This window comes from Musa acuminata, chromosome BXJ1-7 (genome assembly GCF_036884655.1).
Source record: "Musa acuminata AAA Group cultivar baxijiao chromosome BXJ1-7, Cavendish_Baxijiao_AAA, whole genome shotgun sequence".
Lineage (NCBI taxonomy): Eukaryota > Viridiplantae > Streptophyta > Magnoliopsida > Zingiberales > Musaceae > Musa > Musa acuminata.
The window spans coordinates 29576427-29648515 of record NC_088333.1 but is presented as its reverse complement, the minus strand read 5'-3'; the positions used below and the strand labels follow the sequence as shown (position 1 = coordinate 29648515).

At 37.7% G+C, this 72089-nt stretch overlaps 2 protein-coding genes across 3 annotated transcripts; one reads left to right on the top strand and one right to left on the bottom strand.

Moving 5' to 3' along the window:
- The first annotated feature begins 31866 nt into the window (after positions 1–31866).
- Positions 31867–32587, top strand: LOC103992059 (heavy metal-associated isoprenylated plant protein 2). Its single transcript, XM_065193950.1, has 3 exons — positions 31867–31984; positions 32061–32136; positions 32214–32587. The coding sequence occupies exons 1-3, from the start codon at positions 31979–31981 to the stop codon at positions 32465–32467; spliced, it is 336 nt and encodes a 111-aa protein (XP_065050022.1). The 5' UTR covers positions 31867–31978; the 3' UTR covers positions 32468–32587.
- Positions 32588–42708: 10121 nt separating this feature from the next.
- LOC135586500 (protein COP1 SUPPRESSOR 2-like) lies at positions 42709–60280 on the bottom strand. 2 transcript variants are annotated; one of them, XM_065192360.1, is made up of 7 exons: positions 60022–60279; positions 59681–59923; positions 59484–59598; positions 59318–59391; positions 57503–57660; positions 54568–54742; positions 42709–43113 (listed from the first exon to the last, which is right to left on the bottom strand). In XM_065192360.1, the coding sequence occupies exons 1-6, from the start codon at positions 60102–60104 to the stop codon at positions 54576–54578; spliced, it is 840 nt and encodes a 279-aa protein (XP_065048432.1). In that variant the 5' UTR covers positions 60105–60279; the 3' UTR covers positions 42709–43113; positions 54568–54575. The 2 variants fall into 2 exon arrangements, with proteins under 2 accessions (XP_065048432.1, XP_065048433.1); XM_065192361.1 differs by lacking the exon at positions 54568–54742 and having other exon boundaries at positions 60022–60280.
- Between the last annotated feature and the right edge of the window lie 11809 nt (positions 60281–72089).

Sequence of the window (72089 nt, the reverse complement as noted above, 5' to 3'; positions counted from 1 at the left end):
AACTTATTAAAATCATTTTTCGGACGTTCTTAATCCATTCACTTAATTGCTATAATGAGAACTTTACACTATTACATACCTTAATAACATGTTGGAAATTATGTGTTTTGGATCAAAAGATTTCCATGATCATGAGCATGTTTTATCTTCATGATTGTGTTTAAAAATCTATAGCAAAACCATGTCCGAATGCATGAAAGTGTTAAATTTTATTTTCAGATTTTCTTGATCCTAACAATTTATTTTTGAAAATCTATTGATCTTGATGGTTTTATGATGAAATTCATTTTTCGATCCTAAACGTTGATGCATGTTTTTATTTAACATAAATGAAAAAGCATGCTAACATGAAATCAATCACTTAAAATGAAATACTTAAAAAAAGAAAAATATATTATCAATGAAATCATGAATCTACTTATGTTATGAATTTTGTGAATCATAAAAATGATTTTGATGATTTGAATTTGAGATGAGTTTTATCAAAATTATGATCTTGATTTCTTAGAATAATCTAAGATTTCCTTTGATGATCATTTCGAATATTTAAAAGGAGATTTGTCAAAATGATTCATGGAATTTTGGATTCATGACTTGATCTTTCATTTGTTTATGAGATGGTTGAAATCTTTGTACCTTTGAATTCTTCCCTTCTCCTTTCGATTTTTGAATTTATGTATATTATATGTTGAAGATTTTGAAACCATGCTTTGATATCATGCATACCCAAGAAATATTGATTTGACAGATTGAATGAATTGAAAATGAATGATGATTTTTCTCGAATATAACTTGTGATTTTTTTTTTGAATTGTCATTTTGATTTCTCGACATTCGATACATGAGATTTTATTATGAATTAAAATTTCTCATTAATCGATCTCCTACGATTCTACTTGATATTTTCTTAAGAGGAGATTTTCTAAATGAATCATGATTTTTCCTTGTGAGTTCTTAGATTTATTACTTGATTTTCTTTTAAAACAAGATCTCTTCTTTGTACTCCTATGATTTTTCTTGATATTTTATTTAAAAAAGATATTTACTATATGAATCATGTCTTTTAGTATTCAGATGATTTTATCCTTCATGACATGATTTCTTTGTATTTATGACTTGCATGGCTTGAAATGTTTTGGAATGATGCATGCAACACTATGATTTTTCCCTTAGATAAAAATGGATGCAACACTATGATTTTTCCCTTAGATAAAAATGCATGCAATACTTATGACAATGATGTACATGATGTATTGCATATGATGTGTATCATGAATGCTTTAAATGATAAATGTTTGGTATCATGATTAATATATTAATAAATACTTAAAAATTTTAATGTTTGAGTATCATGTATGAGCTTATTAATGATGATTGATTCATTTTTCGGTATCATGCATGAAAAATAAGGTTTTTGAAATTGTGTATGTTTTAATTTGAATATATAATGATGCACAAATAAGATTGATACTTACTTTTGTCATAATCTAAAAATTGATATAAGGGTCTTCCCTTCTTTTTGACAATGACAAAGGGAGAGCAAGAATTTCTAGAGTAGACATCATGAAAAAAGGCAAACTAGGTAGCTTACACAATTCAAGACGAAAGCAAAAATTGCACTTCTCAAAAGAGAAGAAATTGCTATCTTAAACTTGCACTTTGCAACGAAAGCAAAATTGCGAGCTCAAACATTGCAACTTGCATATTTCAAGAAGCAAGAGTTGTCTTCTTGAACATCTCAAAACTGCTAGCTTGCATGTTGTAAAATTTTTGCTAGCTTGCATAATGATAAAACTGGAAATTATATTTATTATGGAACGATTTGAACTCCTACTTCTAAACACATTAGAGTTGGAACTTCTCCTTTTTGTTGATAACAAAGGGGGAGAAATATGATGTTATGCATAAGTTCATGATGACGTGTTGCAAGTATTCATGATGAATATTGCAATGACTTGAATTAAAATTGAATTCAAGGTTCTATCAATATGGCATATTGATAGGGGGGAGTTTGTTTAAACTTCGAGAGTTAAGTTTAACTCCGTCATCAATTGGTTGTCATCATAAAAAAGGGGGAGATTGTTTAATCTCGTATTTTGATGATGAAACCAATTGATAATTATGTTTATGTTTTAATCTGCGTTTTGAGTGATGTAGGATTCTTCGATCAGTATGAGACAATTAAAGCAGGAAAAATCATGTTGTGCTGGAGGAACATGTCAGAAGATTGGACGTCGGGCCGGTGGATCGGTCGACGTATCGACAAAAGGCTTCTGGCCGTGGACTCGGGCATCGGGCCAAGAAGAGCGGGTATTATGCCAAGGATATTGGAGTTGCGGAGTCAACTGGCCGATTGGGCAATAGGCCGTAGGAAAGGACGATGCGCCGAATAATCGGACGAAGCGTCGAGGGACCAATGACATGCCGGACAACTTGGTTAATTGCTTAGGATTAATTATCTCGATCGAAGTTTTATTTTACATGTGCAAGATTAACTACGATGGAAGAAAAACATGCAGCAGGAGTTGCGCCGGAGTCAAGACCATGATCACGTTGGGGGTTCGAGAGTTCGACGGAAGTCCGGATGATCGTCGGAGGTTCTGCGGGAACAAATCCGAGAAGTCCAGGAGCTTGCCAAAGAAGCTCGTCGGAACTCGCCAAGTATATCGTCACAAGTCTAGGAGTTTGCCGGAACTCCACCGGAGCATCGCCGAAGGTTCGTTGGATGTTCGCCGAAAGTTCGCCAGAAGCTCGCCGGAATAAGCGATTGACACACCGGAGCAAGTTGCAGTAAATGTCTTAAGAAATATCATAGTTAGCAAGTAGATAAAGTTAGGAATGGGAAGTGATCCCATTAACTTAATTTGGGGGTAATTGGGCCCTTGATAGACCTAAATTGGGCCGAATGGATCAACCCATTCAGACCAGAATTCCTACTAGGCGATGGCACCGCCCAGGAGATGGTCTCCTAGGAAAGCTGGGCGGTGCAACCGCCTAGGTCAAGCGGTGGCACCACCTAGGCTCAGTCTCCGAGCAAGACTAGGCGGTGCAACCGCCCCAGTCAGGCGGTGGCACCACTTGGGCTCAGTCTCCAAGCGAGACTAGGCAGTGCAATCGCCCATGACAAGCGGTGGAACCGCTTGAGCTTGGTTTCCGAGCCCTGCCAAGTAGTGCAACCGCCCCTGACAAGAGGTGGCACCACCCAGAGGCTTAGTCTCTAAGCTCTGCCAAGCGGTGCAACCGCCCCTGACAGGAGGTGGCATCGCCCAGAGGCTCAGTCTCCGAGCTCTGCCAGGCGGTGCAACCGCCAGACCCCGGAATTTCGAGAGATGACAATTTTGAGCTCGGAATTCAAACTAGTTTGGGGCCTATAAATATCCCACCTTTTTCTGCATGAAAGGGCACCGAAAGCTTGATCTTACTCTATGATTTTAGAGCTCAAAAGTGTTGTAAAGGCTAGAAGTTCTCCTCCCTCTTTTCTTCCAAGTTTTGATCTTTCAAGAGAGGAGAGAAAATTCTGTAAGGGTTGTCTCCTAAGCCCGTCAAAAGGAGTGAAACTGTAAAAGGGTGGTTGGCCTTCGCTTATTGAAGGAATGCCTCTAGTGGACGTCGGTGACCTCATCGGAGGAGGAAGCCAAAAGTGGATGTAGGTCAAGATTGACCGAACCACTCTAAATCTCGATTTGCATTTACTTTGAGCATCTTATCTTTATTGCAAACCTCCTTAGTAGCTTACTGCCATCTGCTCATTTACGAACATGTTTCATAGTTAAATATTTTTCGAATCAACGTTAAGACAAAAATCAGTTTTATCGTATAAACATCATATTTCAGTTTGTGCTTACATTCTTATTTCCATCATAACTGTAAACTGCCTTTATATCTTAGCTTTAAATGCATCTCGCTTGATCACAAGTTAAAGTGATTTATGAATCGGCTTTCTTACCAAAATCACTTTTATCATATGAATACAGTTTTAATCATCGAAAGCTCTTCGCTGCACTAATTCACCCCCCCTCTCTTATTGCTCTTGATCCTAACATACCGGTGGCCTTAATAGAAGAGGAATCGGGAGTGGATATAGGTCACGATGACCGATTCATTGTAAAACTTAGTTTGTATTTACTTTAAGCTATTTACTTTCATTGCAAACTGCTTTATTTACTTATTCACTACGCTTCCGTAACATCTTTCCGATATGGTTTTTCATCAAATAAAAGTTTTTCAAAACTGATGTTTTTAACGGAAGCACTATAATTTACACCGCCCCCCCCCCCCCCCCCCCCTAATCATGATTATTTCATCATTGCATGTATCATGAATATTAAAAGAACCAATTAATCACATCATTGCATGCATCTTAAAATCATTACATGCATAATACCAATTCATCATGTATATTTCCAAAATCATCATTATATGTATAATTCCAAATCATCATATATAATTTCAAACCATCATTTTAGGCATAATATTTATAATTATTATCATACCTTCTCCCTTTTGTCATCAACAAAAAGGAGAAATGCAACTAGCAAATTTTTAGATATATAAGCTAGTAAAATAGCAAGTTTTGAACATGCAAGCGAGCAAGATTTTCACATATAAAAGTTAGCAAAATTTTTACATCTTTTGAGATGTGCAAGATAGCTTGTTTTTGAGATGTGCAAGATAGCTAGTAAATTTTACATCATTTTAACAAATTTCACATCATTTTAGAACATGCAAGCTAGCAAGTTTATCTCCCCCTTTGTCATTATCAAAAAGAAAAGAAGAATACAATTTTGTAATTCTTTTTCTTTTACATCAATTTTCACATCATGACAAAGATAATTTTAAATAAAATGTGATGAGGTATATAATTTATCATAAATAAATCATGACATGAAAGATATAATAACAAAGATCATTTAAATACCAAAAAGATATTATTTATTTTGATAAATCTCTTGAGATGCTAGCAATTTTCTTTCTCCTCTTTGCCATTGTAAACAAAAAAGAAGAAGAGGGGAATTATAATAATAGTGTAATTCATTTCCCTTTACATCAATCATCAAATCATCACATGAAATATATAAAGAAAAATTAACTTGTTTATGAGATATACAATTCATGAATACAAAGGAATTATACATAATAAAAATCATGTCATGAAAGATAAAATCAAAGATTATACGAATACCAAAAGACATGATTCATTTTAACAAATCTCCTCTAAAATAATCAAAAATAAATCTTAGGAGATCAAATAGTAAAAGATATTCAAAAAAAATTTAAGTCATGAATTTTAAGAAATCAAGAGAAAAATCATGATTTATTTGGATAAATATTTTCTTTAATAAAATATAAGAATCATTCAAGAATAAAAAGTAAGGGATCTTGATTCGTATAAAGAAAATCTCAAGTTATGATTCCGAGAATTCAAGATCATGATATAGATAAAACTTATTCAAATTCAAAATGTCAAATCATTAAAATCATCAAAATCACTTTCTTAATTCAAGAGATAACATAAAATAGATTCATCACTAAGAATCACCTATTGAAAAATAAAAAATCTTTAGAGATATTTTCAAGAAAAATGCATTCTTCTCTTTTTGTTTCAATTTAAGTGATTTGATTTCATACAAGCATGCCCAAGTTTTTTATGCCAAATCAAAACATGCATTATTGTTTAAAATTTGAAACCATAAAGATACACATTATTGCTTCTTAAAACATACATAGGATTAATCTTATTATGTGTACAAGTATTAGATTTAAATCTAATATTTTGTTCGTTTATCATAAGACATGTAATTATCATGATCAATTTTGTTTGATAACTAGAAAGAGAAGGATGATCCCCCCCCCCGCCTCTTTTTTTGCATTTTAGATACTAATTTAAAAATAACACATGAAATGCATCAAGTGATTTCATAGTAAAGTAAAGGGGTCTTGGTTAAGTTACTTACCTTATTGTCGAAAGCCACTAAGGCATAGTTCGCTACCTCTTCTTTATCGGTTTGCTCCTCATCTTCGAATGCACTCATTTCATCCTAGGTCACCTTTAGTGCTTCTTGTTCTTTGGTAGTTTCTTCTTTTTAAATTTATTTTTATTCTTTGATTCTTGTTTTATGAACTTTTCAAATTTGCTTGTGAGGAGTTCAAAGTCATCATCACTTGAACTTTCACTCGAGTGATCTTCTTTTGTTCTAAGTATCAAATCCTTCCTGTTCTTTGGAAGGTTATTCTAATGTTCATCAAGTTCATCATGTATCTTGCATGTCATTTCATAGGTTATCAAAGCCCCGATAAGTTTTTCAAGAAGGAAATTGTTCAAGTCCTTTCTCTCTTGTATTGTCGTCACTTTCGGATCCCAACTTTTTGGAAGGGATCTTAGTATTTTATTAACAAGTTCAAAATTATAAAAATATTTACCAAATACTTTCAAACTATTGACGACATCCATAAAATGGGTGTACGTGTCAATAATAGTTTCGCTTGGCTTTATTCGAAACAATTCAAAATCATGCATCAAAAGATTTATTTTAGACTCTTTAACTTTACTTGTACCTTCATATGTAATTTCAAAAGTGTACCAAATGTCATGTGTAGTTTCACAAATCAAAATATAATTAAATTTATTTTTATGTAAAGCACAAAATAAAGTTTTCATAGCTTTAGCATTTAGCGAAAATGATTTTTTCTCAAAATCACTCCATTCATTCATATATTTAGAAGGTGTTTGAAAACCAAGTTCAATAATATTCCATAAATCAAAGCTCATAAAAAATAAGAAAACTCTCATTCGAATTTTCCAATAAGTGTAGTCCGTCCCATTGAATATAGGAGGACAAATGATAGAAAAACCCTCTTGAAAGCCAAAAAAAGTCATCTCTCTTGGGTGTTAATCCAATGGAGATAAACGTGACTATGATATCAACTATTATGACCAAGTCGACACTAAGAATGGGGTGAATTAGTACTTTCGACACTAAAAGAGAACCTTTAAACCTCTCGTTTAGACCTCACTCTTCCCTTAGAAAACTTATAACTCTAGGAGGAAGATATTCTAAATCTTAAGAGAGTTTTCAATTTTTCTCAAGTATTTTTTCCTCCCTTTCAACTCAATTTCATACTTAGCCAAGTAGAAATATCTATGGTATTTATAGACCTCAAATGACTTAAAAAATAAAGCCAAAAAAGGTCTCATCTTGTGTTTCTCAGGTCCTGATGGTACCACCGCCTAATCGAGTGGTACCATTTCTTGACATAGTTTGGGAGACTTTGTTTGGGCAGTACCATTGCCAGACCCTACTACAAGATATTGAATGAGTCAAATAATAGGCTCAATTGACATCTAATTGAGTTAGTATTGTTTCACCCCAATACCGACTTAATTAGACCTAACCTAACTCGATCTAAATAAATTATTACAAAGCATAAATTATATGTTGTCCGACATGTCATTAGTTCTTCTAGCGCTTCATCCGATCCTTGGGCAAATCGTCTTATCCTTCGGCGTATTACCCAATCGACATGTTGACTCATACAACTTTTGATCTCCTTAGTGCAATGTTCAATCCTTTGGCCCGATGCCTGAACTCACAGCTCAAAGTCTTTCTGTCGGCATATCGACTAATCCTCTGGCCCGACGTCCAATCTCTTGACATGTTTCACTCCGGCCCAACGTCTGATTCCTCCGCTTTAATGAATTTTTCTTTCTGATCGAAGTTAGTCCTACATTACTCAAAATATAGATTAGATCATTAACTAATCAATTGATTTCATTATCAAAATTTGAGATTCAACATTGGTCTCATGGCTACTCGTGTGGGGACACTATGATACAGTGTAGGTGCTCATTGGAAAATGAGTTCACTGATTGATCCGCTCACTGAATGCTAGATAGTTGATGATGCCTTATTATCAGATAGTGATTTCATAGTCCTAGTGGTGTATCTGGTCCTTAGACTTGAGACATTGAGGATGTCCTGTATGAGTACTCCATTATTTGATACCAAACTTAGAGGCCTAGAAGTTTCAGATCTAGCACAACCGGTCATTATGAGTAGTAGCCAACCTTACGAGGGCTATTGAATATCGATAGAGGATCATCCACTCTTAGTATCATGAGACAAATATCTCATGTATCCTTTCTTAGACAAATCCCTAGCTAGGGTTATTCAGATTGAGAAAGAAAGCATTCTCTGAGAGAATCCGATTAGAGCGAGACTCGAGTAGAAATCGTATGGGCTTGATAGCACCATGCTCAGTATATGATCTCTTGGGTATTAGATGGATGATGGACTATAGATACATGGTAACTAATGACAGACATGCCTAATGAATTGGATTCCCCTGTATCATCTAGGGACTACGACGTAGTGGCCTAGTTCGTCCATAATCAATGAGTCGAGTGAATTATTAGAGAGATAATAATTTACTGAGTCAGAAGGAGTTCTAACAGGTATGACTCATAACCAGCTTGATATTAGGCCTAGAGGGTCACACATATATAGTAGGTGTTGCGACGAGTAGAGGTTCAGATATGAGATATCCGTTGGAACCCCTATCTTATTAGATATTCAATAAGCTCTTGAATTATTGGATCCTATAGATGAGATTCAATAAGAGCCAATAAGAGATTATTGGGTAGAGACCCACTAATCTAAGAGGCTTAAGTAGTCTGATAGAGATCTAGTACATAATATGGCAGGATCTATTAAGGTTAAGTTGACATGGGGCCTCTATAAATATGGGGGAACTAAATGACCATAGGGTAGGTTCTTTTTAGTTGTCACCTCATATTCTCCTCTCTCCCTCTCCTCCTCATACTACAGCCCTTATTTGGGGTGTGTGGACAACAAGAAGGGACAGCCCCTTCTTGATTGCGTGGTACACACGAGGAAGAGTTTTAGGCAACGATTTGAGGAGCATCTTCGTAGTCCCGACCATGTGGATCACCATTAGAGAGGTGGGCATTTAAACCTCTTTATCTACTCCCACAAATTTGTTGGAATTCAGGGATATACAATCTCCCTAGGTAATTATCTTATGTGCAATTTTTTAATTTCGTAGCTTTTTATGCACTAAATTTTGTACGACGATAAGAAACCTTTTTTCTACATAAATGATAGGATTTTATTTTCTATTCTTCCACTATGCATGTGATGTTGCTTTATATTCTCCAACAGTGTTATCAAAGCTAGGTTGCTCGTGCAAAATATTGATTTTAAATTACGTATGTTGTTGATAAGACCCTAAGGTCTTATCGTTAAATACTCTGATACCAAATAATAATATCCTAAAGTCTTATCGTCACTTTGATACCAAATGATAAGACCCTAAAGTCTTATCGTGGAAGAAAGGGAAGAAATGAGAATGATAATGATCGCTTCGAGGGGATCGGCCTCCTTGATCGCTTCGAGGGGATCGACCCTCCTTGATCACTTTGAGGGGATCGGCCTCCTAGGGTTTGTACACAAAGTGGAATAACATTTCATTGATTGATTGATTCATTGATTGATTTCAAAAGAAATGGTTACATCACACTATTTATAAAGTTCCACCTAGAGTCTGTTGAATCTCGGATTTTGATGATGAAGTCAATTGTCATTTGTTATCTAATCTATGTGTTGAGATAAGTGTGCAGGATTAACTACGATGAGAGTAAGACAAGCAGCAGGTGTTGCGCCGGAGTCAAGATCATGATCACGTTGGGAGTTCGAGAGTTCGACGGAAGTTCGGACGGTCGTCGGAGGTTCAGCGAGAACAGATCCGAGAAGTCCAGAAGCTTGCCAAGAGAAGCTCGTCGGAACTCGCCAAGTGGATCGTCGCAAAGTCCAGGAGTATGCCGGATGTCCGCAGAAGGATCACCGAGGGTTTATCGGATGATCGACGGAAGTTCGCCGGAAACTCGCCGGAAGAAGCGATTGACGCATCGGAGCAAAGCTGCAGAAGTTGTCTTAGAGTTAATCGTAGTTAGCATGATGATTAAGCTTGAAAATGGGAGGTGATCCCATTAGCTTAATCTTGGGGCAATTGGGCCCCTGAAAAGATTCAAATTGGGCCGAATGGAGCGAACCATTCGGACCCTGATTGCACCAGGCGGTGCAACCGCCCAGGCCAGGAGGTGCAACCGCCAGGGCTGCGTCTCCCAGCTAGACTGGGCGGTGCAACCGCCCCAGCCAGGAGGTGCAACCGCCCAGAGCTCAGTCTTCGAGCTAGACTGGGCGGTGCAACCTCCTCTGTCAAGAGGTAGCACCGCCAGAGCTCAAGTTTCGAGCTCTGCCAGGCGGTGCAACCACCGAGCTCAGTCTTCGAGCTCTGGCAGAGAGGTGCATCAGCCTGAGCTCAGTTTCGAGCTCTGCCAGGTGATGCAACCACCGAGCTCAGTCTTCGAGCTCTGGCAGAGAGGTGCATCAGCCTGAGCTCAGTTTCGAGCTCTGCCAGGTGATGCAACCACCGAGCTCAAACTTCGAGCTCTGCCAGGCGGTGCAACCACTGAGCTCAGTCTTCGAGCTCTGCCAGGTGATGCAACCATCGAGCTCAGTCTTCGAGCTCTGGCAGAGAGGAGCAATCGCCTGAGCTCAGTCGTCGAGCTCTGCCAGGCGGTGCCACCTCTCCAGTCAAGAGGTGCAACCGCCTGATCCCAGAATTCTGGGATTTGATCGATTTGATCGTTTTGAGCTCCAAATTTGAACTGGGTTGGGGCCTATAAATACCCCACCCATTCAGCACTGAAAAGATACAGATCCACACCGAATTCTTGATCTTTTCAGTGATTCTAAGAGCTCAAATTTGTGTAAAGTCCTAAAGTTCTCCTCCTTCTGTTCTTCAAGTCTTGAGTTGTAAAGAGAGGAGAGAAAGGATCTGTAAAGGTTGTCTCCTAAGCCTGTCAAAAGGAGAGAAACTGTAAAAGGGCAGTTAGCCTTCGCCCATTGAAGGAAGGCAGCTAGTTGACGTCGGTGACCTCGTCGGAGGAGGAAGCCAAAAGTGGAGTAGGTCAAGACTGACCGAACCACTCTAAATCTCTGGTTTGCTTTTACTTTGAGCACTTTATCATTACTGCAAACCTCCTACATTGCTACTGCCCTCTGCGCCTTTACGAACAAGTTTCTAAGCCCTGATCTTTCAGAATCTGCATTCAAACGTAAATCGTGTTTTCGTACGATCTTCACACTGTAGTTTACGCTTACATTCGGATTCCATTTATAACTGCAAATTACTTTCTACGTAAAATGCTTTTCTAGGTTCAAAACTGCTTTTAGACGCAAAACTACATTTAGACGTAAAATTACGTTTAGACGTAAAACTGCGTTTAGACGCAAAACTACGTTTAGACGTAAAACTACGTTTAGACGTAAAACTGCGTTTAGATGTAAAACTGCGTTTAGACGCAAAACTACGTTTAGACGTAAAACTGCGTTTAGACGTAAAACTGCGTTTAGACGCAAAACTGCGTTTAGACGTAAAACTGCGTTTAGACGTAAAACTGCGTTTAGACGTAAAACTGCGTTTGAACATAAAACTGCGCTTAGACGCAAACTGCGCTTAGACGCAAACTGCGCTTAGACGCAAACTGTGTTTAGACGCAAACTGCGCTTAGACGCAAACTGCACTGTGATTCTGCTTTTATATCGAAATCGTTTTTTATCGGATGAACGCAGCTTTCGTTTTTAAATTGCTGTAAGATTTCCGCTGCACTAATTCTCCCCCCCCCTCTTAGTGCTCTCGATCCTAACAATTGGTATCAGAGCGAGGTTAACTCTCTAAAGGATTAAAACCCAAGAGAGATGGCATACGCCGGAAACCAAGAGGGGCATTCTATTACACGTCCACCCATGTTCAGTGGAACGGACTACACCTACTGGAAGACCCGAATGAGGATCTTTCTTATTTCTATGGATTTTGAACTATGGAACCTTGTTGAAAACGGATTTTCAAAGTCTTCTCTTCCAATGGTCGATTGGAATGAGTTGGAAAAGAAGGCTTTCGCTCTTAATGCAAAGGCTATGAATGCCTTATTTTGCGCACTTGATAAAAACGAGTTTAATCGTGTTTCAACTTGCGAAACTGCATTTGATATTTGGCACACTCTTGAAGTGACCCACGAGGGCACAAGTAGAGTGAAAGAGTCAAAAATCAATCTGCTGCTGCATTCTTTTGAACTTTTCCGAATGAAACCGAGTGAAACCATTGGCGACATGTTTACCCGTTTCACGGATGTCGTCAATGGTCTAAAAGGACTCGGAAAAAGTTTTTCGGATTTTGAACTCGTAAATAAAATACTAAGATCCCTTCCTAAAAGTTGGGATCCTAAAGTCACTGCTATTCAAGAGGCAAAAGATCTGCGCAACTTCCCTCTTGAAGAACTAATCGGGTCATTAATGACCTACGAAATGACTTGCAAAGCTCATGAAGAGCAAGAAGACATCCTTCCAAAGAACAGGAAGGATATGGCACTTAAAACTTCTGAATGCCACTTGAGAGAAAACTCAAGTGATGAGGATTGTGATGATGACTTAGCACTTTTGACAAAAAGGTTTAAGAAATTCTTCAAAAGAAACAAGTTTAAAAACGATGTGAAAAATAAACTTGAACCCAAGAAGGACCAAGTGATCTGCTACGAATGTAAAAAGCCGGGACACTACAAGAATGATTGTCCCCAAGTCAAAAGAAGAACATCAAAGAAGAAGGCTCTTCAAGCAACATGGGATGACGCGAGCGCATCTGAAGAAGAAGAGTCCAACACCGAGCAAGTTGCTCATTACGCCTTAATGGCCATCGAAGAGGAGGTAACGGATTTATTAGATGCTGATTTATCTTTCGATGAATTATTAAATGTCTTCCATGATTTATTTGATGAATGCAAAGTTATAAATAGAAAATACAAATTTCTAAAAAAGGTACATGATAGTCTTACTTGTGATTTTAATAAGTTAAAAATCGAATATCATGATAGTTTAAATTCATGTATAAAATGTCATGATCTAAAAATCTGTCAAAAAGAAAACTTGCTACTTAAGGACACCTTGAAGAAATTCGAGGTTGGTAGCAAGTCATTAAACATGATCCTTACAAACAAGGGTCATGCTCCCAAAAGAAGTGGGATTGGATTTGTGAGGAGTCCTCACCAAAATCCAACTACCTTTGTAAAAGGCCCCATCTTACATGTTAGAAGCAAATGCAACTTTTGTTGCAAGTTTGGACACAGGACACATTATTGTCCATTCAGGAAATTGAGTCCAAACAAATTGATTTGGGTTCCTAAAGGAACCATGACAAATTCTATGCAACATGATAAAAAATGTAGATCTATTTGTGAGGAACCCAAAAGCAAATGGGTACCTAAAAATCATCCCTTCCTATAAAAAACGTTAAAACCTTAGGCTGGAGCAAGAATTAATGTTCTGCTCCTTGATTCTCAACAGTCACGACCCAAACGAAATTTGGATACAACAACAAGTGGTAATTATGAAATCACAAAAGCAAATTGGATACAACCTAATGTGACTTTTCAAATCACAAACACATGTACGACATTAGGAGTATGCACGTAAAAAGTTCTATCTTGATCGTACAAGCGATTGTGCCTTGAAACAAAACACACACGTAATCATGTAAGCAACGTTAATTGCTATGGATCAAAACTCTCCTCAAAACAAAACCTACCTGATCAAATTACAATTTTCTCTACCTACAAGCGGTGGCACCTCTCCAGCCAGCGGTGGCACCTCCAGCCATCACGAGTTGCCAGCGGTTGCACCGCTCCAGCCAGAGGTGCAACCGCCCGCAACTCTGCCCCTTTAAACCCTCACTAGGGCCGGCGGTGAAACCGACCCCAACTCACTTCCCCTTCATTCTCCACTCCTCCAAGCCTCCTCCATCCTCATTTCACTCCATTTAGCCTCCCAAATACCTCCCATTTAGGAGCAAAACATCAAGAATCTCTCCCTATTTTGAAGACTTCACTAAGGTATTCTCTAAGAACCTCTAAAATTCTATTTTGTTCACTCTTGTTCATCTTTATCTCTTTAAACAGCAGTAGCTATGGGTTCTAGAAGATCCTCAAGGGATAAGGGAAAGAGGAGATTAGTAGAAGAGTTTGATCTCACTCTTTTTTATTCCAAAAACCATGCTGAAAAATTTCTCTCCTTCGAACTAAGAAGCATCAATAAGGGAAAATACGTAGATCTGAATGAACTAAGAGATGTAGAGACTATCCAATGGTTTGCAAACCTAAATCTACTTCCAATTTTGCAGATCAACGAACCCATCTATCCTAGACTAGTTAGATTGTTTTACAACAACATGCAAATAGATGATGAAGAAAAGATGTCAACCTATCTCTTAGGACAACACATCTCAATCACTGATAGATTCATTTGTGATATGATAGGTATTCCCACGAAAAGCATAGGACTTTACTTTAGAGGATTATGGGATGAAAAAACCATTGAAACATCCTACGTTGAAGCCTTAGGAACAATCCTTGCCGATCCTAACATAGAATTTGTTCCTAAAAGTTGTGAACATCTACTGCCTTTTAACACTAAGATACTTCATCATATCATGACTAGTATAATTCTTCCTAAACAATACCATCATGATGAAGTGAGTCAATTAGAATTAGGAATTATGTACCTAATCATGAAAGGACGTGACATTTGTCTTGGCTATCTGATCCAACAAAACATGTTAGAATTATCTAAGAAAGATATGATGCTCCCATATGGTGGAATAATTACTAGAATAATGAAAGCTTACGACATTCAAATACCACTAGAAGAAGAAGTAATGAAAGTAGATAGATTCAGCATAATAAACAAAAATCTACTTCACCGACTAAGATGTCACTATAGAAACGGTAACTGGGTTAGAATGCCTAGAAGAACTGATCCCCCTCAGCCTGAACCTGAACCTGAACCAGAGCCGGAAACCCCAGTCTTTAGGAGTACCCAATCTCCTCCGATCTGTCCCTTTGAGGAAACACATCCGGTTGAGCAAACTCACACATCATCCATCGAAGATATCGGGATTCGGATGGACCGATTTGAACAAAGACAAGAACGGCTTGAACTTCAACAAGATCAAATCCTAACCGAGCTGTAGAAAATCCATCGACAATTTGACTCTTTACTTAGGCACTTTAATCTTCCACCTCATGAATAAGCTTGTATGAACATCTGCTGTTTTTGATATGACATGTTGTAAACTCCTTATGTTATTCATGAAGGACTTTGATTGCCTGATATGCTGTACATATGTTACCCTGATATGGTTATCTTTGTTTGTGTAAGCATATTTGCAAACATCTCTTGTTGTTTATCTCGGATTTTGCACTGAAACTAAAAAGGTTTAAAAGCCTATGCCTTGAAAAATATGAAGCAACATACCAATGTAGTTGATAAGTCAGCAGTATGACATTGATATGGTTGCTATTACTAATATGATTGCTATCATGCCCTGTATCAAGATATCAAACAAAAATTTGCATCGTACGAACTGATATCTTACCATGTGATGCAATGCTACACTTGCTAAAATAAAAATCTTGCTATGCAATATGATGGAACGCTGCACTTGAAATAGTTGTGTTACTACATCAAAAGCTTAACACTCAAGAACAAAACACATTGATATTAGACATCACTTTATACGAGATCATGTCACTAATCATGATGTAACCATAGAGTTTATTGATACCAAACATCAACTAGATGATATCTTTACAAAACCCCTATGTGAAGAACAATTTGATTACATAAGAAGAGAATTAGGAATGTTGATGTGTCCGAATACATGATGAATAGTTAAAATTATTTTTCGGATGGTATTACTATTACATGCCTTGACATCGCTTGATCAAATAACATGTTACAAATTATGTGACAAATATTTTTAACCAAATGCATGTAAGAAGTTCATTTTTCGGTTTGAATGCTATGAAAACTTTTTGAAAAATGACTTTCCTCCTTCAAGCAACAAACAATAAAGAGATATTCAAAGTATTATATGTGTCATGACTTCCTTTATGTGCTTGATAATACTATCGTGCTTTTTGTTGATGACAAAGGGGGAGAAACATATGAATTGATAAACACTATGTCATAGCTGAACTGCCATAATCATGTCTATATCATAGTTGCAAATACTTGAGTGATGCTATAAACAATGTTATAGTTATGCCATCCTTGCATCACCAAGAGATATGTGAACATGTGCTATAGTTTGCATCATTCTATCTTGTGAAGTAAATGCAAACTTGCTAGAAAATCTCAAATGTGTGCATCATGTAAAAGACCTTCGTAGCTTTATATGATTACATGATGAATAGTTACAAACACTATCATACAAACTTGATGATGTATGTCATGCCTTGACATCATTCTTGAAGAGATACATCATGATGGGTATCATGATGGGAGCATTGATAAGTTTAACTGATCTAACTTATCAATAGATCACTTGAATTCTTAGGTCTTGAATTCAAGGTTGACTTATCTCAACTATGGCATATAGATAGGGGGAGTTAAGGATAACTCCATTATCAATTGATTGTCATCATCAAAAAGGGGGAGATTGTTGAATCTCGGATTTTGATGATGAAGTCAATTGTCATTTGTTATCTAATCTATGTGTTGAGATAAGTGTGCAGGATTAACTACGATGAGAGTAAGACAAGCAGCAGGTGTTGCGCCGGAGTCAAGATCATGATCACGTTGGGAGTTCGAGAGTTCGACGGAAGTTCGGACGGTCGTCGGAGGTTCAGCGAGAACAGATCCGAGAAGTCCAGAAGCTTGCCAAGCGAAGCTCGTCGGAACTCGCCAAGTGGATCGTCGCAAAGTCCAGGAGTATGCCGGATGTCCGTAGAAGGATCACCGAGGGTTTATCGGATGATCGACGGAAGTTCGCCGGAAACTCGCCGGAAGAAGCGATTGACGCATCGGAGCAAAGCTGCAGAAGTTGTCTTAGAGTTAATCGTAGTTAGCACGATGATTAAGCTTGAAAATGGGAGGTGATCCCATTAGCTTAATCTTGGGGCAATTGGGCCCCTAAAAAGATTCAAATTGGGCCGAATGGAGCGAACCATTCGGACCCTGATTGCACCAGGCGGTGCAACCGCCCAGGCCAGGAGGTGCAACCGCCAGGGCTGCGTCTCCCAGCTAGACTGGGCGGTGCAACCGCCCCAGCCAGGAGGTGCAACCGCCCAGAGCTCAGTCTTCGAGCTAGACTGGGCGGTGCAACCTCCTTTGTCAAGAGGTAGCACCGCCAGAGCTCAAGTTTCGAGCTCTGCCAGGCGGTGCAACCACCGAGCTCAGTCTTCGAGCTCTGGCAGAGAGGTGCATCAGCCTGAGCTCAGTTTCGAGCTCTGCCAGGTGATGCAACCACCGAGCTCAGTCTTCGAGCTCTGGCAGAGAGGTGCATCAGCCTGAGCTCAGTTTCGAGCTCTGCCAGGTGATGCAACCACCGAGCTCAAACTTCGAGCTCTGCCAGGCGGTGCAACCACTGAGCTCAGTCTTCGAGCTCTGCCAGGTGATGCAACCATCGAGCTCAGTCTTCGAGCTCTGGCAGAGAGGAGCAATCGCCTGAGCTCAGTCGTCGAGCTCTGCCAGGCGGTGCCACCTCTCCAGTCAAGAGGTGCAACCGCCTGATCCCAGAATTCTGGGATTTGATCGATTTGATCGTTTTGAGCTCCAAATTTGAACTGGGTTGGGGCCTATAAATACCCCACCCATTCAGCACTGAAAAGATACAGATCCACACCGAATTCTTGATCTTTTCAGTGATTCTAAGAGCTCAAATTTGTGTAAAGTCCTAAAGTTCTCCTCCTTCTGTTCTTCAAGTCTTGAGTTGTAAAGAGAGGAGAGAAATGATCTGTAAAGGTTGTCTCCTGAGCCTGTCAAAAGGAGAGAAACTGTAAAAGGGCAGTTAGCCTTCGCCCATTGAAGGAAGGCAGCTAGTTGACGTCGGTGACCTCGTCGGAGGAGGAAGCCAAAAGTGGAGTAGGTCAAGACTGACCGAACCACTCTAAATCTCTGGTTTGCTTTTACTTTGAGCACTTTATCATTACTGCAAACCTCCTACATTGCTACTGCCCTCTGCGCCTTTACGAACAAGTTTCTAAGCTCTGATCTTTCAGAATCTGCATTCAAACGTAAATCGTGTTTTCGTACGATCTTCACACTGCAGTTTACGCTTACATTCGGATTCCATTTATAACTGCAAATTACTTTCTACGTAAAACGCTTTTCAAGGTTCAAAACTGCTTTTAGACGCAAAACTACATTTAGACGTAAAATTACGTTTAGACGTAAAACTGCGTTTAGATGCAAAACTGCGTTTAGACGTAAAACTACGTTTAGACGTAAAATTGCGTTTAGACGTAAAACTGCGTTTAGACGCAAAACTGCGTTTAGACGTAAAACTGTGTTTAGACGTAAAACTGCGTTTAGACGCAGCTTAGACGCAAACTGTGCTTAGACGCAAACTGCGCTTAGACGCAAACTGCGCTTAGACGCAAACTGCACTGTGATTCTGCTTTTATATCGAAATCGTTTTTTATCGGATGAACGCAGCTTTCGTTTTTAAATTGCTGTAAGATTTCCGCTGCACTAATTCACCCCCCCCCCCTCTTAGTGCTCTCGATCCTAACAGAGTCCACCAAGACTTAGACTCTTAATAATAAATAAATATTAAATAAATCTCTACCCAACTCTAACTGAACTAAATAGACTCAATAAATAACTAGACTAAACAGACTCAATAAATATTATTCAAAAGTACAAAAAAATGGTCCTAACAGTTGTGTTCAATCGTGTTGAAATTATTTTACGCGATTGCTGCGATTTTTTGTCATAGTTTTCAAATCTATGCTACACCTTTTCTTGTTGTTAAGATGTGTTTTAGAGAGGGTCTTTTATATTAAATTTGTTGACACATAAGAGGAAGAAAGGGCAACAACTATTTTTGCCCCTTGGATTGGTCAAAGACTGCTTACATCCTTTGCCGAGAGCTCCAATCTCCTACTCTCAGCCTGGTCAAAAGCAGCAAGGCTGCTCTCAACCTGCTGCATAGAAGCTCCTATAGCTAGGTTTCCTAGCTGCAAGGGGCACCAAAGGCGATAAGGGTTTCCTAGTTGCCCAAGTGCCCCTAGCGACCAGGACCCCTAGACGCATGGGGCAAGCAAGCAACCAGTTTTCCTGGCTACCTTGCAACTAGGGTTTCCTGGCTGCAAGGAACTCCTTGGTGGCTAGGGTTTCTTAGTCACACAAGACAGCCTTGTGACCTAGGATTCTTGGCCATATGGGAGTCCTTAGTGGTTGAGATTTCCTAGCCACTAAAGGAACTACCTGTCATTTTGGGGCACCCTATGGTAGGGTTCCCAAAATACTACAGAATAATTAATTAAATAATTTAATTAATTATTATAATTATTATCTAGTAGTCCTATATGGTGATGATGTGTATATGTGATGTATGATGTGGATGGATGATTATAGACCATGTGATGTGTATATACATGTGATATGATTATTATTATTATTATTATTAGGGCCTGCGAGCCTTCAATTTTATTTTCATTTATTATTAGGTTTAAGTGCCTATAATTAAGTTATAATCACATAAAGAGATGTTGTCGAAGCGTGAAGGTAATAGCGGAACCCATGAGGTCGAGATGGATAATTGTGACGCTTGGAGATATATCGAGATGTTGATGCAACCGACGAGGATGAGATGGACTATCATAGGGCATAGAGATATGCCACTGCACACATAGATCTTGGTGTGAGTGATTGGGCCTGATCACATTATGTTATGGTCCATAATCATTTGGTATGATTGCTCATGTGATGTGTAATTATTTATACACCTACTAGAAATGTATATATATTTGTATGCAATGTAGATATATACTAAATATGTATGTGTGTAACATATTTTATTAGGAGATCAAAATAAAATCCCCTCTCTCGATAATATTAAGTCAGTAAACATAAGGCAATTAGATTGACTCACATGGCATTCTATCATTATAGGAAGAAATCGATTCCCGATATAGGTTGAGTTGGTCAAGTCCCTCGAGGCTCACTTATATTATGATTCGAGATCTTGCTTATAACATAAAGATGTCACTGGTGACCTGAAGACATAGTATTCTTGGTTGAGTCTCTCAAGGGTATATCATCGAATCAGACTCATCTTGTAATGATGGTGATAACTTAATTTGATATCATGGTTGGTTGAGTCCCTCGAGACCATAATGGTTCAGAGGCCGAACAGGATGGGAGTCACAATTATTGCCTATATTTTGGGCTTAGTGTAATTGGTCGAATCCCTCGAGGTTATGTTGAGATGCTGATTGGATCTAGATCCCCACTAGCGATCCGTTAGAGATCTCTGATTCACATACCGGAGGGAGTTGTGTACTTCAGGAGAAAATAGTGGGGGCATATTAAGATAGAAGATCATATCTTAGTTGTTTACTTTTTGCAAAGTCTGTATGTTATTTATTTCTATTACATGTTTATTTTCAGAAAATATCACTTTTAAATCCCTTATATGGTATACTTGAAGTCAACCGCCTCATTAGTCCAAACTATATGGATTGGCTCCGTAACCTGAGAATCGTTCTTACGATTGAGAAAATCGTGCACGTCCTTAATATAGTAATACCTACGTCCGAGGAAGGGGCAAGCGAGGATAAGATTGCTCAGTATGTGAAGTACATATATGACTCCACTCTTGCTCAGTTTTATATATTGGGCTCCATAATTCCTGAGTTATAAAGACATCATGAAAAGATGGATGCTAGATCCATTCTCCTACATATCTGTAAACTATTTGAGGAACAAGGAAGTGTTGAATCTCGTATTTTGATGATGAAATCACTTGATATATGTTTATGATTTAATCTGTGTTTTGAGTAACGCAAGATGCTTCGATCAGGATGAGACAATTAAAGCAGGAAAAATCATGTTGTGCCGGAGGAACATGTTAGAAGATTGGACGTCGGGTCAGTGGATCGGTCGACATATCGACAGATGGCTTCGGACCGTGGGCTCAGGCATCAGGCCAAGAAGAGTGGGTATCATGCCAAGGATATCGGATTTGCGGAGTCAACTGGCCGATTGGGCAATAGGCCGCAGGAGAGGACGATGCGCCGAAGAATCGGACAAAGCGTCGAGGGACCAATGACATGCCAGACAACTTCGTTAATTGCTTAGGATTAATTGTCTCGATCGAAGTTTTATTTTAAGTGTGCAGGATTAACTACGATGAAAGTAAGACATGCAACAGGAGTTGCGCCGGAGTCAAGACTATGATCACGTTGGGAGTTCGAGAGCTCGACGAAAGTCCGGACGGTCGTCGGAGGTTCTGTGGGAACAAATCCGAGAAGTCCAGGAGCTTACCAAAAGAAGCTCGTCGGAACTCGCCAAGTGGATCGTCGCAAGTCCAGGAGTTTTGCCGGAAGTCCGCAGAAGCATCACCGAGGGTTCATCGGATGATCGACGGAAGTTCGCCGGAAGCTCGCCGGAAGAAGCGATTGACGCACTAGAGCAAGCTATAGTAAAAGTCTTAAGAATTATCATAGTTAACACGATGATTAAGTTAGAAATGGGAGGTGATCCCATTAACTTAATCTAGGGGCAATTGGGCCCTTGAAAGAACAAGATTGGGCCGAATGGATCAACCCATTCGGACCCAGATCTCTCGCCCAGAGGTGGCACCGCCCAGGGCTCGGTCTCCGAGTTCTGGCTGGGCGGTGCAACCACCCCTGACAGGCGGTGGAACCACCTGAGCTCGGTCTTCGAGCTCTGGCTGGGCGATGCAAACGCCTAGTCAGGCGGTGGCACCGCCTAAGCTCGGTCTCCGAGCTCTGCCAGGCAGTGCAATCGCCCCTAACAAGCGGTGGCACCGCCTAGAGGCTCAGTCTTCGAGCCCTGTTAGGCGGTGCAACCGCCAGACCCCAGAATTCCGGGAGATGACAGTTTTGAGCTCCAAATTCAAACTGATTTGGAGCCTATAAATACCCCTCCAATCCCTGGGTAAAAGACACAAGCACAGAGAGATTAAAAGAGAGAAAACACTGCTGCAATCTCTAGAATTTTCCTCCTCTAGCTTAAGTGTTAGAATTCTGTTTAAGAGAGGAGAGTGACTGCTTGTAAGGGTTGTCTCCTAAACCCAGTAAAAGGAGAAGAGGGGTGTAAGAAGGATGTTGATCTTTGCCTAGTAAAGGAAGATCATTAGTGGATGTCGGTGGCCTCGACGGAAGAGGAATCGGAGGGGTGGATGTAGGTCACGATTGACCGAACCATTGTAAACTCCCGTCTTCTCTAGTTTGCATTTTGTTTCCTGCTATTACCTTACTGCAAACCCCTTCAATAGCTTACTACCTTCAATATATTTACGTATGCTTTCAAGCTAAGTTTCTGAAATCGGTTTTACGTTGGAAACGGTTTTTATCGTACGAGAGATTTCACGAAATTGACATTTTTATCCACTGCACTAATTCACCCCCCCCCCCCCCCTCTTAGTGCGCTTGATCCTAACAATTGGTCTCAAAGCCCAGTATTTCTCATTTCGGATTTACACCCGAGAGAAATGGCTCTTCATAGCTTTCAAGAGGGTTTTTCGGTTTTTCGTCCACCATTGTTTAACGGATTGGACTACACTTATTGGAAAACTTGAATGAGAGTTTTCTTGATTTCGATGAATTTGGATTTATGGAATATTATTGAAAATGATTTTCAACTTCCCTCTAAACCGATGAACGAATGGTCAGTTTTGGAGAAGAAGTATTTTTCTTTAAACGCAAAGGCTATGAATGCCTTGTTTTGTGCACTTGGAAAAAATGAATTTAATCGTGTTTCGATGTGTGATTCGGCTTTTGATATTTGGAGAACTCTTGAGGTCACTCATGAAGGCACTAGCCGAGTGAAAGAGTCCAAAATCAACATTCTCGTGCATTCTTATGAACTTTTTCGAATGAAGCCGAGCGAAACCATTGTTGACATGTACACCCGTTTCACGGATGTCGTCAATGGTTTAAAAGCTCTTGGCAAATGTTTCTCGAATTTTGAACTTATTAGTAAAGTTTTACGATCACTTTCTAAAGCTTGGGAATCAAAAGTAACGGCAATACAAGAAACAAAAGATTTAAATATTTTTTTACTTGAAGAACTTATCGGTTCATTGATGACATATGAAATGGTGTACAATGCACATGATGAACAAAACAACCTTCCAAAGAACAGGAAGGATTTAGAACTCCGGACGAATGAATACCACTTGAGCGATGACTCAAGTGATGAGGACAATGATGAACTTGAACTTCAAACACTAAATCTTAATAAGTTTATTAAATAAAAATCTAAAATAAATAATGAACTTGAACGGAGGAAGAGGCCAAAGAAGAAGAATAAAAAATGGGATGAATCGAGCTCCTTCGAAGACGAGGAGACAATTAACAAAAGTGAGGCGATAAACTACGCCTTAACAACCTTCGACGTTGAGGTAATTAAAATGCCTTTAATTTATTTTGAAATTACTTGATGCTTTCATGATGTATTTTTCTTTTTAGTTTAGAATTAATTTTCTTGAAAATGACATGTTTAAAAATAAAAATACAAAAATTGTGATCATGCTAGTAATTTCGAAAATGATAATATTGCATAATAAACAAACAAAATGATTTTGATTGAAAATATAAAATCATGGTTAAGAAGTAATAATGTGTATCATGTTTGATTAACATTGTTGAATGAAATCATGTTTGATTTGAAGTAATGCATAATGATGTAATATTAAATGCTTTTGATACAATGATTGACAATTTTATGCATGAGATTTTAAGTTATCCATGATCATGAGCATGTTTTATCTTCGTGATTGAATTTGAAAATATATAGCAAAAATTATGTCTGAATATATAAAAGTGTTAAATCTCATTTTCGGATTTTCTTGATCCTAACAATTCATTTTTGAGAATCTATTGATCTTGTGGTTTTATGATGAAATTCATTTTTCGATCCTAAACGTTGATGCATGTTTTTATTTAACATAAATGAAAAAGCATGCTAACATGAAATCAATTGTATGAAATGGAAATAATTTTCTATCCTATTGAGATTAATGAATTTATTTTACCAATCTTGTGAATCTTACGAAAATAAACATGAATGAAATAATACAAATGAATCACTTATTGATATATATTTTTGAAATATCTTTTTAATGTGATTTTGATATTTTGAGATGCCATTGGAATTCATGACATGAGTTAATTGAATCCTTGACTTACTCTTTATATGGCTTGAAAATGGATGTTTAAAATCTTGCTTGATGAGTTGTTTTATAAGATTTTACCTTTATGTCTTGAACCTTCATGCTTATCTTGATTTGGCATATAAAGAGTAAGGCATGCTTAGATGAAAAAGAATCACTTAAAAAAATGTTTTTCCCATTTGATCGAGATTAATGATTTCATGATATTTTGTGAATCTCGAAATGCTATGATTGTCATATGCCATGTTTGCATCATATTAAGATATCAAAAACTTGCATCGTAATTTTACTTGCTGATATCTTGCTATATGATGAAATGCTACGATTTGTTGCTAAAATGATGCATGCAATACTTATGCTCTTTATATGATGTATTGCATATGATGTGAATCATGATTAAAATTACACTTTGCAAAGAAAGCAAAAATGACACTTCTCAAAAGAGAAAAAAAAAAAAAGAGCTTGTTATCTTGAACATCACAAGCTTGCCTATCTTAAGAAACAAAAATTGCAAAAGTGCTATCTTGCCTATCTCAAGAAGCAAAACTTGCAACATGCACATTGCAATAGGAAGCAAGAATCATGAGCTTACACAAGAAAGTTATCTTGCATTTGCTTTCAAAATTTTTACTAGCTTGTATATTGTGAAACTTGGATATCGTAAAAATTGCTAGCTTATAGTCTAAAGAGAAGCAAAAAGTTGCTATCTCAAAAGAAGCAAATGTGCTATCTTGCCTATCTCAAGAGGCAAAAATACTAACTTGCGCATCTAGCAAAGTTGACAAAATTTTCATATTTCAAAAAGCAAGAGTTGCCTTCTTGAACATCTCTAATTTGCTAGCTTGCATGATGTAGAACTTGCTATCTTGAACATTACCAAAAGTGCTATCTTTATGCTATAAAACTTGCATATCTAAAACTTGATAGCTTGAGTGTTCTAAGCATGATGTAACACTTGCTAAATTTTCTAGCTCCAAAATTGCATGATGATAAAACTTGATACTATGTTTTTCATGCAATAAGTTGAACTTATATAACAAACACTTAATTATGGTACTTCTCATTTTTGTTGATGACAAAGGGGGAGAAGTATGTTGATGACATGACATGAGATGCATAAGTTTATGCATATGTTCATGATGACGTGTTGCAAGTATTCATGATGAATATTGCAATGACTTGAATTCAGTTTGAATTCAAGATTCTATCAATATGGCATATTGATAGGGGGAGTTTGTTTAAACTCCGAGAGTTAAGTTTAACTCCGTCATCAATTGGTTGTCATCATCAAAAAGGGGGAGATTGTTGAATCTCGTATTTTGATGATGAAACCACTCGATATATATTTATGATTTAATCTATGTTTTGAGTAACGCAGGATGCTTCGATCAGGATGAGACAATTAAAGCAGAAAAAATCATGTTGTGCTGGAGGAACATGTCAGAAGATTGGACGTCGGGCCAGTGGATCGGTCGACGTATCGACAGAAAGCTTCGGGTCGTGGACTCGGGCATCAGGCCAAGAAGAGCGGGTATTGTGCCAAGGATATCGGAGTTGCGGAGTCAACTGGCCGATTGGGTAATAGGCCGCAGGAGAGGACGATGCGTCAAAGAATCGGACGAAGTGTCGATGGACCAATGACATGCCAGACAACTTGGTTAATTGCTTAGGATTAATTGTCTCGATCGAAGTTTTGTTTTAAGTGTGCAGGATTAACTACGATGAAAGTAAGACATGCAACAGGAGTTGCATCGGAGTCAAGACTATGATCACGTTGGGAGTTCGAGAGCTTGACAGAAGTCCGGACGGTCGTCGGAGGTTCTACGGGAACAAATCCGAGAAGTCCAAGAGTTTACCAAAAGAAGCTCATCGGAACTCGCCAAGTGGATCGTCGCAAGTCCAGGAGTTTTGCCGGAAGTCCGCAGAAGCATCACCGAGGGTTCATCGGATGATCGACAGAAGTTCGCCGGAAGCTCGCCGGAAGAAGCGATTGATGCACCAGAGCAAGCTGTAGTAAAAGTCTTAAGAATTGTCGTAGTTAGCACGATGATTAAGTTAGAAATGGGAGGTGATCCCATTAACTTAATCTAGGGGCAATTGGGCCCTTGAAAGAACAAGATTGGGCCGAATGGATCAACCCATTCGGACCCAGATCTCTCGCCCAGAGGTGGCACCGCCCAGGGCTCGGTCTCCGAGTTCTGGCTGGGCGGTGCAACCGCCCCTGACAAGCGGTGGAACCGCCTGAGCTCGGTCTTCGAGCTCTGGCTAGGCGGTGCAACCACCCCAGTTAGGCGGTGGTACCGCCTGAGCTCGATCTCCGAGCTCTGCCAAGCGTTGCAACCGCCCTTGACAAGTAGTGGCACCGCCCAGAGACTCAGTCTTCGAGCTCTGTCAGGCGGTGCAATCGCCAGACCCCGGAATTCCGGGAGATGACAGTTTTGAGCTCCAAATTCAAACTGATTTGGAGCCTATAAATACCCCTCCAATCCCTGGGTAAAAGACACAAGCACAGAGAGATTAAAAGAGAGAAAACACTGCTACAATCTCTAGAATTTCCCTCCTCTAGCTTAAGTGTTAGAATTCTGTTTAAGAGAGGAGAGTGAGTGCTTATAAGGGTTGTCTCCTAAACCCAGTAAATGGAGAAGAGGGGTGTAAGAAGGAGGTTGATCTTCGCCTAGTAAAGGAAGATCGTTAGTGGATACTAGTGGCCTCGACGGAAGAGGAATTGGAGGAGTGGATGTAGGTCACGATTGACCGAACCATTGTAAACTCCCGTCTTCTCTGGTTTGTATTTTGTTTCCTGCTATTACCTTACTGCAAACCCCTTCAATAGCTTACTTCCTTCAATATATTTATTTATGCTTTCAAGCTAAGTTTCCGAAATCGGTTTTACGTCGGAAACGGTTTTTATCGTATGAGAGATTTCACGAAGTTGACGTTTTTATCCGCTGCACTAATTCACCCCCCCCCCCCCCCCCCTCTTAGTGCTCTTGATCCTAACAGGAAGGACTTAGTGATATGAGATATCGAAGAGCCTCTTCTACACTAGGATGATTAAGGGGACACCAATTCAGAACTATGTCCTAAGGATGATTGAGTGGATAGAGAAACTCATAGTTTTAGGAATGGTCCTAGAGGATAATCTGTATAGATCTTGTGCTTCAATGCCTATTAGATTCATTTTCTCAGTTCATAATGAATCTTAATATGAATAAACTTGAGGTGACTCTCCTTGAGCTCCTCAATATATTGAGGGAGGCAAAGAGAACTATCAAGAAAGAGAAGTGAGTCCTCTATGCTAGTAAGACCAGAAAGAAAAGGAAGGTAGAAATTCTCTTAAGAAGGGAAAGGGCAAGGGCAGACTAGGTAAAGCAAAGGTTGCAAAGAAGGTCCCAGCGAAAGACAAAGGCTAGTGCTTCCACTACGGCAAAGATGGGCACTAGAAGAGGAACTGCAAAGAGTACCTTACAGAGAGGGTGAAATATAAGCTTGGAGAAGCTTTAGGCACATTCATGATCAGTTTTCATTTGTTAGATCCATATGATAACACATGGGTATTGGATGTTAGTGGTGCTTATCATATTTGTAGTTCGTTGTAGGTTTTGGCAAGACCTAGGAGACCGGTGAGAGATAAGATGGTCTTCAAGATGGGCAATAAAATAAAAATTATTGTAGTAACTATTGGCGATACCACTCTATATCTATCTAGTTGAGCTATTATTGCATTGGATGCATGCTATTTTGTTCCTTCTATTATCAAAAATATTATTTTCATTTCGTGTTTGACAATTAGTGGATATAAATTATTTTTTGAGAATAATAGTTGTTCAAAATTATTAGATGATAAGATCATCATAAGAGGAACATTGCATAATGGTTTATTTATGCTAGACACTACTCTACATATCATGAGTGTATGTATGTCCAAGAGGAAATGAGATGAGATGAACAATGCATACTTGTGGCATTGTAGGCTAGGTCACATACATGAGGGAAAGATTCAAAAGTTGCTAAAGGATGGATATCTAGATCCACTCAACTATGAGTCATATGCAACTTGTGAGCCTTGCCTTCGTGGAAAACTGACCAACTCTTCATTTAGTAGAACTAGAGAGAGAGCCACAAAGTTGTTAGAACTTATACATAGTGATGTATGTGATCGGTCTAATATCAACTCATATCATAGGTGGTTACTCCTACTTCATTATATTTACTAATGATCTCTCAAGATATGTACATATGTACTTAATGAAGTACAAGTCCGAGACCTTCGAAAAATTCAAAGAGTATAAGAATGAAGTAGAGAATCAGACTAGAAATAGTATCAAGACTCTTCAATTAGATCGAGAAGGTGAGTACTTGAGTACAGAGTTCACCCATTACACTGTTAAATAGAGTACTAACTAAGTCAATAGTGTTTACACCATATAAGATATGGAAAAGGAAGAAGCATGATCTTTTGGGATTACCCTACATACATTAAAAGATAATCCCTGAGGACCAAAAGGTCTTTGTAGCCAAGAGAGCGATGTTCCTTGAGAAAGAACACATTCTTGGCGGAGGCAATAGAAGTGTGATAGAGTTAAGCGAGGTTAGAGAACTTAGCTCAAGCACCACGCCACAACCTGAAACTATTCAGGTACCTAACACATATGTTCCAATTTTACATAGGTTTAGCAAAGTATCCCATCCTCTTGAGATATATATGGGATATATTATAGGAGAGGATGTTGAGGATATTGATTCTCAAACCTACGAAGAGGCTCTTACGAGTATATATTTTGGAAAGTGGTAAGAAGTCATGAATTCTAATATGGATTCTATGTACTTCAATAAAGTTTGGAACCTAGTTGATACACCCAAGGGTATTGTACCTATTGGTTGCAAGTGGATATTTAAGAAGAAGATCAAAGCAGATGGAAAGGTAGAAACCTATAAAGTAAGGCTACTGACTAATGGGTATCGTCAAAGACAAGGTACTGACTATGACGAAACCTTCTCACCCGTAGTCATACTAAAATCCATGAAAATCATATTCCTCAATGGCAATCTCGAAGATGAGGTGTATATGATACAGCTAGGGATTCATGTCCAAGAATAGCCCAGATAAAATATGTAGGTTGCTTAAGTCAATTTATGGACTAAAGCAAGCTTCCCGAAGTTGGAACATAAGATTGGATGGGACGATAAGATCTTATGACTTTATTAAGAACAAAGATGAGCCTTGTGTGTACAGGAAGGTAAGTGGGAGCACTATCACCTTCTTGGTGTTATATGTGGATGACATCCTGATTATTAGGAATGTTATTCATAGTAAATGCTTGGTTATCTAGACACTTCTCCATGAAGGACTTAGGAGAAGTATTCTATATATTAGGGATTTGGATCTATAGAGATGGATCTAAAAGGATGCTTGGTTTGTCCTAATCCAAGTACATAGACACCATTGTCAAAAGGTTTGGCATGAAAATTTTTAAGAGATATCTTATACCGATAAGACATGAGATATCATTTTCTAGGAGTATGTCCTCAAAGACTCCTGAAGAAAGGGCGAACATGGATAAAATATCATATGCCTCGACGAGAGGGTATATCATGTATGCCAAGTGTCAAATTAGTCAAAAAAATATTTTAGAATAGACATCATTGTATACGAGTCTAGGGACCAATTTGAATTAGTAGAATTCTTAGGAATATTCATCCTTGGTTAAGACTCTTTTTTAATTGATGAGTCTCCATCCAAAGGAGGAGAGCCGAAAGAAGAAATTATCATAGTTTTAGAATCATAAGGACATATATTGGTTTTATGGCCAAGCTGCCCACAACAACAATGATGTGGAAGAAGGTTTTTATTTGTAATAATGTAAAAAATATCAGTATTAGGTTGCCCTATCCATATGCCTTGTTTGATAGGATTGGTAATATCCATTTCAACGTAGAGGATTGGTAATATCCATTTCAACGTAGATCCAAGCATACTTTCCTTGCTCAATCTGCAAAGAATATAGATCAATTTTAATATAATGGCCAAGCAGGAAAGTAATATGGAAGAGTGATTTTTCATTCCAATACTCCATTGATAAACTAGGGAGTCTTATGGCTAAGCCATCCATAATGAAAACAATGTGAAGGAAGATTTTCATAGGTAATAATTTAAAAATTGCCATTATTATGCCAACCTGTCCATATGCCTTGTTTGATAAGGTTGGCAATGTCCAATTCAGTGTAGATCCAAGCATACCTTCCTCACTCAAGCTTCAAAGAACGCAAATCAATTTTAATAGGATGGCCAAGTAGGAAAATAATCTGAAAGAGTAATTCTTCATTCCAATAATATATTAATAAACTAGGGAGTCTTATCCTCAAAGAGGCAAAATCAATTCTTTCATGAAAGTTAGGTTTCTATTGAGAATACCTCCATGGAGGTTCCAAGGTCTCTCAGTAAAAACTTTGATAGTCTTAGAATTTGATTCAAAATCAAATAGGAAGTAAGAACTTTAATAGCATTAGAATCTGATTCAAAATGAAATAGGAAGAAACTTGCCTCCAAACCAAGAATCGATAAAGAAGAGGAAACCAACCAAATTTTAGCAAAATATTTTATAAAACTGACATCGAAGAAATTTACCGACCAAGCAAGAAACCTATGGTTTCCTCCAAGCCTGTAATTTCTCCTTAGCAAATTGAACAAAGTTAAATATTGAAGTATTGATATGATCCAAAAGGGAATAATGTAGAAGACTTCATAAAGAATTCGTCGTGAAAAAGGGTTTTATCAAGAGAATATGAATCTTCGGATAAGGAGGGTCAGAGGGACGAGGGATAGAGTCTCGTGACCGTGAGAGAATGGTAAGGGGGTGGAAGAGGAGGGAGAGAGAGAGTTCTAAGGAGAGGATACAACACTCTTGCACCATGAGATTATTAAAACAGGTTATATAATTATTACAAGCTTCTCTAGAAACTTTGAAGATTTTGTTGTGCAATTTCAATTCAACAAATCTGCCTCTCATGTACGAAAATGGCAATGGTTTTGCAGCAGTCGTGTGTTAAATGTGATGGAGAATTAGAACTGGTAATTAATTAATATTGAAACAATATGATGTTAAGGTACAAACTTGTCACTCGAACATTTAATATTGAATCCCTATATTATCCAATTATGTTAGGCTTTTGGAAGTATTATATGGAACAACATACCACACAAATCAGTTTGGGCTGCAATATCCCACTACAAGTTCTTATAAATATGATAAAGATAAGATCCCTTTCTGATGAAGAAGGAACCTGCACCGAAGTCTCACTCTGACACTCACTCACCTGGTCAATGATTGATGTACGTACACCGTGCCATGACGGCTTACCCTGATCCCACGACTGCGGCATGTCGCGAGAAAAGTCATGACCTGCGGTGTGATCCCGTTACGTGTCGCGCATCCAATGGTCTTGCGGAGGTAGGGTTACGACGGTGTGGTCCTCGATGTGCGCCATGTCGATGAGTAAGTGCTGTATTTTTTGAGGTTGTTGTGTCACAGCCAAGACCTCAGCGTGCCCGTCAATTCCGGAGATAAGTAGACGTTGATTCAGTCAACTTGGGTACCGGCTCAACCAAGCGGAAGAGTCTTCTGTCTCAGCACTATATAGGTCTCAACTTGGGTGGCAGGAGTTCGCGTGTCCCGAGTCTTAAGATACAGTGTCGTCGACCATGAAGGTAAGTGATGGCCATCCATGACTCTGTTTGTTTTGGTTTCCCAACTTTTTCGTTCATGGAATCGATCCGATTGCAGAAGATCGTGTTGAAGGTGAGCATCTTGTGCAGCAAGTGCAAGGTCTGCATCTTGACCACCATCTCCAAATTCGAAGGTAATTTTTTCTGATGGTTCTTAACCATAGTTGTTGGAAGTGATGGATGCCTGATTCAGACTGCTGGTGACTGGCAGGGATTGTTTCGATTGCAGTTGACGTGGAGAAGAGCACGGTGACGATCGTGGGGGTCGTCGATGCGGTGCTCATCGTGAAAGCCCTGAGGAAGGCCAAGAAGCCGGCGGAGATCGTGAGCGTGGGAGAGCCCGACAAGAAGAAGGAAGAGAAGAAGGACGATAAGGAGGACCCCTGCAAGTTGCCCCCCTGTTGCAACGCTTGCAGGCCTGTGATGATATGGCAGGACGAACCAAACATATGCACCATTTGCTGATGTATGCACGCATATACGCTGCTCTCTCTCTCTCTCTCTCTCTCTCTCTCTCTCTCTCTCTCTCTCTCTCTCTCTCTCTCGCTCTCTTCTAGGGTTTATAATATGCTCAAAATTCCACCATGCGTCCCCTTCCAGCATCTACTTGCTTCTTTAACAGGTCAAAGGATGGAGGGAAAAAGAACAAGATTCACCCTCAATTTACCTGACGTACTTGACACAGTCATATGCGACAATGAAAGAATACAGACCAAACGTTGCAAGTTACCTGTTCTTCTCATATCCATTTTGGTCAGCACTTAAAAATCCTTATTCCCATAAGAAACAAAGAGAGAACAAAAAGAGAATAACTGGAATCATACAATTCTCTCTCTGATAGTCTCCTCACATCCCACCATCCGATGGTTGAAGCTCTAAGCCCCTCTCGTATGCTTTAATCATGCAGGCACCAATCTGATCCAACATTTCATACGCAGTCGGTAGTAGAGATAGTGGGATCGATGCTGCAGGCATAGTGAGATGAGAGCGTCGTCAAAAAATAAGTTGTATTGTTCTGATATATTCAGAACATCAACAAGCTTCAAAGATAATATAATCAAGACGACTCTGTGCACACCAAGTAGATGACAACTAGACTTAGTTGACGACCACAATTTTTAAGATTTGTTTTGATGACACTGGTGCTGGGGCTGCTAGAAATCAGGTAGCTATTCTATTGTTCTATAAAACAATAGAACAGCCGAACGACGATTCCTTAAGAAAACAGGTTAGGTGCAGCAACAGTTGTAGGCTGAGAAGCATGTAATTATTCTTTGGAAGATTTGCTTCATGTCGAGGCTGTGGACCATGCACTGTCTTCTATCACAAGTGTCCATCGGCTTAGACCACAACGAAGCCGGTCGGTGTAGAAAATAGAGTCGTGCTCCATCTTTCTATGCTTCTGGAGCACAAGACGGCATTGTCGTCTGTAATGGACAGTTAGTGTTGGTAGCATGTGATTCACTTGTAAGCATTTAGACGTGGAACAAGAGCTCCCAATGGAGACTTTCTTTCCTGTGCCTTCTCCTCCTCCTTGGGACCTCCCGCTATAAGTCGTTAGCATGGAATAGACTAACTGGTGGACTTGAGATAGAGCGTCTAAGTGACACCCATTTTATTTATATTTCTTGGTACGCAAACTATCCTTTTGTTATGTTTCGCAATTGTCCAAAGTTCTGATTTATGAGATAGAGAAATAGTATAGTTATGTAGGACGATTAGACAAATGATAGATTTATTATACCTAAAATTTTTTTAATATAGTAATTACAATTAGTAGCAATTAAAGTTAGGGAATCTGATTCTCAATAGAAGCACGAAGAAAAATGACGTAGGGTAAGGGGACATGAGTGATGGTGTTAGGTGAGCGATATTCTAATATATTACTAGATGTTATTTCCGATTGGAATCGAATAATTGAGTTAGCTAACTACTATATGTGTTATATATAATGTTGACTGCGGGAGACAGCTCTCTTGGATTGACAATATATTTGGGAGTAATTACTGAGGAGTTGGAGACTAAAAGGAGAGGAAGAATATAAGCAAATTATTTGCAAAGCAATTCTGGAATTGTTGTGGGACAGACATCTGTGGGAAGCGTCATCGATGAGAATTAATGAATCAGAAATACAGGAAGTAAACCCCAAAACCCCCAAAAGCAGCAGGCTCGGCATGCAACTGCCGTTCAAACTTGGAAGGACGATAGCCTTTGGTTTTTGAGATGACCTGCAGGTGTCTGCTGCAACAAGGAGCCAAAGGTTAATCTGCGTGGCTCCACCTCCTCCTCCTTGTCGGGTTACCCCACGATCACGATCTCCATTGCCTTCTTTGCCTTCCTCAACGGCTTCACGATATGCACGGAGAAGAGCACGTTGACGATCATTCGGGTGCTCATCGTGAAAGCCCTGAGGAAGGTCAAGAGACCGGCGGAGATCGTAAGCGTGGGAGAGACCGACGAGGAGGAGGAAGAGGAAGAGAAGAAGAAGGATGACCAGAGGAGGAGGAGCCATACAAATTGCATCCACTGCTCTCTCTCTCTCTCTCTCATCCTATCGTTGCTTCTTTAAAACTGCAAAGTAAAAATAAACAAAGACGTAGTGCATGAAACGAGTCAGCTGATCGACCAATACTTTTTTTCCGAGAGATGAAATGATGAAGGCGGATTATATGTGAAAATGATCGATCTTACAATGATGGATGGATGAAGATGCACTCTCAATTTATGTCACAAACTTGACACCGTTACATGTGAACATAAAAGAATTTCTCGGGCAATACTAATCAAAGTTACGTGTTCTTCTCACACTGCATTTTAGTCAAGAATTAGAATACTTTTCTTCCAACAAAAAGACAAAAAAAAAAAAAAGTTTGAATCAAATAATTCTTACATCTCAACCCGTGTTTTATAGTCTCCATGTACCTACCATTGCATCTAGCAAATGACCAAGTCAATCCATGACATCCAAAATGATAGATTTCAGGTTTTAATATATATATATATATATATATATATATATATATATATATATATATATATATATATATATATATATATATATATATATATATATATATATATATATATATATATATATGATTGACTGTATGACTTAGTTGATGGCTTCAAATTACTGAAATGCCTTGAAAATGGGGCTATTATAAATGCTACAATTATTTTAGGGGACTCCCAATTAAATGAGAAAGTATATATTTGTGTCGGTTTTAAGCAAGACAAAGCCACCTTATTAATCAAGAGAATTAATAATAAAATAATAAATAATAAATGAACATAAGATTTATATGATATCTTTGACCTGTATTGATAGAGGGAAACTCAATTCATTACTATGTGAAAAATATTAAAATACAAAAGATAACTCTCTTGAGGAAGTCCTCCATCTCCTCTTATTATATATACTGTGGAAAACAAATCCTATATCACTGAAAAATGTTTTTCAAGCACATCCCACACCAAAAACATTAAGATAAATTTCAGGGGCTCCTCTTACGTGAAACAAAAATCTTTTTAAATTTATTTATTAATGGATAAATGATGAAGCCGAAAAATATACCGGATAAGTTTGGAACCTTCAATACTTGTTAAAAAAAAACTTGAATTCATTATCATTAAAGAAATTTTGTTTTCAATCAGGTAAGTTCAGAATACTTACCAACCCAATTTTTTCTAGGTAGAAATTTATGGTGAGAACTAATTAAGATGGCCTATCCTTTAAAATTTTGCCTTTTTGTCTCGGACAGGACCATCTTTTTTTGTTTCTTTAGAATGTAATCATAAAACAACAAGAGACAAGTTAAGAAAACATGTTGATTAGAATGCCGAAATTATACTTTGGAAGAGTCGTTTCATGTCTGGTCTGTGGGCCATCCCATACACTGCCTCATCGGTGTCCATTGACATGAGCACGTCAAAGTCAGTCGTCATAAAAAATAGAGTTGTAATCCATCTTTGCATCCTTATACGGCACAAGATGGCTCCTTTGGTCACCTGTAGTTGACGGTCTCCCGACGTTTGTGGTAGCATTATGTTCTACAAGCACCTAATTGCAGTCAATGTGGCCGTCGGCGAGAGCCGACACAGAAGACATTCCTTTCCTATGCCCTACTCTTGTTGTCGTCTTCTCCCCTCTCTCTCTCTCTCTCTCTCTCTCTCTCTCTCTCACCCATTCTCAAGTTCCCTCGGTACTCTGACCGTCAGCTTAGAGCCATTGTCCTAAAGCGATCGAACCCTCCTTTCTCTGACCTTTCGCTTAGAGTCGTTGTCCTAAAGCTACCAAACCTTTGAAGATGTCAGCTAAGTAATGATGTTGACTCTGTTTTGACAAGATCGTCGGATTAAATCCTCTATTCGTCACTGATCATTGAAATATTTTTATCTGGACTAATTATCCTTTTGTGATGTTTCACAATTGTCCAAAGCACTGACTTACGAAACACAGAATATTTAATTATCTTATAATGTTAAGAGTACAGGAGGACGAGATAAAAGTTTCTCTTCAAATTTTGTTGTCATTTTAGTACCTTGTATAGATTTATTTGCCAATGCTTCCTTTCTTTCCATTTTATGATAGAATTAACATGCCTAAAAATTTACTTTATAAAACAAATTTAGCAAAGCAAACTACTGTTTTGAAGGGTATGGATTATAAATTTGTATCATCAGTGTCCATTGACTAGACTACGTCCAAGCCAGTCATAGTAGAAACGGAGTTGTAAGTAAACCATCAGGCGATCCATCATTCGATTAGACGGCTGTGTTGTTCTCTTTGATAAAACAGCTTCCAAGTCTATCATAATTATTACATGTACACTTGCTAGCGTTTCGAGCTCTGGATTTCCCTTTCTTTTGCCCTATTCTCCTCGTCTTCGCCCTATTCTCCTCGTCTTCTCCTTTCCATCCTTTTGCCCATGTAAGGTATCTCTTGCCTCGTCTTTTTCTTCTTCTTCCCCCATAGTTTTTCTCTGATTTTTCACTTCGAGTCATTTTTGTCGTTGGATATAACAGTCCAGTAGTTTGAGGTGATATGAGAATAGACATACTTGTCTTATTCGTTTGTTTCCGGTTATCCCTGAATTCGCTATACTGTAATATTCTTAGATTCTCTATTATCCTTTTGTGATGTTTCATGATGGTCCAAAAGTTTGGATTGAAGAAACATAAAAAATATTATCATTATCTTTTTTTTTTTCTCAATTCAAGGAGGGCTAAGGCTATTACATCAATTTTTTTCTCTTTTGTCAGGAATCATAATCATAAAATTATGATTATCTTATAACAGGTATAAGATACCGAAAAGTTTTAAATATGATAATTATGATACATGAAAACCCAGGTTAGAGAAACTAATTCTTTATAGAAGCAAATATTGGTGCCAATCGAAACGTAGGAGACTTTACTGGAAACCAAATCTACCATTCGCTGATCTCAATCATATTTCATTCTTCCTCCTCCTCCTCGAGTAATATTTAATTTTTTTTAAATTAACAGAAAAAGGTTTAATTACAGACAACGTTACTCTACCTCTATATAGAGTCATATAAAATAACTTTGATTCTTCTCCCCAATATAACACAAATGAAGCTAGCACTAAAAACTACATATTTCCATTTATCTTTGTTGTACGCATATAGTTCTTTGAAATATACATATGTATAAAAGGTATATCATTTTATTCGTTTTCTAACACTTACCAATTTATCTTTCTAAAATATATACTGATAGATCATGGCCAGGAGTTAGTACAACAAAACAGGATATGAGATCTTATGGGGTCTGAGCAGCAAACTATCTATATGTTTCTATAATACTTGAACAGCAGCTTCAAGTAAGGGCAGAGGCTCCATTTGGCAGATGAATAGCAAGCAATCAAATTAAACCCAGAAGTTGGGAAATTCCGCTTGTAGTACTCCTGCGGGTCATACATATACCTGAGTGGGCATAGTTCACGGATGATACGGCTGCAGAGTATCTCTGTTCACCAGTAAGATTCTTCTGATACGTAAGAGGTTCTTCTGATACGAAGTCACGTTCTCAGACGAGTCACACAAGGTAATATATGAGATTGCTGACAACAGGTCTAACTATTCTTGGCTCACATACAAACAAGTGCTTCGTAGCAATCAATTTAACCGAGACCATACCGTCACGGACAAACTTCTAAACAAGATATTTGATATAATGCTTATATATGTCTGTGTCTTTTGAGTATGTTCATATTTTGACTAGCATGTAGAAGGATAGCCGAAGGCTTAATAGTCTCATTTTAGTTCGGTCTATAATAGACCATTTTACCCTTTGTTGAGCAACTGTTCAGAGCTTGTAAAGTATGTTTGTAATTTGCATTGTCTATGAAGTGTTTTCAGAAATGTTTGCCTGTGAATCCCGGATGAGGTATTTTCTCTATCCCGTTCTCTCTTTTGTGGGTTCTAAGGGACCATGGGAGGCTTCGAGGAGGCTGACCTTTGCGGACGGACACGCAAGGGTGCCGCACGACTTAGGCAAAACCAACTAAGTCCGTGACAAATGGTATCAGAGCGGGACAAACACTCATAGAAACACTTAGCATGCAAACGTGGGGGACCTAGCGGGGCTGCGTTGAGGGCAGTCAGCACACGCGCGACCGTTTGGGGGGAAAATGGGCATGGAGATGTAGGGAAAAGGAGTCGCTCGGAGGAGCGGGCATCTGACATTGGCATTAAGAGGAATGGCCAACCCTTCGCGCAAGAGGCACCACGAGAATAGGCAAGCTTGGAAGAATGTGGAGCGCACAAAGGTTGGGATGACTGAGTTTGAGCTTTGGCTCAACGTTGACAACTATACATGATGGTGCTCAATACCGGCGAGGCACTTGGAGGATGAGACCATGCAAGGTGGAATGGGTTGTTCAGCGACCGAAAGAGTTGTGCAAAGCTCACAGAGGTGAGGGAAATTGCTAACTTAAAGAATTTGGTACTCATGCATGGGCTTGTATGCGGACGATGGAATGTTCGCGGCCATCCCAAGGCGACCGAAACTCGACGCCATGGAGCATTAAAACTTTCTCTTCGGCATGTGAAGGATACGTCTGTAGGAGGCTGAAGTGTGCAATGAGTTCAGCATGTTGCCAGGCCTTGAGTGGTGCAGCGGAGGCTGTATTGACGTAGAGTCGCAATCTAGCAAGTGTGTTTGCAGGAGACAGAACAATGCATAGTTTGTTCAGCAGATCGGAGTAGTCCAAGGGGAGGGTGGTCTCCGAAACGAAGAGAGATATTGCTCCAACGGGATAGTTATCCATGAGGGATAAGTCTCGGCTCTCCAGATGGAGAATCATGTGGGACGGACCTCACATGTTGAGGAGTACCTCAACAAATAACAACTCCATGTAGCTCAATGGACTGAGCAAGCGGCGAGGAGTCGTTGCATGATCTCGCTCGAGAGAATGTATTGGTGAATGTATTGCGAGATCAAGTGGGGGAGCGACCCAAAGCAACTCAAATGAAGGCACACTTGGAGTCGATATGGAGATCGGACTCAAGGGAGGGCTGACCCGTGGAATGGTGGGCACGGGGGCCACCATCGACTCAATACAAAAACGAGGAGCGGAGCAACTTGGGTGTAACTTGGCAAAGTACCCAAGCCGCATAAAGGGAGCCAGCATAGAAGTTGGAACATGGAGCAGAGGCATAGTGCTTTTCTTGGATAGAGGTCAAGGACATGAACTCTTGCAAAGGCAAGAGCAAGATCATGTTGTTCCATGGGTCATTCATTCTGACGGAGCGGACTCATCTTGCATGGTGCCAAAGACGAAGGGAGCTTCTGGGCACATGCACTTTATCTCGAAGGAGCATTTGATGGAGGAACTAAGGCGACTCAATTTGCGAAGGCGAAGTAGGGTTCAGAAGGTCTTAGGACGGGGCAAGAGGACGCAGATGCGGGTACTCTTGAAGAATATGCCATAGTGTTGTCATTCAAGTTGCTATGAAGGAAGCGGTGCACAGCGAAGATTGTGTTGGTAGGGGTAGAGGCCCAGGATCCAGACAATAGTGCACTAATTGTAACGATGTCGGGGGGACTTCGGGGGGCTACTAGGCGATGGACTGTCCTAGAGCAGCGCTTCATCTAAGTGTGACCCAAGAGTGGGTGGATGAAGGTCGATTGCCAAAGGAGCGAACAAAATCGAAGGTGGAAGAGACCCAGCGATGTATTGGCAGAGGCCACACATGAAGGGTTCACAATTCGAGTTCATCCCACAAGGATCAGAATGTAATAGAGATGTCACCAGGAGGCGACATGGTGCAACGGATCGTGGTGGAATAGTTCGTGGCAATGCGATATACACAACCTATTCCCGTGAGGGACTAAATCATATGGAGGTATGATCGGGAGCTACTGGAAGCTCCACTTCGGTGAACAACACGATGGCAAGAAGGGCTATGGATTCAAGGAGTGAAGGTCATGGTACCGTAGAGGCGGGTCTTCCGTGCGTGCATCGAATTTTGCATAGGATGAAAACCTTGGTCATCAGCATATGGGGGCTTTGTTCCACCAAGGGAAAAGTTCGAATGCAAGTGCCAGTGAGTCCCATGGGAGGGACTTGATCATATAGAGGTATGATCGAAGTAGCTGGAGAGTTGGACTACTCCAGAGCTCATATTCGGTTAAGGGAGCCTGGCAAGTCAGAGGACAAGGTCGAGTAAGAGAATGTTGCTACCAAAGAAGCTAAGGAGAACAAAATCGGTGCAAACCCTAAAACGTAATGGCAGAGGCCATACATGGGAGTTGCAGTCTGTCTTTCCATCGACCAAATGGAGCTGCTTGAAGAACACAGAGGTGTTGAAGCAGGGGGTCGAAAGGGGCGAGGAAGCGACGACGAGTCCAATGGGACTTAGCTACCCAAAATCAAGCATCAGTTGGAATGGATGTGGACTCAAAGGAGTGCCACAGAGGCATATCTACTGATCGTGAAGAAAAGGGATGCAGATGCGATGCAACGGATAGTAGGGCTATGGGCATGGTAGCGCCATGGTACCGCAGAGGCGGGACTTCCGTGAAAGTAATTGATCCCTTGCTCTCATGGAGCGAGAGCGCTTGGTCGTGAAAGGGGCCGAGGAGGCGGAGCACGCAGAGGCAAACTCCAAGTACCATGACAAGGCTGAAGGGCAAAGACCAAGGAACTTCGTAAGACCGGTGTCAACGAGTTTCTCATCAAGATAACCGAAAGTGAAGGACTTCGGGTCATGCAAGAGTGTACGACCAAAGAACGAAGCAGACAGTATGTGGTGATGTACCTTCGCTACTCAGGAGAGTAGGCGGTAGGGTTGATGGAGAAGACGGTACAATCCCAGAGGCGACCAAATCTATTAGAGAATTACTCCAAGTTGGGGTGAAAACTTCTTGCATTCCAGAAGTTCGATGGCATTGAGAAAGTGAATCACAGTAACTAACTCAACGCAAGGAGTGCAAACACTTCCAAGTGCTTTAGAAGTGTGAGCAAAGAGCAAGCGAAGGCCAGTAACCAGCTCGATGCATGGAGTACAACCTCGATGAGGCAGGCGAAGTTAAGTAACCTTTGCCTTCTCAACTCTTAAGAGAATGGGCGAAACCGAGTACCCCAATTCTCTTATCTATCCAGTAGAGGAGCTCTGCATATGTTCAAAGACCCTTCGAAGATAATGAAAGACAATAATTGTCAAATCCTCACCAACAGTGATCAGTGTTACTGAGAGTAGATTGTCCGCTTAATTTCCCAATGACATGCCAATCGAAAGCGGAAGTGATGCGAACCTACTTGAATGTGACAACTAAGAGAAAGAAGAGTCAATGAGCAAATTTTGTGAAGGAAGGACCCAAAACTTCAGAAGTTTGCGAGGCGATGCTCGTTAAAACTCCAACAAGCATTCACCCAGTTCAAGCAGCATGAGGCATTTGAGAGACTAGCGTATTAAAGATGGTCTTTTCCTTCATCTGGAGGATCCGCAGGAATCAACAGAGATTAACACAACTCAACCAACCCCACACTAGAGTCAGAGTCATTGACGAGTTGAAGCAGCATGACGAATCAAAAGTTCGACTACTAAAAAATAGCAACGGAGAGCAACTGAGAGCCAAGAGGCACATTGTAGCTGGAGCAGAAGATTGAAGACTCAACAAAGGCGAAGGGTTGTAGTGTCGACAAAGGCTTCAACGAGGACGTCGAAGGACTTAGTGGGGGAGAATGTCACGGACAAACTTCTAAACAAGATGTTTGATGTAATACTTATGTATCTCCGTGTCTTTTGGGTATGTTCATATTTTGATTAGCATGTAGAGAGATAACCGAAGGCTTAATAATCTCATTTTAGTTCGGTCAGTAATGGATCATTTTACCCTTTGTTGTGCAACTATTCAGAACTTGTAAAATCTGTTTGTAATTTGCATTGTCTATAAAGTGTTTTCATAAATGTTTGCTTGTGGATCCTGAATGAGGCATTTTCTCTATCTCGTTCTCTCTTTTGTGGGTCATAAGGGATCATGGGAGGCTTTAGGGAGACTTCGGGGAGGCTGACCTTTGCGGACGAACACGCAAGGGTGCCGCATGACTTAGACAAACCAGCTAAGTCCGTGACAATACGGCCACCACAATGCGATGCAAGTGGGTCGAGCTACCTGTGGTTTCGACAAGAGACAAACAAGCTTATCAATAGGTGAAACCCTTCATAAGTGAACAATGAAATCTAATGTTTCCTACCCGACAAGTTATTGATTGCAGTAATTTTCATTCAGTTTCAGAAACATACAGCAATAACTCCGGGTTTTTATACATCATCACACCTTGCTGGTAGTGGTATTTTGAGTATCTTCCAAGTAGGAGTTCCACACTCGTTCAGCCAACACATGTTAAACTTACCTTAAGCAATGCACAACCAACACCCTCATCAAAAGCACCAGCACCATTGCTCGCATCTAATTTCCCTGCAAAGGAGTCTGCTAGCCATGTTTCCCTGACAAACTTGTCCATACAACACCTGAGTTCAAGAAGAAGGCCAGTTTTAATTTTGTTTCATCACAAATCTTGCTCTCCTGATGCAGAATTTCTCCATTGGTGAAGAAAGCTCCCTTTGCAGCTTCTTTACCTGACAATAAACAAGCAAACTGTTACAAAACATACTGAGGTCAGAGGTGGAAAATCAAAAGATGAAATAAGTCAATAAATTTGGAGAAAAGAGGACAAAAAGAATTACAACCAAGACAGAGGAGGGAAAAAAACAACTATTTTGCAGTCCAGTTTTCCAGTAAGTATGGAGAGCTTCCGTCGGCACACGGATTACCAACCATGGCTACTTAACTTGTAATCACAAAATCAGAAAGCGGATGGGAATTCTGCAGAGGAAAATACATCGTCCAACTTCATGGTGCACGATTCTTACAGCTTGATACTAGTGGAAACAAAGTGAAAGGAAGAATCATCCTCAAATACCTATGGTGAAAACTAAATTACCAAAATGTTAGCACATCTTAAGCCAAAAGTTTAAGGCCCTGATATGTAAAGATCTTTCAGGACACTGTTTCAATGTTTGACGTACCATCTGAAATGGTACAAAACTGACAGTAAATACCGGTTCGCTTACTAACCAGTGCACGGACCCAGTTACCTTAAACCAGTACTACAGCCTGATCAACCTAGTATTCATGCAAACATGGGCCAATGATCATAAGTAGAAATTGCAGGTATTAAAGCTTATCTCATAAAAAAATCTTACGGACAAGATTGCTAAATTTATTAAACTAAAGTAAGATTTTACAAAGACTCAACACAAATTAGGACTTATAGAAACTTGAGAACTAGACATAGACTTCTCAGACAAGGGCAACGACTCTTCAGAACACCAGAAAGCTATTGAGATCCACAGTGTCGGTTTTCTGCTCTCCAATGCCCCTTACATCTAAGAGAGGGGGATATTTATAGAAGTTATGGAAGATTTGAGACAGTTGCAGATTTTTCTGAGATTGGACAATTGTTGTCCTTTCTTTTGGTAAGCTGGCATCACTGATCTTATCCTAAAATGAGTTTTATCGTGTTGCGTAGATGGGCTGGATGTGTCTTTTATTGTAGATTACACGTGGCTCCCATTAGTCATCTCTGCATCAATCATCTGTAGTGCAAGTGCTTGTAATTTGTGATGAATCTGATCAAGATTTTCTAAGTATTCATCACTATTTTCTCCTTCGTTTGCTGGTTCTGGATTGTTTTCTTCTTGATTTTTATTATTTTCTTCATTATTTACTTCATCACCCCATTCCCAAGGAGTTTTATTCCAAGGTGTTTCTCCTTCGTAGTGCATCAACAGTTCAGTTTCAAACATGATTTCTTGATCGACTTCTCGAGTCCTTGGTATAAGAAGCTGTCTTAAGGGTATAAACTAATCAGAAAATATCTCACACCGAGGGCCCTAATTTTTGCTTTGTAATTTATTATTCACAATGATTTAAAAAGCATTAGGCACCAAAGTCCCAAAATGCCCGAGGTGCTAAGAGTTTGCCCGAGAGAAACGAGAGACTCTGAAATATTAAAATATAAATAATATATAATATAATTAATAAATATGATTATATAAATTAAAATATGATATTAAATTAAAAAGATCTAAAGTACCAAATCATATTATCCATATTATAATAACAAAAATATTAAAAGACTTAAAATAATAAAATTTTGGATTAAATTCAATCATCATCATAATCAACATCGTCATTCTCAAATATATTATTAACTTTCTCTTCCTCTCATCCATTTTTATTAAAATATGTTTCGTCCTCTTTGACAATGACAAAATATGAGCTTAAGGCTTTTGCACTCATTTTTTCTTTCGTCATTTGTCTGGTACATGTCTGTAATTCTCCAACACTTGAGACTATTGCCACTTCACATGTTAAACATCATCTTCCAATACATCATATTCGGCATCTTACAAGTTTGCACTCATTTCCCCCACCGACCACTTATTTGAATCATCAATATCGTACAATGAGATTGGATTAATGTTATTTCGTAAACATGATGAGCCTTCATTTCTTGAATATATTTTATATAAACAATATCATGTAATTGTTGATGTTCTAACTAATTTCTCAACTTTGTGTGAATCTATCATGTCGTATAATTTAAAAATATATTAATACATCTATTTGAAAAAGAATAGATTAATTGAAACAAAAATATTATATGATCCTTACATGCTCAAAGATACTTTAGTTTCGCTCATAACCCGTAACAGTACATGTCAAACTAAAAATTTTGATAATTAATTATTATAAGTTTGGGATGAAATTTTCAAATAGACTCCACCATTCAACTGTAATACTTGTTTTATTATTAACAATAACATATTAAACATGAAATTAACTATATATATTTATTAATACCTAGGGATGTAGTCCTAGATCAAATTGTCATTGAAATTTCAAAATAACCATCGGCATTCTTATATAAAGATAATTCATGTATGATCTTATCTTTCACCTCAAGGCTTGGAACCAATCTTGGAATACACTTATATAACCCATTTACAACTTCTACATCAAACTCAATAATGGTGTTCTTATAAAAGAATTCTGAGTTCAAATAATATCCTACTGCATGTAATGAACGATGAAGTTGACAATTCCATCTTTCGTCAATGATTGCGAATATTTTCTTATACTTTTTTTCATATCCATCAAAAAAACTTTTGAATCGTCTCCTTTACTCTATTCATAACCTCATAAATATATCTCATTACAAGTTTCTTTTCATTATCTACTAACCGAAGGACCCGAACAAGAGGGTCCATTACCTTTAATATATAAACTATAAGATTCCAAAAGGGCGACATTAAGATGATATCACCAGCTCTCTTGTCTTTTGCTTTTTTTGCACATTTGCTTGTCATCCATTTCTTCGAGGTAAATATGTTTCTCATGTTATGTTTTTGACGATGCACATTTTGGAATGTCAAAAAGGAAGTAGCAAATTGAGTGATGTCATATCTCACCAATTCCTTATTGCTTGTGAATTCTCTCATCGTATTCATAGCCCTAGTATGATTATAGAGAAATCCAACAATAAAGATTACCCTTTCTAAAATCTTCTTGATTTTAAGAATCTTTTCATATCCTCCAACATTAAATAAATGGAATGTGCCGCACATGGAATCTAATATAAATGTTGTCTTTTTTGCTTCAAGTAATTTACCTAAGATAAAGAATAACAAAATTGATAAGATTAAATGTTACTATAAATTAATCCGAAGAATAAATCATAAATTGAGAATATCTTGGAATCATCTATCTATTCAGCAAGACAAGACTAAACTTTATACTGATAAAGTTATGTCTCTTCAATATTGAAAGTATGACCACCTTGAGTTTGTAGTGACATCTTCTTTCTCAATATTTTCTAAATGTGAACAACATAATATAATTTCTTCCACTAATCCTCTTTCAAGAAATTACAATACATATCAATCAATATGGGTTGGTATCGCTCGAAACTTGATCGATTCCGACCATGTTCCGGTCAAGTTTGACCCATATGGTCAAAATTGACCACTAAGGCCTCTATTGGAGCTTTAAATCCCCTCCTCCCCTCTTTCACTCACTCTCATTCCCATTCTTTCTCATAATCTCGCTTATGATTAAAGTTCCTAATCGACCATTAGTGATAATCAAGCCATTTATTTGGATGAAAGGACTAGAATGCAGGATCCAATGGAATTTATCTCTAATTTGATGGTTTTTAACTTCTTTCTATGTTTTATTTATCATTTCATATAATTAAATGTGTTAATGCATATTTATAAAGATTAAACATGATTAAGGTCCATCTCTTACATTAGTCTCATATAGATCCTATTGTCTTACATTTTGATCGAAATTGGACATATTTAGAGTTTAATCAAAGTCCATTTATGCCTCACATACACTCTGTTCTTAATTAAATATAATAAAACTACCATTAAATTAGGATACAAAACCTAAAAGAGGATTCTTCTATTAATTTCTTACCATTTTTCAGCCTTTTTTCGAGAATAGGTTCTGTTTTATATGTACCAGTCCGCCCATGGACAGATACCACCAGTCAGCACGGTATGGCAGTCCCTGGTTTCAACATTTGCACCTTTAATTGGGGACTCTCATACACCAACCAAGAGAAACAAACATTAACTTCCAATCCAGAAAAATGAACAATGTTCATTTTCAAGATATTTGGGAACACGTAAAGCAGAATTCTTTCATGATCATTACCATCCATTTGTACAATTTTCTCGCTCATGGTTACAATTTTTTTCTCAGGTACTTGTTCCACAAGCAGTAGGCTTCAGGTCCACAACTGTGATGCTCATAAATAAAACATATCCATAGACTAGAGGCGCGGTAAGGCATATTTATCAAGATTAGACATGATTAACGTCCATCTCTTATGTTAGTAACAATTAGGTCTATTGTCACATTTAGAGCCAAATTGGACATATATAAGGTTACTAAAAGTGTATTTAAACCTCACATACACTCTATTCTTAAACAAATACAATAAAATTACCATTAAACTAGAATTAAAAACTTAAATGAGACTTTTTTGTCAATTTATTGCCATTTTATAGTCTTTTCCTGAAAACCGGTATCATCATACATACCATCAATCGACAAGATACGGCAGTCCTTGGTTTCAACATTTACACCTTTTGTTGTGGACTCTCATACTCCAACCAGAAGAAACAAACATGTCTTCCAATCCAACCAAATGAACAATGTTCATTTTTAAGATATTTGAGAATACCTGAAACAGTTCAAAATTTTTTCATTATCATTACCATCTATTTGTATAATTTTCTCGCTTAAGGCTACATTTTTTTGTCAGGTACTTCTTCCACAAGCAGCAAGTGCAAATCCACAATTGTGATGCTCATAAATAAAACATATCCATAGACTAGTGGTCCCTCAACCAAATACTAGAACTGCTTTATTGTAGCATACAATCATGAGCAAGTGGTATATACAGCAAGCTGTAATGTCACAACTTGACCAAGTTCACATCAAGGAATATATATTGCAACCAGTGGTTTAAATAGGCGCCCAAGAGCTCGCCTAGGCTCTCGAGCAAGGCGAGGTGAGCCCCAAGGCCCTCAGGTCTCGACCAGGCACGCACTTCAATGAAGCGCCACTTTCGCACTTGCCTGAACCCAAGCATCGAGCGCCTTAAGTGAGCGCCCGATTTAAGTCAGGTTCAGTTAATAGTAGCTAATTGGTTCGATTGAACCAACTAATCTACATTCTTTAACTATACTCGCAAAACTCACACCCTACAACCCCACGCGACCCCAAGCCATAAACCCCAATGCAACTATTGCCTCCACCGCCAACGCTTCCTATGTCGCTGCCTTCGCTGCTAATGCTTCCTCTATCGCTGATGAACAAGTCTGACGACTTAGCTTTCGTGCGCAATTCCTTCCACCGCCACTACTTTCGTGTGCAGCTCCTTCCACCGTCCAGGGAGCAAGCCGTAGTTTCCTCCACCACCGACAGACACATCTAAAGCTTCCTCCACCCACAACATTGTCGTCCGCAACTTCCACCGCCACTGCTGCTGTCCACAACTTCCTCCACCATCATTGCTGCCATCCGAAGCTTCCTCCATCATTGTTGCTGTTGTCCGCAGCTTCCTCCATCGCCACCGCTATCGTCCGAAAGTTCTTTCATCACTGCTGCCCTCTCCTTACTTTCCATTATCGATGACTCTTTTCTCCCCCTCTAACTATTGTTAACAATAGAGAATATACTGTTAATAGTAGATTGTAAACTATAATACAAAGCAATCTCTATTTAGATTTATAATATACTATTTAGATTTTAACACTGTTAATCTCTATTTATTTAGAACTATTATTTGGGTTTCAAGATCAATGGCAAATATACAAAGCAATTTAGAAGATTCTTAAAAAAATTCAAGAAATGATCCTGCTTAGAAATACAATTATCTAAAGGGTCCTAGAAATTCTAATGCAATTACTTGCATCTTTTGTGATAAGATTATTAGAAATGATATTTTTCATACAAAACAGCATTATGTAATGAACTTCAAGAATGTATCAACATGCAAGAAGTGTCCACCTAATGTAAAAGAAGAGCTACTAACTTGTATGATTGAAAAAAAAAGATATAAAGAAATGAATATTATGGGATTTTACCCGAGGATAATGTTGAACATATTTGAAATGATGATGAAGAAGATTATTTTGAAAATGTTAATCCAAGTGGGAAAAGAGTATATAACAAAAAAAAAAAAAGTATGGTTGTTAAGAAGGGTAAAAAAGGATCAATGGACTTACATATATATAAAGGATCACAGAAGCAACAAGGACAAGCGAGAGAAAAATTAAGACAAACAAATATAAATGATATTTGTGATAAGAAAATAAAAGAAAGAACAATTTAACACATTGCTCGCTTCTTCTATTAGGTTAGCCTTCCCTTAGTACTTGTTGTTTAGACAGTTTTAAGGAGACAATTGAAGTTATTGGAAGATATGATGGGGAATTAAAACGTCTAAATTATTATAAGTTACGAGTTCCATTACTGAAAAAAGAGTTGGATTATATAATAACTTATTAAAGGGCCACAAAGAATCATGAGTAAAGCATGGTTGCTCTATTATGTCAAATGTTTAGACCGACAGGAGATATAGGAGTATAATTAATTTCATGGTCAATTGTTCTTTAGGAACCATATTTATGAAATCATGCATCATCTTTTATGAAATCTAGAGAAAATATATATAAGTTGCTTGATAAGTTTGTGGAATAAATTGGTAAACAAAATGTCGTCTAAGTTATAACCGATAATAAAAGCAACTATGTGTTAGCTAATAAAATTTATCTTTTGAATTTTTGAATTTTTGAATTACTTTATATCTCCAATTTGAGTGAAAGTATTATGTAACTCCTAATTCTTATTAATTTTGTTATCTTTTGTCTTAGGTAAATTACTTGAAACAAAAAGACAACACTTATATTGGACTTCATGTGAAGCACATTACATTGATTTAAAGTTGGAGGATATTGGAAAGATTCCTAACATCAAGAAGACTTCAAAAAGGGTAATTTGTCAATGGATTTCTTTTCAATCGGGGCTTTGAATACGAAGAGAGAATTGAAAAGCAATAAGGAATTAGTGAGATATGATATCACCCGATTTGATATTCCTTCTTGACACTATAGAGCATGCATCATCAAGAATATAACCTGTGAAACAAGTTTACCTCAAAGAAACGAGTGACAAGCAAATGGGCAAAATAAACAAAAGGAAAAAAGGCTGGTGATATCATTTTAATGCCGTCCTTTTGAAATCTTATAATTTATATATTAAAGGTAATGAACCCTCTTGTTCGAGTCTTTCGGTTAGTAGATAATGAAAAGAAACTTGCAATAAGATATATTTATGAGACTATGAATTAAGCAAAGAAGGCAGCTCAAAAGTCTTTTTGATGAAAATGAAGAAAAGTATAAGAAAATATTTACAATCAATGATGAGAGATCGAATTGTCAACTTCATCGTCCATTACATGCAATAGGATATTATTGGAACCCAGAATTCTTTTATAAGAACACATTTATTAAGTTTGATGCAGAATTTATAAATGAGTTATATAAGTGCATTGTAAGATTAGTTCCAAGTCTTAAGGAGCAAGATAAGATTATACGTGAATTATCTTTATCTAAGAATGCCGATGATCTTTTTCGAATTCCAATAGTAGTTTGATCTACAACAACTATATTCCCAGGTATTAATAAATTTATATAATTAATTTCATGTATAGTATATTATTATTAATAATAAAGTAACTTTTGTAACTGAATGGTGGAATCTATTTGAAAATTTCATCTCGAATTTACAATAATTGGCTATCAAAATTCTTAGTTTAACTTATAGTGTTATAGGTTGTGAGCAAAACTAGAGTATCTTCGAGTATGTAAGGATCACAAAATATTTTTGTTTCAATTAATCTATTTTTTTAGATAAATATATCAATATATTTTTAAATTATATGATATAACAAATTCACAAAAGAGAAGAAATCGATCAGAGCATCAATGATTATGTGATCTTATTTATATAAAATATAATCAAACATTGAAGGCTCGTCATGATTTACAAAATAACATTGATCCAATCTCATTGTAAGATATTGATGATTCAAACAACTGATCGATGGGGAAATAGGTGCGAACTTACAAAATGCCAAAGATGAGTTTATATTTGAAAATGACAACTTGACATGAAGAGATGTGGTAGGAACCTCGAGTGTTGGAGAATTATAGATATATATAAGACAAATGACGAAGGAAAAAATGAGTGCAAAAGCCTCAAGTTCATCTCTTGTCATTATAAAAAAGGAAACATATTTTAATGAAGATGGACGAGAGAAAGAGAAAGATGCTGATATGTTTGATAATGACGATGTTGATTATGAAAATGATTGAATTTGATGTAAAACTTTATTGTTTTGAGTCTTTTGGTATTTTTTTTATTAGAAGATGGATTATGTGACTTGGTACTTTATATATATTTAATTTAATGTCATATTTTTATTTATATAATTATATTTATTAATTATATTATATATTTTTATATTTTAATATTTCAGAGCACCTCACTTCGATCGGGCAAGTGCTCAGTGCCTCGAACATTTTAGAACCTTAGCGCCTAGCACTTTCTAAATCATTGATTACAATGCAACTTTTTAATGCATAGTTCTTATCATTATAACAGTATGAAACAAGAACAAAGACTATTTATACCTTTTAATGCACAACTATAATTGTCAACAAATAGTTCTTTGGAATAATATGGTTGATCTGAAGAGACAAAAGAAGTTGGTTCTGCAATATATTAGGAACAAGTACCAAAACAAAGATCTGAAAATAACAATAATATTCATGTAGATGCAAACCATATAGAGGCTGCCTTATCACAATTATCAGCTAAGCAGCATATTTATGCATTTGAACTTAGTTTATGCTTTTTATCTTTTACCAGACATCAAAAAATAGTGAAACCATATCATCAACAAAGAACAAAGAAGCCACTCAAAACTCTAAGGTAGAATATTAACAAACATACACAACCCAATATCATCAGGGGTGTCATCTAGATAAAAGACCCACTTATCACTAGTTTCCAAAAGCTGATAGAAATAAGTTATTTGATTGTGTTCTTAAAAACAACATAGCATTATTATGCAAGTGAGATCATCATTCTCCTGCTGTAATCTTCGGCATATATAAGATCTAATGAAAATACTCCTACTTGCCATGTACTATTATATGAGACTAACTTTAGGTAAATTAAATGTAAAACTAGATTTCTCCTTTTATAAGTATGAGAGATTTAGAGAAATGCAGACTAGTTTTCTCACCATTAGGCAAAAAATTCCTGCTAGGTGAGTTAATCAGTAGCTTAATTTTAAAGTCCTTTTAAATGGTTAGAGCAGTGATTTAAAAAGCGCTAGACACCAAAAGGCACCAAAGTCCAAGTCCAAAAACGCCCAAGGCGTTCGGCGCTCGCTCGAGCGAAACGAGGCACTAAAATATAAAAATATATAATATAATTAATAAATATAATTATTTAAATAAAAATATAATATTAAATTAAGGAAACCTTGTAAAATCACAATATCACATTAACAAAAATCTCAAAATTCAAAACAATAACAATAATTTTAAATAAATAAAAATTAACAGTATTAAAATTAAAATAATATATTATTAATCTAATAAATTAAATACTGTTACTAGTATACAGTTAGCAGTATAATGTTAGTATACTATTAACAGTAGACTATCAAAGTGAGAAGAGTGTGAGTAAGAAGAAGATCGAGGCTACTGATTGAGAGCAACGGCAGCGATAGCAACGAGTAGCGGCAGCGATAGCGAGAGCGGGAGCAGGAGCGGCAAGCGACGACATTAGTAGCGGCAGCGACAGCAGCAAGCAGTGGCAGCGGCGAACGACGACAGTGGCAACGACAACGGTAGCAGTGAGCAGCGATAGCAGGAGCGGGAGTGAGGACAGTGGCAACGACAGCGGTAGCAACGAGAGCGGCGACAGTGGCAGTGACAGGGGCAGCAGCAACGAGAGCGATGATAGTGACAGCAGTAGCGAGAGCGGCGATAGTGGCAGCAAGCAGCAGCAGCGAGAGTAGGAGTGGCAGCGATAGCGGGAGTGACGAGCAGGGTTAGGGTTGGGAAGTCGCGAGAGGAAGGCTGATATCGATGCTTTAGTTGGTTCGATTGAACCAACTAAAGCACCGGAGACCAAACCAGACCTAAAATGCTGGTTTGGTCGCTTGGTTTAACCCGGGCGCTCGCCCGATGCGCCCGACGCTTAGGCTCAGGCGAGCACCCACGCGGTGCCTCTTTGAAGCGCGCCGCCTGAAAATTAAGCGAGGAGCTCGGGCCTCGTCTCGCCTCGCCCGAGCGCTTGAGCGCCTATTGAAATCACTAGGCTAGAGCTATAGCCTCAAGCCTCAAACATGAATATTTCCTAACAATTGCTCAAGCATAAAATAGGGTCCTTGTTTCGCATAATTTCTTGCCAACTTGTGAGGCAATATGCTCAGCACATGTCAAGGCATATAATGGTTGTATTAGTTTGCGCCAGACTGTGGTCCAATAGGCAATTGGGTGATTGATGTGAAGTAGGCTATTTATGAAATGGTCCATGATATGTTCTTGGAAATTTCCAAACTAAGACATGTTAATATGATATGTGACTATTTCCAATATATACAGATGGTCTACAAGCTAGCACTCACATAGTAATTAATGACAATAATTGTTTTCTGATAAGTAACAGATACCATATTGTCACTTCCATTATTCACTAAAATGAAATGCACATCAATAGCTTCCAAAAAGATCCTTCTGAAACAAATAAAGAATAACACTAATAACACAATAAAGATATTTCTACACAATCATTTTACAATAAAATCTATAGTAAATGTACCGTTGAACAATAAAAAAATATACATTATAAAGTATAAACCTCTTGTTTAAGACTTAAGCAAGAATACTACATAAATAAAAAAATAAATTTGAAATTACAAAGATATGTCTACACAATCATTTTACAATAAAATCTATAGTAAATGTACCATTGAACAATAAAAAAATATACATTATAAAGTATAAACCTCTTGTTTAAGACTTAAGCAAGAATACTACATAAATAAAAAAATAAATTTGAAATTACAAAGATATGTCTACACAATCATTTTACATTAAAATCTATGTAAATGTACCATTGAATACTTTATAAAGTATAAACCTCTTGTTTAATACTGAAGCAAGAATACTTCATAAATAAAAAAACATATTTTCAAATTAGGATACTTCCACAATGAAAATCATCATCCCCAAAAGTTTCAATTGAATGGAAAGCGACTAGTATTCTTATTTTTCTTATTTTTATTAGTGTCAAGATCCTTGGACCACATATAGGCAAACAAGCAAAATCGAATGGAAGGCATTTCTTTGTGATCCTGATAGACTTACATCTAGTACTATCTGCGCATAACACGATTTCTTTCTCGTTTGCGAAAGCGCTCAAGCATGAACTCATCCGTGGCAGCTTGCCTCCGTCCTGCAACATCCGAGTTATTATTTTCTGTTGACTTCCCACCCATATCGCTCACTTGGGCACCTCGGATTTTGTACAACTCTGGATGCTCTGCAAGTAAAATGACCAACACTTATTGAGTTCTTAAAACATTTACCATTCAGCCAGATTTCAGACAGAAGAGCCTCTGGAAGAAAGAAATAGATTGTGAAGCTCTTCTACTCTTAAAATAGAAATAGACAGTCCCACGTGGAACAAATCAAACACACATGCACAAAAATATTACAATGTAACTAAAACGATTGCATTAACAACAGCCAAACAAGCCCACAGAAAAAACATCCTGTGTAGGATATTGCCACCATTGAACATCAAAATTTCAACTACTCCGAAAAGGTGAGTTACCCAACACTTTTTGCCGTCCACATTACTGATTATTAATGAATATTTAGGTCTTTTGTACCTCAAAATAGATGAAGCTCTCTTAACCAAGTTATATTTAGCAACAAGATCATCATTTTAAGAACAAGGTTCTTATTTCGTAAGTTCAGAATTGGGTGGATTTTCGGAACAAGATCATTTTAAGTTTTTAACTGTGTTTAAAAGCTGGCCAAAATTATCAGGAATGGCTAAGGGTCAACTGAGAACCTTGAGATCATGAAATTAGCCATTGAAATCGATTGGGTGGTCTAGGTTAGAAATTTTGAGGATTCAGGATTGGTTTCAGTCAATCCAACCAGAGCAACCGACCTAATAAACTATGCTTGCAAGTAAAATCATTATTTCATGAGACTTCTCCTAACAAAACCTATATTACTAACATGAATACACCAATCCTAAACATAATATGGCTTCAAAATGCTCCAACAGCAACACACAATATATGAACTGGTCAAATCCCATCTTAAGTTTATTTAAATGCACCATAGATCAGTTTATGCATGACCATTAAAATATAGTGATTTGACAGAGACAAGGCATACATCATACAGGGAAAGACCCAAAGCATTGTCCTCATCCTAAAATCCACAACAAATTAATTCACACTAACTTGCAGTCAGGTTTAGATTAGAAATATGTTGAATTGTTAAATCAAACTTTAGAAAAATGGTGAATCATATAAAAGTTTGTGGTTGAGACATATCAGATTATTGAATTTTCTTACTTTATTTTTCTGGAGCTTTTAAATTTTTTCCTCATAATTTTTTATTTGCTGCACAGGGTTACAAATGTTCTAAACCTTCTCAATTTTGGATAGCAGTCTTTGATAAGAACCATATGGGTGTTATTAAAGCTAATTTAGAAGTCATGAATGAAGTATTTTAGAAGACAAGGGCTTACCTGGATATCATCTGTTTATATGGAGTGTTTAGTCTATTCAGTATCATCCAACAAGAACAACCTTCCCACTCTCTGTTTTTTTCTTTATATCCTTTGTTTCTCTCCCCATTGGTCTTCCAGCAAATAGAATAGCACCAAATCAGCAGTAAAAATTGATTAGATCAGTTCCCAATTGATTGGATTTGGAGTATTTTCCTATCAGTGTGATCTCCAGAAAGAAAGTACACATTACGATTCTAATTAGTCAGCCAGTTTCCCTTTTCAAAATACCTTAAACAGACAGTTAGTTTCTCACCTATCTCTCTTCCCTATTCTTTGGTCTTCCATCCTCTTGTATTCATCTGTATTAAATTCAACAGCAAGGAAAGAATGGAAAACAGTATCATTTCCTTACCCTGTAACCCCTTTCTTCCATTTTCTCTCATGTTCTGGAGGAGATGGAGGAAAACCAAATAATATAGGAAAATAAGGGTTCAAGAATGCTTAATTCACAACAAATTAACTGGGTTAATAATAATTTTCATATGTGAATCTATTACATGTGATGTCTTAAAAACAAGGATTTTAATTTTAAATGATACCGCCCGTACCGGGCGGTACATACCAGTCCGCCAACAGACCGGTATGCGGACCGCTCATTACCGAGTGGTATCAGCCTGGCTACGGCCTAGCTGTGGCGAGGGAAGAAGAAGTGTTGAGGGAGAAAGCGCTCAAAGAAGAGGGAGAAAAAGAGGGAGAATTGGGATCGCCCTCCCTACCTCGACGCTTTCCAATCCGACATCGCCCTCCCTCGACGATCCCAATCCAGGAGGTAACGGAGAGGTGATAGCTCGACTTCTTCTTCGCCGAAGGCCGAAGACACCTGCGGCCTTCGCCACGTTCTTCGTCGAAGGCCGGAGACGTCTGCAGCCTTTGACATCTTCGCCAAACGCGGCAGATGAGGAGAAGACCATGCCTACTCCTCATCTAACATGACGAGGAGAAGAAAAGGAAGCAACGTCACTAAGGCAACATACGCCTCCTTTTTTATTTTTATATTTATTTTTATATTTTTTTAATATTGATATATATATATATATACCAAGCGGTACACCTTGGCATACCACTCGATAAGCTCGTACCATACCATATCGAGCAAAGCTCGAAATGCCGATACTGTACAAAATTATAAACCTTGCTTAAAAATATCAACAAATAGATATCTGGAACAAATGAATTAAGTACCAAAGATCCCCCAAAACTCAAAAGCAATCACTTAGTTTTGCAATTTGCAAACTAAGAAAGCATTAATTATCTCTGCCTCCTTGATATCAAATTTTTTTTATCAAATTAATGATATCCTTCTGAAACCTTATTTATTTTTCTAGCAAACATCACTATACCATCTCTCACATATATCCACTACACATAACTAAACCCCATTTACATGTCAAAGTACATTCCAAACCAAATTGCATATTACAAAAATCCAACTTATGTAAGTTAATGAAAGAAAAGTGAGAAGAATGAAAGCTTTTGTAGATAACAAACCTCTCCGAAGTTTTTCAGCATAATCTCGACCGCGTTGGAAATAATCTGCACTGTAACTTGAAGGAATATTCAATTCTGATTTAGTTTTACCAACAAACCTCTTCTCTTGCAACAGCTTTTTGGCAGCCTCAGTCTCTTCAATATTCCGTAGCTTGTATCTGCAGCATCAACGAATAACAGGTCTAAGTAAAAGGTGGATCGATGAAAATGAAAGAAAGGATATTGTTTCCATTCTTGTTGTCTGTTAAATGGTGAACCACTTAACTTTTACCTAAACATACAGGAATACAATATGACCCAATTAGATTATGATACTAATGTCATATGTCCTTTGTTAGATTACGTTCAGGGAAAATTGATTGAAATCATGTTTTACCATAATATTATGATCGTGCTCATTGTCTTTTTTTTTTAAATCTGAAGGGAAATTAAGAGGCATTGATTATTGAATATTATTTGCAATGGTTTGGTTTAAAGATTTCTAGGGTAAGCATCAAGCAGGCTAAACAGTAAGCACTAAGCAATTTCAAAAGAACAGATCATATTTCAACCTGATCAGTGATCTAAAAGAATCAAATGTGCAGGGGTTTGGTAAGCATGCATTTACTGTTTATAGTTTGTATTACAGATTAATGTGTGGCTGTCCTTTACACCATTCACTTTTTTCTGGTTTGATGACCATTCAAAAGTTCTAAAACCACATGAATTTTGGTTTCTAGGCTTTTTGAATGTCCGATAATCCTCATTGCAGTTAATTTTCAATTTGAAAATCACATGATCTAAATTTTGATTTGTAGGGTTCAAATATTATTCTAATATTTGATCCCTTTTATTATACATATATATATATATATATATATATCATCCTTTTAAATTTTGGTTCCAAGTCTTTATGCATAAACAATAATGAGATATATCATCCAGCACCTAACTTAAAACTTGAAAAAAGAATAAATGTCCATTGATCAGGCTATGTCAGAGTACCAAAGCAACAGGTTATTCTGTTACTTAGGATCACATAGACGTCATCTTATTTGACGAGGAACCTTTAAATCCAATAGTGAGTTTGAAAATAAAATTGGGCAGTGCTGAGTTGATGTTCATGAGAAATTATAAGGACCTTAGCTCATTTTAAGATCAGTTGTCGTGTGCTTTATATGTAGCCAAAGCGCAAAGTATCATCATGTGCAATGGTTCACAGAAGTGTGACAATCACTCAAGATTCATCTGAAATCTGTTAAAAGGGCTAAGCTTGACCATGTTTTAAGATTTTAAATCTCAATTGCTGGGTACATTCCAATTGCCTAATGCAATACAAAACATTAATATCTAATCATGTATGCTGAAGAGAGGCAAGTGTGGACATTTATATCTAAAATTTTATAGTAAGAAGCTGGAGTTAGGAATACAAGAAGTACACGGACATAAAGTTATGACTCATATGATAATTCAATCATTTAGCACATATAGTGTGGCCAACCATGGGTAAACAAAAAGCAAAGTCCCATCTTTAGGCAGTCATTCAGCATAAAGAGCTTTTAGAAGTCCAGGCAATAGTGGTCTGTCATCAGGAAAAGGAATGGTGCGGACCTGAATACGTAACAAAGCTCCTAGAAATTTACACATTGCATGTATCACTTCCAACTTAAAATGTGTAGAACTTGATCATCGAAATATAATATTTAGGCCCTCTCTTCTAACTTTGGATAGGACGTATAATCATATTCTCCCATCTACCCAAATCTGCAGTTAGCCTGGAAGGGCAACAGAAAATGAGATGACAGATTAGAAACAATTAGAGAGGCGATAGCATACTCGATGGGTAGTTGCACTTCAGCAATCCCTGTGGTCCACTGAGTAGAACTTTCTTCCGAGTTCCTCTTCTTCACCTGCATGGAAGAGAACAAGTTCAAATTGTTCAATGCCCAATATAAGCTGGGACTATGGAGGTAATCCAACACTCCAACTGCAATTCCCTCACCTTAAGATGTTCAGGCACAACATACAATTCGTCCATCGGGTCCTTCTCCTCCTTCTCACTGGAGTCAATCTTCTTGCCGCGCCTTTTTGCCAATTCTTGCTCCACATACTTCAACCTTGACAGTCAGCACTAGCGAAATCAGACAGTCAAATGCTATAGATTAAAAGAAAGGGTGTCAGAAAGACTACACCACATACATGTTGGGATCCTCGATAGTGACAGCTGTCTCCTGGGCGAAGGTGTCCTGCAGGACGAGGTCCTCCTTGCCGCCATCTCCGTCGCCCTTGTCGCCCACGCCTGCGGCGCCGCTAGAGGAGGAGGACCTGCGAAAGGCCCCGCCAGGGCCAGTGGGGGAGTGCTGGGGGACGGTAGGAAGCGCGGGGATGCCAGGCTTCCTCTCCCGCTGCTTCTGGAGCAGCTTCACCTCCTCCAAGACCAATCTGAAGACGCCGGTAGAACCCCATCGTCAGCACCATCGATAAAATCCCTAGAACGCACGAGAGGCACTCCTGTTAAGCTTGCTAGTGGTAATACTAACCTGCGCTCCTCCTCGTCTTCCTCGGTATCATCAGGACGGGGATCATGTTCTAGGGTTCTCTTCCTAAAATTCTTAATCGGCATGCTTCTCGTCTTCTAATTGAACGATTTGAACGAATGTCAAAAACCCTAGCTATTTTCTCCTTTTTGTAAGCGAGAGCGCCACAGCGAGAAGGATGGATGGACGAGGCGTCGACGCTACCGTCGACCACCGCGATCGGACGCCCCCTTTGTGAGTCCTAGGGTCTGGACAAGTGCCATTAGGGATGTAATTGGAGATGAAAGGCTATGATCATTTCGGAGCTTGTGTGGGGTCGGCTAATTATCTATTATCCTATTCCTAGTTATTTTAGGCTTGGATACTTATATTTTAAAAAATTATATTAATATCTTCATAATTATAAAAATAAAATATCTAGATTTATTTATCTTAATATCATCAATTTTATTAATAAAATTTAAAAAATAAAAAATAATTTTAATTTTAATATTTTAGTTAATGATGACAAATAATGACATGATGAATGCGAGTGATTGTTATGTATAATAACAACAACGATGAAAGAGTTACTTAGTATTTGCATCAATACTATATAGATGTGGAGTGATATTACTTTATATATATATCGATATTAACATAATTATCAAGTAATATTATCGTTCGTCACCATCAATTGGAATGATAAAATTATAATTTTATTATTTATTTTTATATTTTTATTAATAAAATTGATAATGTTAAGATAAATAGATATAAATATTTCACTTTTATAACAATATGGATGTCAATATAATTTTTTAAAGTATAAGGATCAAACGCTAAAGGTAATTAACTATAAGGGATAATTTACAATTAGCATGAGCCATGCCCGATTTCATTCATGTACTCTAATACTAGTATCATTTATTTGTTATCTATTGTGATTCTTTATGTCGTGGCTTAGGAGAGAGCACAGTTTAGTTCTATCCCGATAGTGTATGGTCATTTGTATGATTACTCAGAAGGAAGGCTTCAAAGAGAAGGGACGAAGAATTGTTGTTGCATTCTCCTGAGATGTTTTCTAGCGGATCTGCGAGGGGCTTCTGGTCCTGAGTCCCTGCATAATAAGACCACATAGAGAGGGGAGTCCTCGCACAATAGCTCGATTGAGGTGCAGACCTCAGTTCTTTATGTTGAGTACATGATTGGGAAGCACGTAGGCTCGATTTAGGTGCAAATCTTGAGTCTTCACGTCGAGGGCATGACTAGGAAGCATATAGGCTCAGCTTAGGTATAGGCCTTAAGTTTATTAGGAAGCCTAGACAAAGCATCATATACGCAGCAAAAGAATGAAAAAATAAAATCTCAGATTTACCAAAAGAAAAAAATTATCATCATCGAGCGAAGATTAGTCCACAAAACAAAATGCAAAATCGAATACCATGCATGTCAAGGGAGATTTATTACCTAAGGAGATCATATTGTTAGGAACGAGTAGGCCCTAAGAGGGGGGGTGGGTGGGTGAATTAGTGCAGCGGTAAAATCACGTTGGTTTTGAAAATTCTTCCGTACATTGAAAATCGATCCCGGAAATATGCTTAACTTGAAAGCGTATTCGTAAACATATTGAAAGCAGTAAGTAAAGTAGTTTGCAGTTAAAGTAACTTGCTTAAAAGAAACGCAAACTAGATTTTTATAGTGGTTCGGTGGTCGTGACCTACATCCACTCCACCGATTCCTCTTCCGTCGAGGCCACCGACATCCACTATCGGTCTTTTTTCAATAGGTGAAGATCAACCACCTTTTACAGCTCTTTCTCCTTTTACTAGGTTTAGGAGATAACCCTTACACCCTCACTTACTCCTCTCTCAAACTATTCTAACACTTATAACTTTGAGAGGAGTTCACACACAATTAAAAAGGAGTTTTCTTTCCTTTTTTTTGCTCTCAATTGTGTCTTTTAATCAGGGATGAGAGGGGTATTTATAGGCCTCAATGGCTTCAAAATTGGAGTCAAAAAGTGTCACATCCTCGGATTTTGGGGTACTGGCAGTACCACCGCTGTTATTGGGCGGTACTACTGTCATTGGTTTGATACTAGGTGGTACCACAGCCTAGACAACCGGGGACACTATCTCCCAAGTGGTGCCACTGTCGGCCCTAGCAATGCCACCGTCGGTTAGGCTTTTAGGTGCTGAATGGGATGTTCAATCTAGCCCAATTCAACCCTATTAAGGGTCTAGTTGGTCTATAATTAAGTTAGTGGGATTACCTCCCAATCCTAACTCTAATTATGTGCTAATTATGAAATTTAAGACATTTACTAAGCTAAATAAGTCTATAAGTATATGTTTCTTCCGGCGGTCTTCCAGCGAACTTTCGATGATCTCTCGGCAATGTTCCTGTGAACTCCCGGCAAGCTCCTAGACTTCTTCACGATGATCTCCTTGGTGAGTTCTGACGAGCTTCTTTGGCAAGCTCTAAGACTTCTCGGTCAATTCCGATAGAACTTCCGACGAACATCTAGACTTCTGACGAACTCTCGAACTCCCAACGAAATTGCATTCTTCACTCCAGAACTTCATTTTGCTTTATGCCTTGCTATCGTAGTTAATCCTATACACATAAAAACTAACTTCGATCTAGACAATTATTACTAAGCATAAATCATGTTGTTCGGCATGTCATGGTCCATCGACGTTTCGTCCGGTTCTTCAACGCATCGTCCTCTCTTGCAGCCTATTGCCCAATCGGCCAGTTGACCTCCGCAACTCCGATATCCTTGGCGTAATATCTACTCTTCTTGGCTCGATGCTCGAAACCATGGCCCGAAGCCTTCTATCGATATGTCGACCGATCTTCCGGCGCGACGTCCAATCTTCTGACATGTTCCACCGGCCTAACATGATTCTTCCTGCTTTAATTATCTCATCCTAATTGAAGCTTCATGCGTCATTCAAAACATAGATTAAATCATAAACACTTATCAATTGGTTTCATCATCAAAATCTGAGATTCAACAATCTCCCCCTTTTTGATAATGATAACCAATTGACGACGAAGTTTAAACAAACTCCCCCTATCAATATGTCATATTGATATAACTCTTGGATTCAAAAATCCAAGCAACATGTAATCAATCATATATTTATGCATAACATCATACTTCTCCCTCTTTGTCATCAACAAGAAGGAGAAGTGTAACTTTCAAGTTTTCAGACATGTAAGGTAGTAAGATAGCAAGTTTACAACATATAAGCTATCAAAAATTTCGAAAGCAAATGCAAGATAGCTTTCTTGTTGAAGTGTGTAAGCTATCGATTTTTGATATTCAAGAAAACAACTTTTGCTTCTTGAAATATACAAGTTAGCAATCTTTGCTTCTCTTTTGAGATGAGCAAGCTAGTAAGTTTTGCTCCCCCTTTGTCATTGTCAAAAAGAAGGGGTGGTTACAATAGTGCAAAACTTTTCCCATTACATCAATTTTCAAATTATGCCATAATTGAGATAAACCTTGAATTCAAATTAAATTTAAGTGAAAGCAATTTTACTCATGATTCTTATACATGACATGCAATACATCAAATGCATCATCATAATAAAATCATAAGTATTGCATGCATCATTCCAAGTCATAAATATTTCACATCATGATGGTATCAATTTGTCAAATTGCATCCTACCATGTATGATCATAACTTCTCCCCCTTTTGTCATTGTAAACAAGAAATAAGAAGGGAAGAATATAATGGTGTAAAATATTTCAATCATTATAAGGCATATAAGTCATAAATAAAAAGAAATCATATCATGAAAGATAAAGACCATTTGAATACTAAAAGACATGATTCATATAGTAAATCTCTTCTTTAAATAAAATATCAAGAAAAAATCATAGGAGTACAAATAAGAGATCTTGAAAAAAAATCTCAAGTAATTCCAAGAAACCAAGATCATGATTTTGATAAAACTTATTCAAATTCAAATCGTCAAAACTATCAAAATCTCAACATTACTTTCAAGAAATTCAAAATGACATAAATAATTTTATTGATATCTTAGTGAAAAATCGATAAGGTAAGGATTGAGAAGTTTTTAAGAAAAATGCTTTCCTCTATTTGTTTCAACTTATTGATTGATTTCATACATGCATGTTCTTTTCTTTTATGTCAAATCCATGCTTCATTCATTAACACTGAAAAAGAACTTTCAAAAGATTGCTAAAAAACTATCATGCATAAGTTTAAAATATAAACTCGTTAAGCATGCTTTCAAATCATCATTATATTTTCATTAAGACATCAAGCATGGTTTCGTCGAACATAATGTTGAATGATTCTTAAAGATATCTAAACTTCTTTAGTTTCAATTTGTGTGATTGGCTTTATATTAGCATGCTCAAATTTTTCGTATGAAAACCATACATCATGGTTTAAGATCGAAAGAGTAAATCTTATCATTGAAATCATCAAGATCAAATCATCATTTCTCCAAATCATCATGTTTAATTAAATATAAAATTGTCAAGCATGATACTTATATTATTTCATATAAGCATGCCTTTGTTATTTATGCCAAATCAAGACATGGATCATTTTTAAAACCCAAAAAACTACTTTCATTATGGTAAAAATCGATAATCCATAAATTGCTAGAATCATCATGCATAATTTTGAAAGATAAACTCATTAAGCATGATATCAAATCATTACTTCAAATCAAACATGATTTCATTAATCATTGAGCATCTTCAATTTAGATTTATATCTAATATTTTATTATATTATTGCATCTTTAAAACATCAATTCATAAGGCATTTTTAATTAAAATTATTTTATTTATTTATCATAAAACATGTAATTTTCATTATCATTTTCAAAATTACTAGCATGATCCCAATTTTTTTTAATATTTTAATTACATTATTAAACATGTAATTTTTAAGAAAAATAATTAAACTAAATTAAAAATAACTCATGAAAAGCATAATGTAATTTCGAAATAAACTAAGGGGTTTTTTATTACCTCATCGTCAAAAGTTGTTAAAGCGTAGTTTGCCACCTCGCCTTTATTGATTTTCTCCTCGTCTTCGGATGAGCTCGATTCATACCAAAGTGGTTCCCTCTTCTTACATTCATAGTAAGTAGTTGCGTTCTTTTTGCTCTTTAATTTTTATTTTATGAACTTTTTAAATTTCATAGTGAAGAGTTCAAGTTCACTATCACTTGAGCTTATGCTCGAGTGATCTTCGATTGTTCTAAGTCTAAAATCCTTTCTGTTCTTTGGAAAGTTGTCCTCAAGTTCATTTTGTGCCACATTGGTCATTTTGTATGTTATTAAAGATCTAATTAGTTCTTTGAGTGGAAGCTTGTTTAAGTCTTTTGCCTCTTGTATGGTAGTTATTTTTTAATCTCAATTCTTATGAAGAGAACATAAAATTTTATTTACATGATCAAAATCCAAAAAACTTTTACTCTACTAGTGCCTTTATGTGTGGTTTCAAGAATGTGCCAAATATCAAAATTTATTTCGTATGTAGAAATTCGATTGAATTCATTTTTGTCTAAGACACAAAATAGAGCGTTCATAGCTCTAGCATTTAAAGAAAAAATCTTCTTCTCCAAATCATTCCATTTATTCATTGGTTTAGAAGATTTTTAAAAGCCATTTTCAATAATACTCTATAAATTTAAATCCAAAGAAAGCAAGAAAACTCTCATTCGAGTTTTTCAATATGTGTAGTTCGTCCCATTGAACATAGGAGGACGAATAAGAGAGTGACCCTCTTGAAAGCCGAAAAGAGTCATTTCTCTTTAAGTGTTAAACCAAATAAGAAAAATATGGCTCTAATATCAACTGTTAAGAATGCGTCAGCACTAAGAAGGGGGGGTGGGGGTGGGGTGAATTAGTGCAGTGGTAAAATTACGTCGGTTTTGAAAATTCTTCCATACGTTGAAAATCGATCCCGGAAATATGCTTAACTTGAAAGCATATTCATAAACGTACTGAAAGCAGTAAACAAGTAAAGTGGTTTACAGTTAAAGTAAATTGCTTAAAAGAAATGTAAACCAGATTTTTATAGTGGTTCGGTCATCCTAACCTACATCCACTCCACCGATTCCTCTTCCGTTGAGACCACCGGCATCCACTATCGGTTTTCCTTTAATAGGCGAAGACCAACCACCTTTTACAGCTCTTTCTCTTTTTACTGGGTTTAAGAGATAACCCTTACACCCCCACTTACTCCTCTCTCATACTATTCTAACACTTAGAACTTTGAGAGGAGTTCACACACAATTAAAATATAGTTTTCTTTCCTTTTTTTGATCTCAGTTGTGAATTTTAACCAGGGATAACAGGGGTATTTATAGGCCCCAATGGCTTCAACATTGGAGTCAAAAAGTGTCACATCATTGGATTTTGGGGTACTGACAATACCACCGTCGTTACTAGGCGGTACTACCGCCGTTGGTCTGACACTAGATAGTACCACCGCTTGACACTAGGTAGTACCATCGCCTAACAGGGGTGGTACCACCACTGGCAGCATTCACAACTGGTGGTACCACCGCCCAAACAACCCAGGACACTATCTCCCAAGCGGTGCCACCGTCGATTATACTTTCATGTGTTAAATGAGCTGTTCAATCTATTCTAATTCAGCCCTATTAAGGGCCTAGTTGACCCTAATTAAGTTAGTGGGATTACCTACCAATCCTAACTCTAATTATATGCTAACTATGAAATTTAAGATATTTACTAAGCTAAACAAATTTGTAAGTCTAGGTTTCTTCCGGCGAGCTTCCGGCGAACTTCCGATGATCTTTCAGCAATATTTTGGCAAACTCCCGCCAAGCTCCTGGACTTCACGATGATCTTCTTAGCGAGTTCCAATGAGCTTTTTTTAGCAAACTCTTGGACTTCTCGGTCAATTCCAATAGAACTTCCGACGAACGTCTGGACTTCTAACGAACTCTCGAATTCCCATCGAAATCGCATTCTTGACTCTAGGACTTCATTTTACTTTATGCCTTGCTATAGTAGTTAATCTTGCGTACATAAAAACTAACTTTGATCTAGACAATCATTACTATGCATGAATCATGTTGTCTGGCATGTCATTGGTCCATCGACGCTTCGTCCGATTTTTCGACGCATCGTCCTCTCTTGCGGCCTATTGCCCAATCAGCCAATTGACCTCCGTAACTCCGATATCCTTAGCGCAATATCCACTCTTCTTGGCTCGATGCCCAAAACCATAACTCGAAGCCTTCTGTCGATATATCGACCGATCCTCCAGCGCGACCTCTAATCTTCTGATATGTTCCACCGACCCAACATGATTTTTTCTACTTTAATTGTCTTATCCTGATTGAAACTTTCTGCATCACTTAAAATGTAGATTAAATCATAAACACTTATCAATTGGTTTCATCATCAAAATCTGAGATTCAACATATATATCATTGAAAAATCATAGATTTACAAGAGTTGATGAAAGAGATCAATTGTCCTCGTCTTTAACAGTGATCCAGACGAGATGTGGTGAAGACGATCCTCAAATCGCTCTAGGATCTTCCTCTTCATGCGCACCACGTGATAAAAAAGGGGTCGACCCTTCTTGCTGCCCATACATCATAAATTGGGGCTGTCAACCAAGGAGGAGAGGGAGGGAGAAGAATGGGAGGTGGTAGTTAAAAGGGTTTAGCCTATGCTCCTTTGGTTCCCTCCTATTTATATAGATCCTTGTTAACTTAACCCTAATGGATCATGTTTTATTGGGTACTAGATCTCTAGCCAACTATCCAAGACTCTTATATTAGTGGATTTTCACCCAATAATCTCTCATTAGCTTTTATGGATCTTATTCATAAGATATGATAATTTAAGGGCTTACTGGATATCCAATAAGATAGGGGGTCCAACGAATATCTCATATCCAAACTATTGAATATTAGATTTTGATGATGAAATCAATTGATAAATTATTGATCTCATCCATGTGTTAGGATAAGTATTGTAGGATTAACTATGATAATGAATAAGACATAAAACAGATGTTGGGTTAGAGTCAAAGATCAGATGATATGTCAAAAATTTGGACGATGTGCTAGAAGCTCACCGAAAGTTCATCGGGAGCTCGCTGAGAGTTCGTTAGGAGCTCGCTGAGAAGTCATTGAGTGTTCGCTAAGAATTCATCGGGACTTTGCCAAGAATTCGTTAGGAGTTCATCAAGAATTCATCGGGAGTTTGCCAAAAGCTCGTTGAGAGTTCATCGGGAGCTCGCCAAGAGTTCATCAGGAGTTCGCCAAAAGCATGTCGAGAGTTCACCGGAAGTTCGTCAAGGCTTTGTCAAAAGAACAATTGACATACCGAACAAAGATTGCTTAGTTAATACCTTAATTGTCATAGTTCGAATATAGATTGAGTTAGGATTAGGAGGTAATCCCACTAACTCAGTTAGCGGCTAACTATACCCAAAATATGGCTAAGTTAGGCTGGATGGATAGCCCACTTGGCCACTTAGAGTCATGCCAAGCGGTAGCACCGCCCAAGGTGGGCAGTGGAATCACTTGAGGCTTAGCCTCCTAGGTGGTTTGGGTGGTGGTACCGTCCAGACTAGGTAGTGGTACCATCAACAGTTATTATTGTCAAGTGATGGTACCGCTAGAGCCTAGTCTCTAAGGTTTTATCAAGCGATAGTACCACCAGACTGGGTGGTGGTACTGCCTAGTATCAAAGTGTCAAGCAGTTTATCGCCCAATAATGGCGGTGGTATTGCTAGTACCCCGAAAATCTGGGATGAGACACTTGTTGGCTCCAATTATAATACCTTTGGGGGTGTAAAAGTGATGTAAAAGTGTTAAGAGTCCTCCTCTTTCTTTAGTTTTATAATCATTCGAGAAGAGGTGTGAGACTTGTAAAGGTTGTCTCCTAAACCCGTGAAAAGGAGAAAGCTTTGTAAGAAGGTGGTTGGTCTTTGCCTATTGAAGGAAGACCATTAGTGGACGCCGGTGACTTCGATGGAGGAGGAATAAAAAATGGACGTAGGTCACAATGACCGAACCACTATAAATCCAGTGTGTTGTTTCCTTACTACTTAATTTCATTACTTAGCTGCTCACTTCACTTTATATTTACTCTAAGTCATTACTTTTATTACTTTCCGATACGGGCTTTGTCGAAATAATTTTATCGAACGAAAATTTGTAAATCAATAAGCATTAATTCACCCCTCATCTCTTAGTGCCGTATTGATCCTAACAATTGGTATCAGAACAATGTTACTCTCGATTTGGTTTAAAACCCAAGAGAGATGACTTTTGTTATAATCATGAGGGTCATTCTATTACACGTTCTCTCATGTTCAATAGAACTGACTACACTTATTGGAAAACTAGAATGAGGATTTTCTTGATTTTTATGGATTTTAAGTTATGGAATATCATTGAAAATGAATTTCAAAAGTCATCTCTTCTAATGAACAATTGGAATGATTTGGAGAAAAAGACTTTCTCTTTGAATGCCAAAGCTATGAATGCTTTATTTTATGTTTTGGATAAAAATAAATTCAATTGAGTTTCTATTTGCGAAATGGCTTATGACAATTGGTATACACTTGAAATCATACACGAAGGCACGAGTAGAGTTAAGGAGTCAAAAATCAATCTTTTGGTTCATAGTTATTAATTGTTTCATATAAAACCAAGCGAGACCATTGAAGACATATACACCCGGTTTATGAATGTTGTCAATGGTCTAAAAGCACTTGGTAAAAGTTTTTCTAATTTTGAATTCGTTAACAAGATATTAAGATCCCTTCCAAAGAGTTGGGATCCTAAAATAATTATAATTAAAGAAGTCAAAGACTTAAATAACTTTTCATTCGAAGAACTTATCGGGTCTTTGATGACCTATGAAATAACATGCAATGTATATGAAGAACTTGAGAACAACATTCCAAAGAACAAGAAGGATTTGGAGCTTAGAACTCAAGAAGACAACTTGAAAGAAAACTAAAGTGATAATGATGATGATGATGACTTGACACATCTAATAAGAAAATTTTAAAAAATCATAAAATGAAAAAAACTAAGCATGACATTAAAAATAAAAATGAACTTAAAAAGATCAAATAATTTGCTATGAATGCAAGAAGCTAGGGCACTTCAAAAGTGAATGTCCTCAAGTGAAGAAGAAATAACCGAAGAAGAAGAAAGCGCTAAAAGCTACTTGGGATAATTCAAGCACATCCGAAGACGAGGAGCCGACCAACAAAAAAGTTGCTAACTATACCTTAATGACACTTGGCGACGAGGTAATTAACTCAATCGAAGCCCATTTATCCTATGATGAATTGTTAAATGCTTTTCATGATTTATTTGATGAATATAAATTAGTTAGCAAAAAATATAAATTTTTAAAAAAGGAGTATACCTCTCTTGCTAGTGAATTTAATAGATTAAATATTAAGGATGATAATAAAATATTATCTTCTTGTACAAAATGTGAAGAATTAGAGATGCTAAAAAAAGCAAAATTTGCTACTATATGAAACATTAGAAAATTTTGAAATAGGAAGCAAATCCTTAAACATGATCCTAGCAAAAAGGAATCATGTTCATAAAAGAGATGAAATCAGCTTTGTGAGAAACACTCACCAAAAGCCAATCATCTTTATTAAGGGCCCAACTTTGCATGTTTCACCGTGAAAAAAAAATATTTTTTATTATAAATTTGGACATTATGCTCATAAATGTCCATTTAAGAGGTATAGTCCACATAAGCTAATTTGGATCTCTAAAGGAATCTTAAATTGTTAGGAGCGAGTCGATACTAAGAAGGGGGTGAATTAGTGCAGTGGATAAAAACATCGTCGGTTCCAAATTCTTTCGTTTTGATTAAAACCGATCCCAAAATATGTTAACTTGAAAGCGTATGAGAGCTTAGTGAGAATAAGAAATCAGTTTACAATGTAAAGTAGAATGCATTAAAGGTAAATAGCAAAATAGAAATGCAAACCGAATAATAGTAGTTTGGTCATCGTGACCTACATCCACTCCACCGATTCCTCTTCCGTCGAGGCTACCGACATCCACTAATAGTCTTTCTTCAATGGGCAAAGATCAACCACCCTTTTTATGACCCTCTTCTCCTTTTCCCAAGTTTAGAAGATAACCTTTTATAAGGACTCACTCCTTTCTAAATAGAATTCTAAACTTAAAATTAGAGGAGGGGATCTCTCAAGTGATTACTACAGCATTTTTCCACTTTTAAACTCTCTATGCTTATATATTTTAACCAGGGATGAGAGGAGTATTTATAGGCCTCAAGTAGATTCAAACTTGGAGCCTAAAAATGTCTCATCCCGGGTCCTCAGTGTTAGGATCAAGAGCGGCACTAAGAGGGGGTTTGAATTAGTGTAGCGAAAAAATTTCTCGATTTCAAAAGACTTATTTTGATTAAAACCAATTCCAACAAAAATAGTTTCAATCTGTTTCGGATAGAATTTGAACTTGAAAGCTTTTGTAAAAGTGCAAGAGAAGATTAAGGAGATTTGTAGGAATGTAAATTGTACAAATGAAAAGTGTTGATTTCGTAAAGTCTTTGTACGATTAAAGCCGATCTCGGAAGGTGTTTACATAAAAGCATATGTAGGCATAGTAAAAGTATAGTAAGTAGGAAAGGCAGTTTGCTAAAAAAGTAAATTACTCAAAGTAAATGCAAATCGAGTTTTAGAGTGGTTCGATCAATGTGACCTACATCCACTTTTGGATTCCTCCTCCGACGAGGTCACCCGCGTCCACTGAAGACCTTCCTTCAATAGGTGAAGATCGAACACCTCTTTATAGTACTTTCTCCTTTTCCCGGGTTTAGGAGATAACCCTTACAAGTCTCACTCCTCTTTCTTGGATGGTTACAAGGCTAAGAGATGAAGGAAGAGAATTCTAACTTTTACAACACTTTTAGGACTTAAGACTTCAAGATTGAGCCAGTACTTTCGTGCTCTTTTATGCAGACAAGGGTGGGGTTTTTATAGGCTCCAATGGTTTCAAAATTGGAGCTAAAAAGTTGTCACATCCCAGAA

Excerpts from the sequence above, each read along its gene's own strand:
- LOC103992059 (XM_065193950.1), top strand. Across the intron at positions 32,137-32,213 it reads CACCATCTCCAAATTCGAAG|GGATTGTTTCGATTGCAGTT; the intron begins GTAATTTTTTCT and ends GGTGACTGGCAG.
- LOC135586500 (XM_065192360.1), bottom strand. The coding sequence starts at position 60,104 with ATGCCGATTAAGAATTTTAGGAAGAGAACCCTAGAACATGATCCCCGT. Across the intron at positions 59,924-60,021 it reads GAAGACGAGGAGGAGCGCAG|ATTGGTCTTGGAGGAGGTGA; the intron begins GTTAGTATTACC and ends CGGCGTCTTCAG. Across the intron at positions 54,743-57,502 it reads TGCTGAAAAACTTCGGAGAG|AGCATCCAGAGTTGTACAAA; the intron begins GTTTGTTATCTA and ends TTTTACTTGCAG.